Consider the following 60,948-nt stretch of genomic DNA (forward strand, 5'->3'; position numbering starts at 1 on the left):
ACCGCGGATACCAAGTTCTGCTAGGTCGCGGAGAATACCAAACCTCCAGGTGGTATCAAAGGAAACTAAATGAAATTCCCCAATTCCCGGGTATGTTGCCGTTATTTCCGTTCTTAGAATTCGTTGCAGACGTTTCTTTCATTTTGTTTGTCCTTATAACTTTCATGAAAGATAACGCTTCCTTCTCATTCTTTCCATTCTTCATACTTTGTAGTGCAATTATCACCGTGTATCTCCAGTTTCCTGTTCCACACATTACACTCGGCTTTAACGACTCCTCACGATATGGCTCCTTCTCTTGGGACATTAAGACAACCTTTTATTATGCTGGCGAGACAAGCATTCACATATTTTTCTATATTCCCCTACTCCAGCTATAGTCGGCATGGTTTGCACTATAATTAACTAAATAAATAAATATGCTGCCATGGGCGTCAGTCCAGGAATTTTCTGGACGCGGAGCTCGGCCATAGTTGCTCGGTCTGCGAGCGACAGCTTCGCTGGCTGACGACGAGATTTTGGCGAGATAATGCGTTTCGACGACATTTTGCCAGCGTTAACCTGATGCTCCGCCTCAGCAGGCAATGAGCTTGTTAAATCGTATTTCTTTTAATATTCTTCCCCTAACCTCCTAAGATTCGGCGCCCACTGGTGTGGACATTTGTTAAATTTCTTTTAAAAGCAAACTCCAACTCCAAGCGCCTTGAACGTTCGTCCACGGCTGTTTACCAGTCTGGACTACGACCTCCCTGAGTTTGGACCCAATCAGGAGTAAGTGAGCGGTCGGACGCCATTGCACAATGGTGGCTTGGGCCGTGAACACATTTTACGGGAAACAATGACGTGAGCATCTGAGTATCCCCAATAGATTCTTCGCCCGGGTCACAGGTAAACTAAAGACGTTGCAATTTGTTCTTCAAGAAACTGAGGCAACGTAAACAGTTCTTCCTTATCCCTGATAGCGCAAATGTGTCTCCTCTACAACTGAGTAAAGGTTCGTGTCCTCGATGGTGGACTTCGCGACTCGAGAACACTTCATCGGAACTTAATTTTGGCTATTATTCCTTGAATTAGCGTGACTGATTATGATTTGGACAGGCATTGCTCGCTGGCTGCTCACTTCGCCGGTAAAGGGGGACTGCAATGAAAATGATATTCCAGAGTTCCCCCTCGGAAAATAAAGCCACTCTCAAGTACAATAGCCTGAACGCCTAAAGCAGTACATTGCCTATTAACGCGATAGCGTTAAGGAGCTCGTGTCGCAGAAAAGCCGGTGTCGTCGGCGTCGGCGTCGGTGTCGGCGTCGGCGTCCGCGGCGTTGGCCGTGAGCGATAAATCCCGGCAGGCACTTCATAAATAAAAAGCAACTTCCAAGATGGGCTGGGTGGGAATCGAACCAGGGTCTCCGGAGTGTGAGACGGAGACGTTACCACTGAGCCACGAGTTCTATGCTTCAAAGCGGTACAAAAGCGCCTCTAGTGAACGCGGTGTTACCTTAGAAACGAGCTGTTTCTAAGGCTCAGGCGTGCGTCGCTTGCTGAGGCGCACATTTCGTTGTCGCGCCGAACGCTGCGTTGCTCGACGCTCACCGCGTCCGATGCGGGGCGCGTAGTCGCTGCGCCGTAGCCCAATACCCCTTGGCGGGTCGACGGGAACGCTATCGCGTTCCACTCTTGAAGGCGAAGCTTAAGCGTCCTCCAATTTTTAAGTTGACGTCAACAATGATCCGAAATGTCGTAACCCTGGCCACTCCGAATATACTCGACACCGTTGCATAGCACAATTGGTGTTGTCCATTTCAGCACTGAGGTTGATCGTAGTTGTTTGCTACAATTTCACTCGACGAGATGAGGAATGATGGTAATGATAAAGAAGTACGCCCCATCATTTTTCTCTTTGAAAGCTGTTTTGCCTAAAATAACAAAAGAGAAAACATTTGCATGCAACTGCGACAAGAAATGCAATTTGTAAGAAAATGATTTCTTTTGATTTTTTTTCATTCTACTACTTTATTGTTCCAGTGACCACGCATACTTAATTTATCTATAAATTAGAAACAAGTAAAAACATATTGCTTCATAAACTATCTACCGAAGCCTCTGCAATAAGTACTGCGGTTGGGTTTTTCTAGGATCGCACGAGCTTAATGTAGACCACGCATCATTCTGCAAGTAAGTCTGTATGTCTAAGTGTAAATGTTTCTTTGTCGCTTACACCCAAGCCTCATCCTTCTCTACAGAAAGTAGTTGCTTGCGTCCTTATGTGAGCGGGTTACTAATAGCATCTTGTGGCTGGGCTCGCACTGCTGGTGTTCAAGTTCATTATAGAGGCGGTGAATTCGAACCTACATATGAAAGACGTGGAATTGATATGTGTCTGATTCGTGCGGAAACTGAAATAAATACCGCCGTTATCTTCGCACCTGATCATCGGCACTGCGATCTCTGCCAGACAAGCTGATATGGGCACTGCAACCATACACAGCAAAATTACAGGGCTAGTGAAGGTGAAAAATGCCAACTTTGCCGAGAACTTTCGCATGCGCCACTGTTACGATGGTTGCAAGACACGCGAACTTGCTCCTCCATCTGGTGACAGTTGCGCAATGTGCCTCTTTTCTTGTGTCATGCCGACACTCCCAGCGGAATTTGCAACCCAATGCACCGATACTTTGAACCTTTGGACCCCCAAATGCCAGCGAAAACAAAATCATCGGCGTAATTTTTCAATCAAGCTTAACCTTTCCCGAACAAGTAAACTACCTCCGGAGAAAATGTAAAATTGTTTACTGCCGTTTACCAATTTTTTTTTCAATATACGTTGCTTTGCTAAGCACTAGCTGCGGGATCGAATTGCGGCCACGGCGGCCGCATTTCGATGGGGTCGAAATGCGTGAACACCTGTGTACTTAGGTTTAGGTTCACGTTAAAGCACCCTAGGAAGTCCGAATTTCCGGGGTGCCCCACTACGGCCTCCTTCATAACCAGATCGTGATTTTGGCAGGTAAAACCCCATATATATATATATATATATATATATATATATATATATATATATATATATATATATATATATATATATATATATATGTATGTTTCTCTGTATATATGTATATATATATGTTTCTCTGTTTCTCTGTATCGCATCTGCCTTTTATATCATGCGCATCAACGCTTTGGTGGGTAACATTTACGACTTCACATTTCGCTTAAAATATCTCCTCCGCACAACGCACGCTCCTACACACCATCGCAGGTGCGCAACTTGCGCGGAATGCACCTATAGTTGTGAATCGAGTCCAGTCACCTCAGTCGTCTCGTCTTGTCTTTGGGTTCCGTCTTTAGCTAACTAAGAAATAGCCCAGCAGCCCGTTTTACTATGGAATTAGATGTCCTCCGAAAACTAGGTGCCTTAGCAAAGTTAAATGGACACGTGATATATGGGCAGGGAACATTAGATTGTAAATTTATGTTGCACCGTATGGACAACGAGCGTGGGCAGCTTCTAGGGTCTAATGAATGAAGAAATTTGCGAAACGGAAATCGCGATAAACAACTGCGCAGGCGCACAGGGCGTCACAGAGCTGTCTGACTGCGAAAATTTTAGGCCGAACCATTCATACGGTGGTGGATTAGCCAGCGAAGCTGCCGATCGCAGACCGAGCACTACGGCCGAACTCCGCGTCCAGAAACATTATCTTGAATTCGGAATTCGTCGCAGTGAAACTCGACGGAGGTGGCAACTCGCGCTTCTGCCACTTGGACGCAGACTCTAACGACCTAGCTTGACGCTTACGAGCGGCCTCCAGTGCGCGATCTTCAGCGGTAGCTTGCGCTCGACGCCGACGATTAGACTCTCGCATCTGCTCCAGCTGAAATTCTTCGGATGCAAGACACTGGCGTATTCTCCGCTTTCGCACGAGTACGTTGTCTTTGATCGTAGTCGCGTCTCTGTTGTCGACGCCTCTCCTCGTACTCGGCTTGTTCTTCGGCCGTGCGCACATTGCGTGGTCTTCCCACTTTCGCCATTTTTGTTGGAGTTGAAACTGTTGGAATGGCCTACCTCTGCAATGCACAATCGGGTTCTTACACACCGCGGCGGCTCCCGCGGCGCACATCTCTGTGTTTCCTGCCACAACTACAGCGCCGTTGTATTGAGGGCAGACGACAGCAGACGCAGCTGGCAACAATGGCGGCCAGCGCGGGTGCACTCCTTTAGTGCGCAGGTGCGGGGCGTGGTGAAATAGCGTGTCCTTTTTTTTTCTTCTGCGCCGTACTATCGTTCGTTATATTTTTCGTTCACTTCACGAACGTTAGCTAGCCCAGATACCCTCCCTACGAGACCACGCATACGACTCTTTCATACAGGCCCGTCAGTAAACATCTTCGCTGTGAAATGTTCTCCGCGAGATACAATTGCGTATCGCGCGACATTTTTGTGACAACTTTTTCAAATTAAAGCCTCTGCAAAAGAAAACGGCCTTACACATAGTAGCCAAGAAGACTACGTTTCTTTAAAAGTATCGTGCGTTTTTGAACCGTTGGCACGCAAATATTATTTTTACAGCGAAACTACTTTCCCCATGATCGTGTTCATGTGTAGCCACAAAACTATCATCGTCAGGATTGGCTCCAGCGTCGTCATCGTCTTCCACAGCTGGCCGATGCACGGCGGAGGTGAAGTAGGCATAAGCACTCCCGATACGTGGGCCGATCCCCAATATTGTGCAATACCGGGCCGACCCGCGGTGGAGGTGCAGTTTGTCATTAAAGGGGCCACATACACACCTTCGCTGGTCATCGTTGTTCACTGAGTGGAAGGACACCGAGTTTTTTTTTTCTTTTTCGAACCAGTTTGTACACGAATGAACCGGTTCAGGACGCTCCGCGCCCGTTTAATATTTTTGCTCCGCAGCTCGTCCTGAAACGAACCAAAAAGTGTGAACCCCAACTCGAACACGAGCCAGACTCGAAAAATTTTGAATCGACACTCTGGCGAACGGACCGAGCAAGTACTACACTTATGGCAAGTGCCATTTAGCGATGTAAACAATAAATGTGACGTTGGTGCGAAACCTAAGAACGAACAGAATAACTCTGAACACAAACTATCTTTTTGATGCGTTTACATTAAGTTGAAAGTCTGCGGGTGTAGCTCTTCGCGTATGTTGACACGGCTTAACTTGCCATGGATTGCGCCTAGCGTCAGGGTCATCCAGGCCATGTTGGGAGCGAAGACGGCTCCCATGATTCCAGCCCACAGGAAGACGCTGCCAATCAGGCCCAGCTGGAAGATGGACAGGTACCGCTGAGCACACGAAACCAGAAGACCTGCATTGACTGAGAAGTATAGAACCAGGAGCGAGTGAGAGTGATCCCTCCAGAGGGTGCAGTTTAGTAGGGCTGTGATCTGGATGTCTTGGTGTACTAGCGCGAGGAAAACAAATCAGCACTTACGAAAAGCACGTGAACTGCGTGGGCACGTACTCTTAACGTGACGATCGTCATTTCGGCATTTCTTGTATCCACTAAAGAAGCGGTGCATTCACTAGATGATATCGCGAAAGCGTTGTCAGTACGCTTTTCTTCGCAGTGCCCTCGACCCGCTCGAGCGCCCAGCTGACAGACACGAGCGGCATCAATATAGGATGAACCAGAAAAAGCTCGACCAAGGCCCTTTGACATTGACACGAATGCTGGGTCCCTGGCCTTGCCCATCAAATTAGCGGAAATCTATAGATTCTTTGTTCTCATACATTGAGTCAGTGGGCTTGCGGACTAAACTATGACTCACGCACGTCGTTTCGTCAAGACTGTGATCTTATTTTATTTTTCATTTACTGTCTACATGCGTCGCATCAGGCACTTGTTCCACTACTGACAACATCGCATAACCTGCATTTTATTTTATTTTCCTTGTTCTTACGGCCACCTTCTTCTAGGGCCTTTCTTCTCGTTCGCAGCATTCATTCGCTGCAGAGTAGCATGTAGACGAAAATACGCTGGCTAAGCACTCTGCTTTTTCAATAAAGAGCATTATCTCTCTCCCAAATCTGGGAGGTTTGAAAGTTCGACATCAGAGTTTGTAGAAGCAACCATGACGGAATTATTCGATGCCATCTCAATTACACAACAATCTCCTCCTGGATCAGACCGTATCAAAAATGCTATGATTGAAGTATTGTTTAACTCTTTGCCTAATCAGCTTTTGAATGTATTTAACTTTTCACTACAACATTTCGCGATTGTTAACTCTTGGAAAATTGCAAAAATTGTGTTTTTACTTAAAAATCTAAATCTCGGATATGTCTTGAACAACATACGGTCAAATGCTCTTACATCGAATCAAATCAACATAATACTACATAATACAACAACATAATAGGAAATGTAATCTCTGTCGGGCTAAATGAATCTACTTATTTTTGGGGTATTCTGTGCTCGCGGCCGATATGATTTAGGCCCCAATGCTCAATGTGGTTATCATCATCATCAGCATCATCCTATCTTATGTCCACTGCAGGATGAAGGCCTCTCCCTGCGATCTATAATTACCCCTTTCCTGCGCCAACTGATTCCAACTAGCACCCACAAATTTCCTAATTTCGTCGCACCACCTAGTCTTCCGCCGTCCTCTACTGCGTTTCCCTTCTCTTGGTACCCATTCTGTCACCCTACTAGTCCAACCGTTATCTCATTTCCGCATTTCATGACCTGCCCAGTGCCATTTCTTTCTCTTAATGTCTATTAGACTATCCTCCATACCCGTTTGGTCTCTGATCCAAACCGCTCTCTTTCCGTCTCTTAAAGTAATGCCTACCATTCTTCGTTCCATCGCTCTTTGCGCGATCCTTAACTTGTTCTCAAGCTTCTTTGTCAGTCTCCAAGTCTCTGCGCCATCTGTCAGCACCAGTAAGGTGCACTGATTGTAAAGTTTCCTTTTAAATGAAAACGGTAAGGTTCCAGTCAGCAGTTCACGATGTCTGCCGTATGCGATCCAACCCATGTTTATTCTTCTGTGAATTTCCTTCTCATGGTCAGGGTTCCCTGTGATTAGTTGAGCTAGCTAAACGTATTCCATCACAGACTCTAGAGGCTGACTTGCGATCTTGAACTCGTGCTCACTTGCCCGGTTATTCATCATTATCTTTGTCTTCTGCATATTAATCTTCCACCGCACTCTTAGAATCTCCCTGTTAAGGTCCACAATCATTTGTGTTAACTCGTCCGCCATGTTGCTGAATCGGCACCGGCAAACCGACGCTTGCTGAGGTATTCGGCGTCAATCCTTACTCCTAAACCTTTCCAGTTCATTAGCTTGAATACTTCTTCCAAGCACGCAGTGAATAGCATTGGAGGGATTGTGTCTCCTTGTCGGACTCCTTTCTTTATAGGTATCTTCCTACTTTCCTTGTGTAGAATTAAGGTGGCTGTGGAATCTCTGTAGATATCTTCCAGGGAATTTACGTGAGTGGTCTGTACTCCTTCATTACGCAATGCCTCTATGACTGCTGGTATCTCTACTGAATCAAATGCTTTTTCGTAATCGATGAAAGCCATAGAGAGAAGCTTATTGTATTCTGCGGATTTCTCGATAGCCTCATTAATGACATGGATGTGATCCATTGTAGAGTATCCCTTCCTGAAGCCAGCCTGTTCACTTTGTTGACTAAGGTCCAGTGTTGCCCATATTCTATTGGCGATTATTTTGGTAAATATTTTATATAATACTGCGAGCAAGCTAATGGGCCTATAATTTCTCAGTTGATTAACGTCTCCCTTTTTGTGCATTAGTACAATGTTTGCATTCTTCCAGATTTCTGGGACCCTTGCAGTCGATAGACACTTCGTATAGAGAGCCGCGAATTTTCCTAGCATTATGTCTCCACCATCTTTGATTAAATCGACTGTTATTCCATCCTCTCCTGCCGCTTTTCTTGGTTCCCTGCCTTGCAAGGCCCTTCTGGCCTCATCTCTAGTTATGGGAGGAGTTTCTGTATACTGTTCATTATTGTTTCGAATAGAGTAATTCTGAGTCCACTGGGCACTTTACATGCCAGTATAGAATTCCTCCGCTCCTTTATTGTACCTTGGAGATTGGTAAGGGTAGTTAGAAAGCCGCATTCGACTCGAGGACTACCATGAGATCTGTCAGCATTGGTAATTTTAGATATTGCACAAACATAGACAGTTCCCAAGGTGTAATTTTAATTTCTATACTAGAAAACTTTGCTGCTCGTGAATATATAGCGGCCTGGGTACAAAAGTTTTTTTTTCTGGTAAACAATTCTTTTGTTCCAAGGACGGGGTGACATCGGGTACATTTACATAGACGAAAGGCGCAGCACAGGCATCACTTCTTTCTCCGCTTGTGTTATCTTCTCTCTCAGTTTATCGGGATGTGCAACTCTATATCTATGCGGATGACACTGAATTTTTCTACTCATCACGGTATATCAGTACGTCATACCAAATTTACAATCATACTTTTCTGAACTCGAGTCCTGACTGAGCGGACTGTCTTTTTCCCTTAAGAGGAAGCTTTAGCTCGGGGGCTTCTATCTAAATGCATGGGAAAGGAGAAGTCGTTTTTCGCGGCAACCACAGCACCAAATTTGATGAGTTTTTGTTGCACTTAAGAAAACGTTGAAGTCTAGTGGCTTCCACAAGCGAAATTTTGATTAAGGTCGTCGATGCCTTAATAAACATTCTTGAAAATTTCATATTTTCACAGAACAGTATTATCAAGTATACAACTTTGCAACTCAGCAATGAAAAGAGAAATAACCGTTCTGTTTCGTTTAATAGTGCATTGAAGGCGGACAAAATTTCTATATTTATACGTTTTATAGCAGGCAATAACCTGTCTACGTGTGCTTCTTTGCAACGATGAGCGCAGTGAAAAATAGTACAAGAGCACAAGCAGAGCCTGAGAAGCGAAGCATAAAAGAGGGCGAGCGCTGCACAGATGGAAAAAGACATAAGTGTGCGGCATGTACAGGCATGGCCAGCGAGGCGAGCTTGGGTAGAGTCGATAACAAGATTACAGAAGGCGCCCTCGCAGCAAATGCGGGCGGTCTTTCAATGTTGTGACCTACAAGTGTCCCTTTACAGAAGGGCCAGAAATTATCATTGGATGGCACGCATCGCAACGTGACGCAGATATCGCGTTACAATAGAAACCGTCTACCGACACGTGAGCTAAACGGTAGGCACGAGAAAAAGAATGAAGGCAACAAAAAGTATACAAACGCGCTACAGCTCGGCGCTCTGCCATTAACGGCCCGTCATAGCGCTCGCTCGCCCGGAAACGAAGTGGTGAGTGCAATGCCAGTCACGAGCCAAATTAAAGCTGGCGCTGCTTCAGGGCATTGAAATGAACGAGAACACGGGAAACGAGAGGCAATGTTTGGCAGCTGTTCTATTTTCCTGTAAGCAGTCGTTAACCGCCGCCACACCTGTCCGGAGCAATCATAGGATACGGAGTGAATCACATCGGCATTCGCGGTTGCGTGCGCTAGGCTCGGGCCTTCTCGCTCTTCGAAGCGGAAACCGGCATCCAGTTCCTCCGGGAAATGTGCAGTAGACCATGTCAGTAGGGTAGAGACTTAGGCGGGCTGGTGCAGCATAGTTAAGCACACAGAAAAGAGCAACGCGCGCACACACACACCACACACATTGCGTTCACTAAGCAACCGTACAAGTTTACTGTGTCTTGCGTTGAACATTATGCATCCGTCAAAGAAAAACAAAGGCAAGAAGAGGTTGGGAGTCGTGATGTATAGAATATCTCTTCTTTGTGCAGAAGCAGTGAAGTTTTTTCTTTCTCTCTCTCTCTCTCTCTCTCTGTGTGTGTGTTTGCGTGTGTGTGTGTGTGTGTGTGTGTGAGAGAGAGAGAGAGAGAGAGAGTGTGTGTGTGTGTGTCACTTGCCACAATGCAGGGCGAAATTACTGCTTAGCGAATCCTTCAGTGAATTGGTGTGCTCTCTCACTCACAGAGGTGACCCTCTGCTATGGCAGTCGACATACTTTATGGCATGTTGTTTTTCGTACGTATCGGTTACTCTCTTTTCGTGATTAACCTTTCTATAAAGATTCAGCATCTTATTAAGAGCGCTGAAGAGAAGCACGACTTCTGCCTTAGAAGCTTTCGAATATGTGAATCACTGTGTACGCACAGAATTAGTGCAACGCTTCTGTTGTCAATATCGCCAGGACCCTTCTGCTTCTATTCCCTTTCGGCGCCTTGGGTTCGTGCAACTGTCACCTCCACCACGCTCTACCTTGTGTTTTAGACAGCCGCCGACCTTATCCAAGCTCTGCTGCTGCCAAATTATATTGTTACGTGTAGCTGACGTACGAGTCTACAATATATTTACACGTAGACAAGCGGTGGCAATGATGGCGGCGCTATATCAAGCGGTGGCCACGTCGTCTTCCTTCTCCTCAGTGCAGCCACACTGTGGCGGCTGTTCTGTAGCATCACCCCCGGCAGTAGAAGCGCCGTCCCGGTGCTTAATCTACACATCCGCGGCGAAAGGTGTGTGATATGGCTTTAGTCTCGCCACGTGAACGATGTCACTTGCAGCCGACGATGACGCTGAGAGGCTGGCGGGGATGACTTCATACGTGACATCGGTCACTTGTCGCACCACACGGTATGGGCCAGTGTAGCGGGACAGCAGCTTTTCGGAAAGGCCCACACGTCGAATGGGGGACCAGAGAAGCACCAGCTAACCCGGAGTAAATTGTACGTCGCGATGGTGGCAATCATAGAGGCGTCTCTGATGCTCCTGCGAGGCCTCGAGACGGGTGCGGGCGAGCTGGCGCGCGTGGTCGGCGTGTGCGATCGCGTCGCGGGCGTATTCAGTGGTTGAACGTGTGGCCGAGGGCAACAATGTGTCCAAGGGCAACGCGGGTTCTCGGCCATATAGGAGATAGAATGGTGAATAGCCGGCGGTGTCGTGACGCGATGAATTATACGCGAACGTCACATATGGTAAGTGACGATCCCAGTCGTGGTGGTCGGTCGCGATGTACTTGGATAGCACGTCGGTGATGGTCCGGTTGAGGCGCTCCGTGAGGCCGTTGGTCTGTGGGTGGTAGGACGTGCTGAACTTGTGCTTAGTCGAGCAGGAGCGGAGGATGTCCTCGACGACTGCCGACAGAAAGCTGCGGCCACGGTCAGTGAGTAATTGGCGCGGGACACCGTGCACTAAAATGATGTCATAGAGCAGAAAGTCAGCAACGTCAGTAGCACAACTTGTCGGGAGGGCTCTGGTGATTGCGTACCGCGTAGCATAATCAGTAGCGACGGCGACCCATTTATTTCCGGAGCCCGAGAGAGGGAACGGTCCAAGAAGGTCTAGACCAACACGCAAGAAGGGTTCCGGTGGGATATCGATCGGCTGAAGACATCCAGCTGGAGGTGTGGAAGGCTTCTTCCGGCGCTGACAGGGCTCACAAGCGGCAACGTAGCGCCGCACGGAGCGAGCGAGACCCGGCCAAAAGAAGCGACGGCGTACACGGTCGTATGTGCGCGAGACGCACAAGTGTCCAGCCACGGGAGCGTCGTGAAGTTGTTGGAGGACAGTCGACCGCAAGTGGGATGGAATTGCGAGCAGAAGGTCACGGCCGTGTGGATCGAGATTGCGGCGGTATAGTGTCCCTTCCTTAAGGAGAAACATCCGGAGAGAGGCGTCGCCAGGCGTTGACTCCAGATGGTCGATGAGGGCTCGTAAGGAAGGATCGCGGCGTTGCTCATTGCCGATTTCGAGCAACTTGGACACAGAGAAAACGCAAGTGATGGTGTCTGCATCAGCCGGGTCGTCGACGGGGTAGCGGGACAAACAATCGGCATCCTGGTGCAAGCGTCCCGTCTTGTATACCACGGAGAAGGTATATTCTTGCAGGCGTAACGCCCAGCGAGCGAGTCGTCCCGTGGGGTCCTTGAGCGAGGATAGCCAGCAGAGCGCGTGGTGATCAGTGATGACACAGAAGGGGCGTCCGTACAAGTATGGGCGAAACTTGGCAACAGCCCACACAAGAGCGAGGCACTCGCGCTCTGTGATTGAATAATTGCGCTCGGCGGATGATAGAAGTCGGCTGGCATAGGCTATAACGCGATCATGTCCACGCTGGTGTTGTGCTAATACTGCTCCTATGCCGTGACCACTGGCATCAGTTCGAACTTCCGTTGAAGCAGACGGGTCAAAATGGGCCAGAATTGGAGGCGTGGTAAGGAGAGTAGTGAGCTGCGAAAAAGATGCGGCATGGTCAGGTCCCCAAGAAAATAGGGCGCCTTTCTTCAAGAGGTCGGTAAGGGGACGGGCGATGGTCGCAAAATCCTTCACAAAGCGTCGGAAATATGAGCACAGCCCTACGAAACTACGAACGTCCTTGGTAGACTTCGGAACAGGAAAGTTCGTAACGGCGCGAATCTTGTCCGGGTCAAGTCGCACGCCTCTGGCGTCCACGAGGTGTCCAAGGACGGTGATTTGGCGGCGAGCGAAGTGACATTTTGACGAGTTCAACTGGAGACCGGCGCGGCGGAACACGTCAAGAATCGCTGAAAGGCGGTCTAGATGCGTGTAAAATGTGGGTGAGTAAACGATGACGTCGTCCAGATAGCACAAACAGGTGGACCACTTGAACCCCTGAAGCAAAGAGTCCATCATTCGTTCGAAGGTGGCGGGCGCGTTACAGAGACCGAAAGGCATCACCTTGAACTGATAAAGGCCGTCAGGGGTAATAAATGCAGTCTGCTCTCGGTCCATGTCGTTGACGGATATCTGCCGGTAGCCGGACCGTAAGTCGATAGTAGAAAAATAGGTGGCACCGTACAAGCAGTCTAGAGCGTCATCAATACGTGGCAAAGGGTACACGTCCTTTTTTGTGAGTTTGTTCAGGTGGCGATAATCTACACAGAAACGCAACGTTCCATCCTTCTTTTTGACAACTACGACGGGAGAAGCCCAGGGACTACAGGAAGGCTAGATAATGTCCTTTGCAAGCATCTTTTTGACTTCCTGTTGGATCACAGCTCGTTCGGACGCAGAAACACAATATGGACGTCGGTGAATAGGGTTCGCATCGCCAGTGCTTATGCGATGGGTCATGACGGACGTTTGACCTAAGGGTCGATTGTCAAAGTCAAAAATGTCGCGATAGCCTTCAAGAACGCGGCAAAGGGCTGCAGCTTGAGCAGGTGTAAGGTCAGAGGAGACCATCTTCTTCATGTCGACGTCAGTACTGTGCGATGACGTCACGGTATGGGCTGAGCTGTAACGATCTTCCACTGTGAATGGCTCGACCTCATCATCCTGCAAAGCGCGAATTATAGCCAAGGAGATCCCCTGAGGCAGAACTTGCGCGGTTAGCGCGAAATTGACGAGAGGAAGGCAGGTGCGGTTACCAGTAATTTTCAGCACAGTGTGCGGCACGATAACACCATGTGTAAGCATAACGGCCGGAATTGGTGCGGCCACGTAAGTGCCGTCAGGTACAGCTGGTGAGGACAACAAGTCTACGTGTGTCATAGAGTGAGGTGGTAGGCGAATAAAATCGATGCAGCTCAGATGGCTGGGAGGCGGGTCCACAGGGTCGGCAAGAAGAGGCAAGTCAAGGCGAAGTGAGCCGGCCGAACAGTCAATGAGGGCAGAATGATGGGCAAGAAAATCCAGACCGAGAATGAGTTCGTGAGGGCAATGCTCGATGACGGTGAAGAGAACGACGGTGTGTCTCTCAGCAATGGTGAGTCGGGCAGAGCACATGCCAACAATAGCGACAGTCCCTCCGTCGGCAACTTGTGCAAATCGGTTCGGGGCAGGCGTCAGAACTTTCTTGAGCCGACGGCGAAGAGCAGCACTCATAATGGACACATGCGCCCCGGTGTCAATCAACGCGCACACAGGAACATTGTCGACGAGAACGTCCAAAAGATTCTTGTTCGTCGGTAAGGTGAAGCGAGGATTTTGAGCCAATGTCGTCTTTGCAGCTTCACCTCCAGAAGCTGCGCTGTCTAGTTTTCCGGTCGGGGGTGCGGCGAGTAGGTCGGAGAAGGAGCACGGCGAGACGGGGGCGAGCGAGATTGACGACGGGAGGGAGAAGGCGAGCGGGAGTAGCGGGGTCGTGTCAAAGGCGTCGCAGGGTCAGATGATGGGGTGGGCATAGAAGGGGCGAAGGAAAAGGACGCACTAGAGGGGCGAGGGTGGTAATTAGGAGAATAGCGTGTGGGGGAAGTCCAGCGGCTGCGGCAGTGGCGAGCGACATGTCCAATGCGTCGGCAGTTAAAACAGATCGGCTTGTCGTCCACGGTTCGCCATTCGGAGGGGTTGCGCTGTCCATAAGAGTAAGAAGGGCGCCGTGGGGCCGTGCGTGGAGAGAGAGGTTCCGAGCATGCGGAACGAATGGAGTGCAGGCCGACGTTGGATAACTCTTGACAGACGATGGCCTGGATCAAGGAGATGGTCACCGGAGAAAGATCAGGTGACGGAAATGAAGGGGCCGCCGGTTGTGCCGCTTCGACCTCACGACGAATAATGCGGGTCAAGTTGTCACATCGCGACGGCTGGTGGAAGAGGTCGTCACAGGATGACGTAGCAGCTGTGTTGGGAAGGCGCGTGATGTGCTGGGATAACCGGCGGCTTTTAGCATGCTCAAGACGGCGGCACTCCTTGAGGATCGTATCGATGCTGGAGACGTTGGTAAACACCAGTAAATTGAAGGCGTCGTCAGCAATCCCTTTGAGGACGTGATTTACCTTATCGTCCTCAGACATGGTCGGGTCAGCCTTGGCACAAAGGGCCAAGACGTCGAGAATGTAGCACACGTAGGACTCGGTCGACGTCTGTACACGTGTGGCGAGGGCTTTCTTGGCATTGACCTGACGACCGAAGGGATTGCCAAAAAGGTCGCGGAGCTTCTCTTTGAAGAGATCCCAGCTCGAGATCTCCTCTTCGTGAGTCTGTAACTATGCAAGTGGAGCTCCGTCGAGGTAGAAAACAACGTTCGCGAGCATAATAGTCGAATCCCACCTGTGACTGGTGCTGACACGTTCGTATAAGCGGAGCCAGTCGTCAACATCAGGACTGCCGACTCCGTTGAAAACACCAGGATACCGAGGTGGGGAAATGGCGACGTAGGTCGGGGCTGCAGGCGGAGACGGTTGCGTAGAGGAAGTGCCGCCAGCAGGAACCGAAGTTGCACTGTCGCCGTTGCGACCGCTGCGAAGCTCCATGACGGGTACGGGGAACGTCCACCTCCACCAAATTAATGTTACGTGTAGCTGACGTACGAGTCTACAATATATTTACACGTAGACAAGCGGTGGCAATGATGGCGACGCTATATCAAGCGGTGGCCACGTCGTCTTCCTTCTCCTCAGTGCAGCCACACTGTGGCGGCTGTTCCGTAGCAATATTCAACCCTGCGCGCACGTGATGCGTTCAGCGCTGCGCTTAGGCGTGATTTTGCTATGCCGCTATTGGCGAGTGTTAACTATACCGAATCGATTGAGAGCAACCCTTTCTCTCAGCGCAGTGCGTAGGCCCAACAAGCATGCGTGCAGCCCCCTATCAACTCTAGGTCTAGGAGCCTAATTCCGGTAGTTTTCCGCCTGTCTCATTGTTCGCGACGCCTCCACCGCCACTGTGGGGCTCCTAATCAAGCCAGCATCGCGGGGTTACCTGTACCTGTAAGGGTACCGGGTTCCTGCTACCCAGTTACCTTGCGTGCTGCATCGTGTCATGTCACGCCCGCATGCGATGTTACGCCGCTGCCTGAGGTGTTCATGGTCAAAGCTGAACCTTGTTGTCTCTGCCAATGCTTTGCCCTTCGGGCGAAGCTCGCATACACTTCGTAACGTCCTAGTGATGCTAAGCATTTCCATGCGAGATGAAACAACGACAATAGGCCTAAGGATTTGAAATAACCAAATCGTGTTCGTGTTGGAAGACTATGTTTCCAAATGTGCCGCTCTTAGCCGCAGTACGTTGTCAAATCGCTTTCAGTCTATCTGGTTATGCACTGTTGGCAGTGTGGCTGCCGGCCTGAATTTGAGACGTGGGAAGTAGTAGAAAGAAGTACGACGACCAATTCCGCCGAGCAATAATTAAAGGCCACAAAACCGCAAAATGCAAAGATTAATGTCGGTGTGACATCACTTTCGTCAAATAACAAGGGCATACCTGTCTGCAAAGAACCCATGACCAAGAAGACTAAAAAAAAAGATGTTTAGACCTTCTAGCCCTTAATTGAAGGTACACTGTAAACGGAAATCACTCCGAGGTGGGAGTATACTGCTTGTCCTCTAGCGACCCCGCGGTTCGGAGTTTATTATGCTCCGTATGATCGGAGTAGAATTTTTACTCCGTACGAGCGGAATTATTGCGTGGAATTATGGGAGCTTTTTTTCTGTCTTTTCTTTATTTTTTGCTTTGCAATTGACGGAGTTTTTTCGAGGTGCAACGGGAGTATAAAAAGAGGCATCGCGTGAGTTTGCGCGCACATGTTTACATGCAGAGGCTGCTGGTCAAATTTCGGATTATGCACACGAGACCGCGTCAAATTCGACGAAACAAATCAATGAAAGCACATATATCATGACATACATAAACATGCCAGAAACGCCCAATGCAGAAATTTGAAAGACATCAAACGTACACGCGATACTCAAGAAGCAACGGTGCCAGTATATATATATAGCCACGATACTGTGTGCCTCGAAACCGCCTAGGGAGCAGCTGTGCTGTTTTCAGAATTACGACTCACATGCTCGTTCATACGAGATCTGCCTCTCTGAAATTAACAGAATACCTTAATCAACACAAAACTGTTAATTCAAAATAGTGAGAGAAAAAAAGTTAATGGCGTAATTTTTCAAAATTATCATGCCATTCTGTGAGTGCTGAAGCGACTTCGCACACTGCCGGCGTTCGCGGCCAAAAAGTAGTGCGTTAGTTATACAGTAAGCAAGAAAAATGTAAGTGCATGTGCTGCATAGCAAAATTTTATTTTTGCGATATAGTGGTAGCGTAGGAAGATATTATTACGTGTGAGCATGACCCGCAGCAGCCGACGTAACACCGAAAAATGCGCAGTCATACATTTTATACACCGCACTACTTTCTCTGCGTCCAAGCAATCTGTCTCGATTGCGAAAAGGAGCTACATCGCTTATCTGTCGAGTGAATCCCCAAACTCGGAGCCAGCAGGCATGCGTCTAAGCCAGTGTCTCGGATAGAGCGTAATGTTAATGCAATATCGGAAGCATCGACGTGACCAAAACCTATATGCGCGAGAACAATTCGATTCACATCGCTCAATAAGAACCTTTATTTTCAGTACGCATACTTATGTCCTACCGTTTTTCTTCGGGCGAAGATATCCGTTCACAGATACAAAAGAACAGTTGCTTGCACTCTGGTCTTTCTCACTGGCAACACAGCACCGCAACGAACTTGGGTTACGCCATTCATGCGCGACTAGCACGGGTGTCGTCGCTCGAACAGTGGCTGCTGTTGCCATTGCTACGCGGTCCTTTCAAACACTACACTGGACGTTGTCAGTATGTAATCAAAAGGACATAGAAGTCGCATTTCACGTACTGAAGAACACAAGACAGGGTGACGCAGCACGAAAACACAGCCAGAACGTGAGCCGACATCACGAGCCAGTGAGCAGCTTCGAGGTATACCTAAGCCTTTTTCCGCACTTGAAAACGTGGCTCTTGCAATCATCGTTGTCAGCAAAGTGATCACAGCTAATGTACTTGAAGCTGAGATACATTCAGCTTCAGGCATGCCTATAACACTTTCCGGAAGGAAATACGGGAAACAAATTGACGAAACGCTGTCACGGAACGACACTTCACACACGTAAACAAACCGTCAGCCATGAGCACTGCCCACTGCGCCGAACGCGCCCGGTCGCTGGCGAGGCGCACAGCCTCATGGGAAGCGCCACGTGACCAACCTGTATCGGCGGAGGGGTATTTTTAAAACTCCCTGTCGGAGTTTCACGGGAGAACAAGATTTTTAAGCGGAGTAAAATCGCGTCATGTCGCCTTAATATTCCCGCAGCTAGCCAGCGGAGTGAAACGAGGGAATGGCGCTGTTTTGCTCCCGTACATCGGAGTAAATATTTGAGGAGGGGAGGTTTTAGGGCACATCACCTCTTAAAAACTCCCAGGTGGGTTTATTTTCGTTTACAGTGTACCAGTTCAGCTGATACCGAAACAGCGCTCTTGGAACGCAAGAAATGTAGCCGCTGTGCTACGTCAGACTGGAATTTCTTGTGACGAAACTTTTAAGAAAGGCATATTGCAGCAGAACATGGTCGGGAAGAACAGCAAGCCATTTCAAATACAGAAGGGGACCACGTATTTTTTGCGGGTGATGTTTCACGCCTATCAGTTGTTTCGTGCTGTACCAAAGAAAACACTATCAAAGGTCGCAGGTCCCAAGGATACAAGTGTACCATCGAGCACAAAGAAGATGTCCAGCGCGCCACAATTAATTAGTTTGTAAACAGAGTGCGCATCTAATTCCACGCGTCTCAAATTGACAAAAGCGCCCCAAAAGCGCACCTATGCGGCTGCATTGAATCGACCTTAATTAGAACTTGAAAGTAATCCGCCGGAAAACTGCCAGAATTTGATATGCGCTTTGTGAATACCATGCACAGACGCAATATATCTGAATACATAGAGAGTACAAAGCTTATTATATGTTTTAAAGAGAATGAGGTAGCCAACTAACAATTATTTCTATCCTATACCTAGACAATGAATATATGCTGTATGTTTAGCTCGCTTCAAATTCTCTTCCGTGCTTTTGTGATCCTGAAAAAAACCTGAACACTTCGGTGACCCTTCGACAGAATCTTTTATCAAAGGTGGGTGAAATGCACATGAATGATATGTGTCTCAGTATTGAATCTCCTTCCAGTAAGCATTGGGAATGACTCACACAAAAAAGAACTCTTCTAATAATGTACAACATTTATAAGAGATTGAAACATCGTCAATTACATGTAGAGGTCATATCTATATAATGATTCGCTCAGTAACCGAAACGAGGCCTCGCCGGATTCACTCGAAATCAGAATCAATAGCAGTCATGCGCAGTAGCACTTAGTAAGACTTCCAGTAAAAAAAAAAGAAAGAAAAAGAAAGGCTACAGTTTCGACGGAAAGGCGAAGCAGTATTAGTTATAATGAAGTATAAGAGAATTACACGAAGGAAGAATACACCACCAAGAAACGCCAGATTATTGGTGGCGCGAGAAGTCTCAGGTTGTGAAATTGAACTGTCTCCTACTGTGAGGTCTTGTAGATACTCATATAAGGCCGTAAGTTCAAGGGACAATTATTCAAATTAACAAAATTTATTCAAGTACAACTGTTATTAGAGGTTCGATATATATATATATATATATATATATATATATATATATATATATATATATATATATATATATATATATGCGGAGAGAGAGAGAGAAGGGGTTTGGAACGCCCCGGCCTCAGTCCCCCTCCTCCTCCCCCCCCCCCCGGAATAATGAAAACTTTCCCCCTTTGCAAATCAGGCACAATGCATCTCTGGAAACCGAGTGGGGCTTTATACGCCGGCTGGTACTAATATTACACTTAGCTGCCCCGAAAAAATGCGGTTGCGTATACTCTTGTACTAAAAACACGTACATATTTTTGTATTTGAAAGCATTCCCATTTTCGCTTTCAATAAATTCAAATGCACACGCATGTTTTGTCGGAGAAACTGTAGAAATAGCTTGATCGAGCCAGCCTGAATTCAACGTCGCCGTCGTTCATGCTCGAAGTTTTCACAAGAAATAATTGCATTAGAGGGCTATTTTACGGCTTTTCTAATTGTTGCAATTAACCAAACAGGATTAACGATGGCCTCCAAACCTCCAAACTGTTTCACGGGTATTGCATCTCCTTCACCGTATACCGCCGCTGGCCATTTTATTCTGTTTGTGTGACTAACAAATTCGCGCGAAATTCGCAAAGAAGGTGCTTTGTGTTAGCTCGAAACTTAAGCGCTCCTTTCCCATAAGGTTTTAATAACAAAATGAGACCACCGTGTAACTTACTTTTTTCAGCTGATGCCGATCGGAGAAGCATCGGACGCGGACTGCTGCTGCTTACTCGGTGCCACAACAATAAAAGAACGCGTCAAAAGCCAGGAACTAGAATTTTTATAGAGGAAAATAAACATTTCCTCATTTCACAAGGCGTCTTGAGTCTGTTTTATGATATTGCCGGTTGCACAGGGACAGCTTTAATGGAGGCTTGTAAACATCGCTCGCAATCGCACGCACTTATTGCACTAAATAAAGACAATACCACGCCAAGACTGCACGCGATGAGCAGTAGGCGCAGAAACAAATGTACCGCCCATCAAGACAGTCAGTGTAACATGTACTAGCTGGCGTTCAAACTGTGCGCGCCCAAAGCAGAAACCTTGAGTGAGGTCCAATTATTCACTACAGTAGCTTCACGCGCTGCATCAATTCGGCCGCTCGGCTCTATGGGAGTGTCCCGTCTTGTATCTCTTATATGTGCATCGTCATGGTTGAATTTCTAACTCAGGTTTCGCACTGCGCCTTTCTTCACTGTCACTGGAACGTGACAATATTTTTCAGTAAAGTGTGTGTTGACAGATCCTCAACGGAAGCAGTATGCCTTTGCCCAAAGCATGACCATGCTATAGGCAACGAAGCTTGGACATGTGAGTTATCCTCGCACACTGAAGGTAACGATAACGTTTTGAGGATTGGCTGAGTGCAACGTGGCACAGACTATTTAAGACATTTCAGAAGCACTTGGCGTGCGCACTTACCGGAGATATCCTTATATATTATCGCATAAACCTTGTTTGTTTCTTGTGTCTCAAAAGAGCTCACCGAAATGTCAACCAATGATTTGTTGCTTGATTAGTAATATAATGTACGCCATAAAATTCTTGAGTTTTAGTTGCCGGAACCACAATCAATGCATGAAGCACGCCGTAGTGGGAGACTCCCGAATATTCTTTAGTACCGTGCATTCTTTAACATGTACTTCAGTTCAACTACACAAGAGTTTTTGCATTTTGCCCTCATCGAAATGCGTGCACAACGACCTCGAGTTCTACAGCGCAATGCCATAGCCCCCAAAACTACAGCGGTGGGTCCGCTGTACTGAAGAGTAGGATGTACGCTTTGCAACAGCACTCATTAGTGTTCGTTAGTGGTGGTGGTAGTGGCGGTCTGTTCTAGCTGCAGGTGGGTTTAACCTTGTTATCTAGGCCGGGGATTGCTCCGCCTAAGCGTCCCTTTCATTTGTCACAGGGGTACTCTTCCTATGTGGAAAACTTCGATGTCTCTTAGAAACGTGAGAATAAGGCGTGAAGCTTTCTTGCGGGCTCTAGCACATCCTTCCGGAAAGACAAGGTGTTGTAGACACATATGTGGGAGACCTTTATTTTGTAAATTTCGAAGTAGCGCGTCCCTTTCACTGTAGTAGCTCGGGCACGACCGCAGAAAGTATTCGATGTCTCTTGCTTCATTGCCCGAAGTACACAGGGGAAAATCGGTACGTCCCGTCTTGAATAGCCGTGCAGGGATACATGCAGAACCTGTCTGTTTTCGATGCAGTAGCGAGCCTTCCTCTTGACGTAACCGCCTGGTTGCGCAGGGCGAATGTGACGGAATCCAGAGATATACAAAGTGAACACGGATGTCGTATTTCGTGATTTGATTGCTTCATGGTACATTGATGTTAGAGAATATGAAATGGCTACCTACGCAAGACTGTCAGCTTCGTCATTTTCAGCTATGTCAATCTGAGTCTGCATTCATTTTTTATTCAGGTCTTTCACGAATGACAGTGATTTTGGCAGGAGCTAGCTTAACGGTAAACAGCGACTGGGTTGTTGCAACGCCGCCGTCGAATCCATGAGGAGTACGACATCTTATGGAAGAAAGCTTTCGTAAGGCAGCAGCTATTACACCCCCCTAGACAACTCTTTACGAGAGCACAGGGTCCAGCCGGCTAGGCCATGTGATTTTAAAAGAGGCTATACCAAACGTAGCTGCGCAGTGGTCTGCGTCCGCTTTGACGAAGCCATCTGTGTACGCAAAGCGATGATTCTGGGAATTGATGGTCAAGTGCTCCAAGACGAGGAACTTTGCTTTTGCAGGTGAAACAGTGTTCTTCTAATGCAGTATCAGTACGCTTAAGCTGTATGTAATGGTTTCAAATGTCCAGGGCTGCTCTAAATTTTGCCTCTGTGTCGAGCAAAGCAATCCTAAGGCTCAAAGCGTTTTCAGCGCTGCATAAAAGTATGATTGTGTCCTGGCGCATAGACTTTCGAGAAGGGTTTCGCCGGGTGGAGACTCATCTACTCGTAGCAACTGAATAAAAAGAGCTTTAGGCGCCTTAATGTGGGCATGACTCGGCTTCCAACAACATTTTGTTTGAACTTGGCTGAGGAACTCCTAGACATAGTCGAAGGCCTTTCCTGTGTGTTGCTTTTAGGCGCTCGTACTGGCTGACGGATGGCAACATTAGAGGAAGTTGGTATAATATCCTACTCGTAACCAGCACTGAATGTAATAGTAGCCAGGGCGTTGGCCGCTTACCTCAGCGTATGCCGGCGACGAATTGAGGCGCATGGATCCTCTGTGTTGATGACGTCGCAAAGTTATCAACATTGCGAAGCCATTATAACCTGTGGCCAGTGTAATCCCGAGAAGTCCAACACTAGTGGCTCGCCGAAAAGTGCAGCCACCTAAGCTCTGCTTCAAACATGTAGCTTTAAGCTTCATCCCGGGAAATAAGACAAATGACGATTTTTCCGCTCATAACATCTGCATAAGGCTACCAGCACGATCGCCTAGCACGAATAGCCCAAGTAGCTGCAAGCACTATTCACGCGCACTTGTACACGCTACCTAGGCCTAGGGTCCGTTCCCGCGTTTCCGTTAGCAACCTTCAGGGGAGCCTCAAAAAAAAAAAAGAAGACTTTTGCAACAGAGAGAAACAGGGAAAACGAATTCCAGGTAAAGAACGAACCCTAAAACGACCATGGAGGTTTACAATTAAGAATGCGAAGAAAGAAATTACAAGGGAAAATCTGTGCGATAACACGGTGGACAGTACCTTGCTATCTGAGGCTCGAGCTGGTTGCCTGTGGACAGAAATATACCGAAGCAAGTACCGGAGGCTTGTGGATAAATTGAAGTGAATATTGGAGGTTTACGTGCCAAAAGCACTATTTGATTATGACGGACGCCGCAGTGGCAGAGTCCGGATTACTTTTTAGCATGAGGGAATGTTTAACGTGCCCCAATGCACGGGCCACGGTCGTTTTTGCATTTCACTCACATCTAAATGCGGCCGCCGCGTCAGGGATTTGATCCCACGACCTCGTAGTTAGCAGCTCGACAGCATAGACGCTAAGCCGCCGTAGCCTGTGAGGCATGTGCATGCGGCAGCAAAAATCCTGAGACCATTAAGCACACCCCAGTAGAATGCGGAGGGATTATCCCAGTGAGACCCGGAGGTAACGCACACGCTCTAGAAGCGCGTGGATTAAATTGGACGGAAGCATCCACCGATCAGCAGTCGAGATGAGCAACCGACTTTGGAGTATTGTTAGAAAAACGACCCGAAAAAATTGATACGACCTGATCCGTTACAGGCATAGGTGGCGACACAGGGTAGGTAGAGTGGCTTTGAAGAAAAAGAAAAAAAAATATTGCGGAGATGTATAGCAATATACTAGAATAACAAACTACTGCGATGTACCTGAATAAATGAAGCAGGCTAGGTGACTATTTGTTACCCCCCCCCCCCTCGTTTCAAGGCGGATGCCAATAAATCAGGAGCAGCAGCCCTCCTCCCCCCTCCCCAACCTAGGCGCACTTCCCTTCGAAAGATCGGTGATCCTACTTAAAAAGATATCCGCATTGGCTCAAACGCCTATTGACTGACTATACGCCAGCAACTTGACAGAAAACTGAACACGTCACGCCTAATTACATAACATAATACTTTGTCTCGCGCTTTTCAGAGGCTCGTTACAAACGAACATTGGCAGCAGTCATATCAGGATCACCATTGAGCGCTACGACTGTCAACTTGCGGAGGCTCTCTGGCGACCCTGGAGGAAAACGCGATCAAGATTAGGAATTGAAACAGGCAAGAAATAGCCTGCCTGCAGAAAAAAAAGTGATCGCTCTGTTTATCGTTGGCCCTCGCCGCGGCTCCGAACACGGTCGTACAAGTCCAAAAATGGGCCATGGGCAGGAGACGATAGTGCACGCAAGGGTATACAGCTCGCACTTTGGGTGGGTGCCGGGGAGGGGGGGGGGGTATATATTTTATATATCTGTATATATATATATAATATTGTCCCGTTTAATTAATAGACTGCTTCTAAAAGAGGCCCTTAAAGTACGAGTCGTCGAAGAGGCAGCGCAGCACCGACCAAAGACCATGGCGCGCGCTCGTGAGCCAGCCCGTCTCCGTCTTCTTCTGGGAGCAAGTGGCCCAAGTGCGTGGCGCAAGTGCGTGCCCATATAGCCTGCGCATTGTACTGTTTCCATATACCGGTGTGGCAGGAAATAAACGAAGAAGTCAGACATAACGACACGTTGGTATACGGCAGCGCGACCGACGAAACGTGGAGAAAAGAAAACCACAGGACGAGCGCAGACTTCCAGATGAAACTTTAATGCCAGACCCAGACCCATGCAGGGAACATACATCTCAGAGCGGGCGCAGGAAGGACCGCTATGAAAAAGATAAGCAAATCAACGCCTTTGGAGTACTCAAGGTTTCTAGAACGCAAGCAAATCGAAGGCTGGGCGGCGCAAGCTTCCCACAGTTTGCGCATCCGAGCTGCTTCAACAATTTCCCGTTGTGTCAGCTGCCCCCTACGACTAGTGGCGGGGTTGGCATACATGGGGACACATCCACTATCACGACAGTAGTGTGACAAGTGCGAGCTTGCTTTGCCTTCCATGGAATTGTAGTCCATCTGTATAGGCACACTAATGCAGCGACCAGTCTGCCTGACATATATAACTTGTCGGAGCACTGTAGTGATTGTGGATGTGTCCCCATGTTTGCCAGCACCACCATATCGCATAGTCACAGGGGGCTGACGTAGCGGGAAGATTTTTAGCACTTACGATGGGTAAACAGTAAGACGCATGCATCGCGAAGCCTTCGATTCCCTTGCATTCTAAAGAACATGAGTAATTAAAAACGCGCTGACGTGCTTATCTTTTTTCCTACCGGTCCTTCCTGCACGCTCGAGATATATGTATATTGCACGAGTTTGGCATTGAAGTTTGAATAGGAAGTGGGCGGTCGCCTTGCGGTTTTCTCAGTGTTTCAGCTGTCACGCTGTCATAAACCAATGGAGCCAGAAGGCATAGACCTGGGGCCGTATTCTGTAGCGGTTCGTTTTGGAACCGGTTCCTTTTGGCTGTTGCGTCAGGATTACGTCACCCGGAGAAAGAGTGGAACGGGGCGGCGTGAGGGGAACCAATCAACGAGCGGCGGTCTGCCGGAAGATCACGTCATCATTTTTGTTTGTACTTGGGGGGACGGTATAGCAATTGAAGGATGTTGCTGGTTTGATAAAAAAACATTGGTTTGTATAGAACACTTGCAAATATATTTTCAGTACTAAATGTGAGCTTGCGGCGCAGACGGATACTGGGAGTTGTAATTTTATTTGTGTTGTTATATTATTTAGTCGCTAGGTGGTGTGCCATACGTTATGCAAACAACTTGCCTCGCTTTGTTTATGTTTTGGACTTGTTCGCGCACCGAAACCGAAACGATGTCGTCGCACAAGGACAGGCGGCTGGGTCCTCATGTTTCAGCGAGGCAGCGCGAAATACTCGTTTCATTTGTCGAGGAGCACCCCTACCTAGCAAAGGCGTCGTGTGTGTTGGGCCAGCACAGCTGACGGCGGCTTTCTGTTGCGCCGTGGATGGCAATCTAACCCATCCTTTTTTTTTGCCCACAACCGTAATGGCCTTGGCGACGGCTGTAATGACCCGGTTGACCGAAGGCTGCGACAGTGCAATCGCTTCTTCATTCCCGACGCACTGTTGAAAGCTCCCGGTGGCAAAAAAACGTAGCGCGCACAGCACTTTCATCGTAGTGTCGACACCACGAAATCTTTGAGGTTCGAGATGTTCTTCCTGCTCATCGCAAAGACGTCGCACTATGTCTTTGGAGAGCCTAAAATGCCTTCGAAACTCTTCTTCGGCCATGCCGAACGCGTCGCGTCGTTGCCTCTCGTCGCGTCGTTGTCTTTCGGCGTTCGCCAGCAGCACAACCTAGCACAACCAAAGGAGCCGCCATTGCCGTCTCTGTCTCGTCTCGTCTAGGTGCCGGCTCGTCAGCTGGCGCGAGACTAGCCGGCAGCCACGGTTGCCCTAGCAACCCTCGACATCATGCGCGCCACCGCGCGCGACCCTCGAGCGAACCACTTCTCCGCGGTTCCTCTCGTAGCACGGAACCGGTTCCTTTCCAGATGATTGGCAACCTGTGTGACGTCATCAAAATTTGTCGTCCCGCCCACCAGGGATGACGAAAACGAAGCGCCGACCAATGGCAACAGCCAAAAGGAACCGGTTCCAAAACGAACTGCTACAGAATACGGCCCCTGGCTGATCATAACTATGTACCGAAAGGCAACGTGCAATGACACGCCATTACTGGGCACGTGCAAGGTTGTCGACACTCTGTAGCGTGAACGGAACTGAAATCGCACCATCAAACTCAGTTAATTTTTTAGCAAGCCTCACACCACTGATAATGCTCGCCGCAGTTGCTAAAGCAGCGGAGCCTTCGTTGCGATAGAGGCGGAATGAGAAAATGTGCACATAGTTAAGATGAGGCTGTGGAACTTATGGAGTCTCAGTGGTTTATACGCGAGCCTACGAAATCTATGGTTACGCATGCTCGCACGCTGTATGCCACAGAGATCGGCACGCCTGTGACCGTGGCCGCGCGAATGGCTTCACCGGACAACAGGACTGCGCATGTGAGTCGCGAGCTCTCACGCGAAGCGTCCATTGCATGCGCTCAACTACGACGATAGCAGTGATAAGCATCAAGTGACCGTGTGCCGTGTAGAGACCAGCCTGTTTCAGCTTGGGCGTCGTCACGATCGTTATACGGCTCTGTTCTTGGACATCGTGCAACTTGTTATCCTCAGGAATAACCTGTGGACGTGTTCGCAGGAGACACCCCACTCCGGTACTGCAGCGAGGATTCCGTGGCCAGGCAACGAGGGCAGACGCCGCCGCCAAGTGAAGCTGTGAGTGGCATCTGTCCCCACGGCGGCATGAGGTTAGCTAGACTTTACTTATATTGTTGTAGCACAAGCTCAACAATGACAACAGAGAGCTAGGCGATAGGTAGAACTCAGAGTGGTGTATTAGGCGCCAAGTAGAGCACAATGGGGAGAGCAACGACAACGGCGCTACTGGCAACGACGGGGATAAACAGCAACCCTTATCCAACCAACTAGCTTAAATTTCAGCTCTTGTTTAACTATAGGACCCGACATGAGCGGTTTTACCATAGATTCGCGCCGCGTAACCGGATGTTGTGTTGCGGAGAGTGTTTTCCAGTGAGTACTTTGCCGTTTATTTTACAGCGAAGCTGTTTAGGTCTAGGGTTCCGTGTATTTATTCTCTGCGTCCACAGAAATGTGGGCCGATCCTGGTGATGTGCGGAAAGGGTCCAAGCGGAATGACACATACCCCGGTGGACTCTGGGTAGTGGGCTCCGGGATTTGTAGCGCGCGCTTTAACTAGCCTTGTCACACCTCGGACCCAAAGAGGTCCCTGACACAAGGGTAAGAAAATAGGTTTTGAATCGAATGTTTAAAAAGAATTCTAAGGGTAAGAAGACACACACAAATGAAGCGTAAAAGCAAACATAAAATGACACAAGTGTCAGCTCATAGTGTGGGTGTGAGAGAGAGAGAGAGAGACTCTTTATTAGAAAAACAGAATTTTGCCGGTGCGTATACAACCGCTGGCATGCTACTCTGTATAGAGATGGGGAATGGGTTTAAAAGATTGCAGAGGAGAGTGGAAGAAAAATAAAATAAAAATAAATATGAAATCCGCAAGTGGACCTGACACTAATATATACAGGTGACATGGCGGGTAAATTTAGGCTTTACTGTATAATATGTTCAATCTTTAAAGCTTTCTTATTAGACCAATTTCTGGCAGGTATTTGAGCAATAAATCCAAAACCCGCCGATGTAATGAAGGACCGGGCATTGGACCTAAGATGCTGGGTAATGTTAATGGATCGTGGCAAATCATGTCCATTTGTTGCTCAAAAGATTGTCTCTCGTCGTGATACGCGCGGCATTTTGTAATACATGCTCCATTGTCTCTAAGTTGCCACAGTTATCACAGTAGGTTTTAGTGCTAAGCCCTATGCGTTACAGCTAAGTGTTCATGTATGCCACGTTCAGTCGAAGACGATGGTTGAATGTCTCTAATTGTAGAGGAAGTGGTCGTGGAATTTTCGGTCTCATTTCTGGGTCAATGTAACGCAGGAAGTTATCTTGGTTAAGCGGCAAATTCCAGATGCGGTCTTTTCCTTAATAGGCATGTTTTTTGCCATGTTTGAAGCGTCGGCTTTTGTAAAAAATGTTCTTTTGAAATTGCGGTATTGGAGTCCATTTCTGGAAGCTTCATCCGCTTTTCATTTCCCGAAATACCAGCATGGTCAGGTATCCACTGCAACTTGATGCAATGTCCAGCAATCTAAGCCTTGTGGTGAAAATAAGCAATGTCAAATGCTGCAGGTTGATTATTACAACGCTTGTGTCTGTTCCACATGCTTTGTAGGGCTGCTTTCGAATCCATGAAAATCACCCATGTCTTTGGCGGCTGCCGTCGAAGTACATATACAAGGGCCTCATTAATGCCGTATAGCTCTGCTGAAGTATATGATGTAGCTCGCTCAAGACGAAACGAGAATCGTTGCCCTCTAAAGGGAACAAGAAGCCCGCACGATGAGCGATGTGGAGTTGTAGAGCCATCTGTTAAAATGTGCGTTGCGGCTGCGTATTCTTTGTGCATATATTCCAAAGCTATCTGATAAGTGGCTGCTTGAGGCATTTTCTTGTTCGCACTGATTCCAGGGATATAAGGCACGATTTCCAGTGGGGATAGTGCCTATGGTGGAAGGTTTCGTGGCACAATTTGTGATACCTGAGCAGGAATCGAAATAGATATGCTTACGACGGCCTGTCCAAAGCTAGATGCAGCACGGCGTTCTAGAAATATCCTTTTAAAAGTTGGTCTTCGTATGAATGACTGTCGGTGGTGAATTCGAAGTGCCTCCTGAGAAGATAGCGCTTCAAGAGGCAGGCATCCAGCTTTTCCTACAGTTCCTGAGCGGGACGACCCCTTCGGAAGACCAAGAAATATCCGAAGGCAGTTGTTCCGTGCTGCCTCAAGCTTTCTCTTGCTTGTGGGAGACATATTGTGCAAGCTCATAGCTCAAGGTATGGTGTCCATAGGGCTAATGATATGCCACGTGCTGGTTGTGTATCTCACGGAACGCGGAGATAACTTCGCTCAGGAATAGCTTTTTGAAGAGCTGAGAGCAAAATTCGCGAAATGATTGCGTCAATTTTCGGGTCCCATGAGCCCACGCCATCAACGATGATGGCGCCGTACAGGCTCGTACTTCAATATCTTGGCGTCGTGGGCTTCGGAGAACCCGTCTGGCCGGTTTTCAAATAGGCACCAAACGTCAACCACGACCGCCTTCTCACCGCAGGCTACGACGAGGTCTGGGCGCAGCGTGGTGTTGGCGACGTTCCCGTTCTCGTATGCGATGGTGATGCGATTCCGGCACGCGGTGCGCAGCCGAGCCCCGATCTTGTGGCGAGCGGTATGCATGGCACTCTTCGACAGGCAGGGAACTTGGGGCAGTGTCTCCTTGATGTGCCCACAGACCCTGCATCGCTGGTCGCAACCAGACACCCACATGGCTCCGTTGATCTCTTCTTAGCCCAAAAGGCCGGCCCGCATCGGCCATGTCTACGTTCGGACCGCGATCTCTTTGTGAACGTTCCAAGCGCTTGCGTATCCAGTTTCCTTCCGTTCGCGCTCTCGTGGTGGTGGTGCCGTTGAAACGTGACGCCCGTCTACTTTCCTACGGCTCCTCGGGGCGGTGGTCCCGTCATCCACGCGAATGTATATAAGAAAATGACCAACCCTTCCCATACCGGAAAATGGGGGTAAGCGAAGCGTGTCCTGCGTGCACCTGACCTTCGTCACGGTTAAGTAACCCACAGATAACTGCGCCGGATTGCTTCGGCCTCCCGCTCCCTCAGGTCGGGACCTTCTCGTTGCTGTCGGATTGCCTGGACTCGGGGGTCTTTAATCGCTAGATTGGCGCGCCGCCAGCGAGCCCTTTCACGGGCGAGTTCTCACCGCCGCTTGTCGATGGCTGCCAGTTCCTCACGGCAACACACAGCGCGTGGCCGGCGCAGCGCGCGCGAGAGCCTTTTCTGCCCTTTTTTCACTGGCGGAAGCGAAACGGCTCTGATTAATTTCGCGCGTTGGGTGAGCGCGTGCCTATGCAGCTGGAAACCTTGCTAATGACTGCCAACTCATCAAACCGCCTTTTCCCGTACCTGCTCTGCTCTGGGAGGAACTGGGTTTTCGCGTGACTACATCGTCACCAAAATTTGTGAGCCAATACAAGCTTCGCTTGAAAACCAGAAAGACAAGTTGCCATTCTCCATCTTGAATTTCACTTCTGTCATTGTAATGGGGAGGCCGCGTATAGACCGGACTCCCGAGGAGCAATGCGCCTACGAGGAGCGTTGTCGCACCATATTCATTTGCGCGGTCTTCATCTGTGGTGTTTGGTGCACGCCGGCTACGATTGCATTCTCGTCTCTGTTCCTGCCTTCACTCTTCGTAAGCGCGTTGCTCCTCGGGAGCCCGGAGTATCCGCGAATATGACGGAATTCATATAATAATAACAGAGGTGATACGAGCGTATGCGTGCGTACCTATCGTCACGATGGCCACCGACAAAGACGATAAATGTGTTCGTACCATTGTTCAAAATTCTGTGTCACCTATGTGTCGTGTGCTAAACAGCTTGGCTGGTCATCCACCTTCATAGAGTGGCATTTCTCATAAATTTTTCTATTTAATCTAGGTGTTTCTAGAGTGTTTTCCATAACTAGTGTTTGCTCGCGCCATCCAGAGTGTCTTAACGGCTGTGATACCATAGAGCCTAGTTACGCAGGCGCCACAATATTGAAGTGCGCCATTTGCGCATTTTGTGTGCCTGAAATAAATATACGCATTGTGTGTTGCCACTCGGTGCGTTTCACCTCGGGTAATTCACGTCCCCTGAATTCTCTCACCCCCGCCCCCTGAAACCCTGGCGCTCCTCTAAGGTGAAGGCTTGATTCATTTTTAAAATTATTCTAAAGGCCTCGACCACAACGTATGTCACAACTGCAGTGCTGCTTTTGGGTCAGACCAAGGCTCTTTTCACAGGCGCTACCGTGAAAACCCGTAACAGGATAGCGAAGAATGCTGCGTCAGCTATGCTAGTTCACTTCAATTCAAACATAACTTCACTGCTTGAGTATTCACAGCGACCACTGAAGTTTGCAGCGATTAACACGAAACCTCTTATTAAACTTTAACATAGTACTATGTTGGACTCTTTACGCCTCCACTTGCTTCTTTCATTGACGTTAACCTTGCGCCACTTATCTTTCCTGAACCATTAATAGACTTTAGAGAAGGCCACTTCTTTTATTTGCTGCGACCTCCTCCCGCCTATACCAATACTCGATGCAGATTTTGTTAATCAACCTGGTAATTGATTACGAAAATTTAGCAACCAGCACTCGTCCTTGTATTCTCTCGTCCGTCTGTTTATCAAACTGTTTCACCATGAAACTATCGTAGCACCTAACTCGCGCCCAGAATGGGGTTATAACGCGTGCTCTTTATCTGCCACCGGTATAACATAAAGTGTAGTAGGTGCAAAAGATGTTTCGCGTGAATTTTATCTTGTCTGGCTGTGGCACTCGTAAATAAAGTTACTCGTAAGCTTCTCATTTACGAGCGACGCCGTAACAACTAGCGATGTCAATGCACACGTGCGGACATGACGTGTCTACACTGAAAGTGACTTTAACCACCTACGCTCTGAAATGCTCCTCGTACTCTGCGAAGCTTGACTTCGAGAGCGCAGCATGGTGCAAGCATTTACGTAGATGAAACTGAACAAACAGTCAAATGCTGAACAAAATGAAAAAATGACTGCAGAATTCAACACTGTGCGCTGAATCCTTGATGTGATTGTGGCCAGTGTAAGTGACTGGCGCTCATACGGTCGATGAGTTTCCGTGCCTCAGAGCTACATGCGTACTATAAGTGTTCGAAACAGAGATAAGGTGCCTCATAAAGGCTGGTGAACGTTTCGATAGGAGGACCTATCTTCGTTAAAGGCGACCTGATCATCCTTGGCTTGTTAGCTTTAAATGGTTAGTGCAGTTACATAACGTTAGGTTGTTGTCGGTGGCAGCTGGTTGTAAAGGGAGAGACTTCAAGTAGAATGAGCGCTGTTGCCTGATGTCTGTGAGCGTGGTTCCCAAGACGAAGGGACAAGAAGGGGATAGTGGGAAGGCGAGGAGAAAAGAAAAGAAAGAAAGGGAAAGAAAAAAGGGGGGGACACCAAGAGAGAAAAATGAAAGCACAAGAAAAAAAAAGAGGGGCATGGGAGGGTATTGGGGATGCGAGAGGTTAGGGAGAATTTAGGGGTGTTGTTGACGGCATGTTTTTGGCTTTGGAGGAGCCGGTTTGGCGGTCAGTGCGCGAGTAACAAAAAAGACCCAAAAAGACATAAGTTGGATGAGTGACTTTAGCAGCGTAGCAGCAATGCGTCGAATAATCTTGAAGAAGTTAACATGGCGACAAGGAATCTAGGGGTGCATTGCATTGTGTAGCTGGAAGACTGCGGCATGGTATTTCAAGGGACGTTAGCCCCAGTAGCTCAACGTAGGTGTTGTTACGGCGGCACACAGAAATGGCCATACCTTGTGTGGCTGAGGCGCCGAAAGAGGTATACTGATGTCTGGGACATTGGAATGTGTTGTTGATGGTTTCAAAAAATCTATAATACAAAAACAATACAAATAATACAAATGCATGCAATGGCAAATGGAAATTAATACCCCTAAAACAAAAGTCGGGACATTCACCACAAAATCTGACCCCGAACCCTGCCATTACACTCTAAACAGCATAACAGTAGAATCGGTACCTGTCGTAAAATATTTAGGTATCCATTTAGCATCCGGCCTTTCATGGAACATTCACATAGATACGGTTATTACCAAGGCTTCTAAAACACTCGGATTTCTCAGACGCAATCTGCGTTTAGCTAATGCAGACACTACGAGTTTAGCATACACCACATTGGTGCGCTCGCAGTTGCATTACGCCTCCTTTATTTGGAACCCGTACCAAACATACTTAATAACAAACTTGGAGTCTCTCCAAAATAAAGCCGCTCGATTCATATCTAAGAACTACTCCAGTGCGGCAAGTGTGACTGAAGAAACGAAAGCTCTCAAGTTACCTCTTCTTGAAAGACGTAGAACGCTTTCCATTCTGTCCTTTTTCCACAATTTATATCACAGCCACTCTTCCTTTGCTATGTCCCATCTCACGCCAGCGCATCGCATATTTCCACGCATTGACCACCAACTCCAACTCGAACCCATCTTTGCTAGCACTAATCTCTTCTTTCATTCGCCTCTCGTCCTAGCCATCCCTCAATGGAATCTGCTTCCTGGTACCACTGCATCTGTCATTGATTACGAAGCGTTTGTAACCAGCCTGGAACGTCACCTTGAGATGTAACCTTCGTCCTTCCCCTCTCCCCATTTTATAATCAATTAAAATTAAATTATTGGGTTTTACGTGCCAAAACCACTTTATGATTTTGAGGCACGCTGTATTGAAGGACTCCGGAAATTTCGAACACCTGGGGTTCTTTAACGTACACCTAAATCTAAGTACACGGGTGTTTTCGCATTTCGCCTCCATGCGGCCGTCCTGGCCGGGATTCGATCCCGCCACCTCGTGCTCAGCAACCCAACACCATAACCACTGAGCAACCATGGACATTTTATACATGTGTGTATATATAACGCTACTCTCTGTAACAATTGAATGTTTGTTGATGATTGTTGCTATGTGCCTATATTTTAAGTTCCTTTAATTTTCAACATGCCGTTGATGGTCAACGACTTCTGTACATATCGTAGTGCTGCGTTGCTTTGTACTTACTGTTGCCCCCCCCCCATGTAATGCCTGCCCGGGCCTTTAGTGTATTTGAATTAAAAATGTGGAAGGGGGAACCGAAATCGGGAAAACAAATAGGAGGGAGACGTGCACAGAAGGCGGCGGGGACAAGCGTACTTGGGCAAAGGGGGTCGTACCAGTTTATATAAACATAAAGAAACATGAAAGGGTATATTCAATTGAGTAGTAGGCAGGAAAAAATTTTCCAAATGGAGAAATAAGTGAGGTTAAGGAAATTAACGTCAGCTGATGCCATAATGTGTTTTGTGCCTTGGTTGATCTCATGAGAATTTCAGATTTAAGCTACAGCTTTTACAGATTCTAAGTTGCCACGTGCCAAATTAATTCCCGTCGGGTGTAGGCAATTAAACTTGTGTAAGAGGTATTATCCTGTATATTTCCTTTCACGAGGTGAACGGAAATTTCTTTGTAGTATGTAGAGTCTTGCTTTGTCGAATATATGATCATGTTCATTAAAGTGGCTGGCTACTGCTTTAGATAAATTATGTTTTGTATCTGCGCGGTGACCGTTGAATCGTGTATGAATTTGTTGTCCAGTCTCACCTATGTGATGTTTGCAACAAAAGGCACATTCTAGACAGTAGATTGCGTTGCTTGATGTGCAGGTGAAAACCGAAGTTACCTTGTGTGAGTAATTCGAGGCTGCACTTCTTACTATAGCAGTAGATTGAATAAGTTCGCATGTAGACCACCTGGGGCGGCCACAGGGACCGGTTCCCAACTTCATCTTTGTCATTAGTTTGGCGTGCACAAGAATATCTTTAAAATTAGTGTTGCGTCTGTAGACTACTCTGGGCGGGTCGGGAAAAATCTTAAGTTTCTGGTTGCTGGTGAGAATTGGGTAGTATTTACTGAGGATGTTGTTCACTTTTGGGAGTGAGTTTGAGAATTTAGTAGTAAGAAGAGGCGTTGTTGTTCTTGTGAACCTCGGACGGGGCTTGAGTACCTCGGCTCGATCAAATTTGGTTGCAGCGGTGTGGGCTTTTTGAAGGTCACTGTTTGGGTGGTTCCTGTCTGATAGGGTTTCCTTAAGGTGATCGAGTATATAGATGTAGTCTTGGTTTTCAACGCAAATGCGACGCAGTCGTGTGGCTTGGCCTTTAAAGATGCCTTGTTTGCATTTTTGGAATGGTGGCTCGTATATTCTAGGTACTGTTCATTCTTTATTTATTCAGTGAGTACCCCGCTTTGCCAGTAAGGCGTTACAGCAGGGGGGGTTACAGACTTAAATAGAACACTTCTTCATCTATACAGCACACTTGCGTCTCTTGCAGCCGGTTCCAATCTCTGATGGTCATCACAAAGAAGGAATTGTAATACATAGTTGTTCTTGCACGGTACTCTTTCACTTTGTGTCGGTGATCATTTCTACTGGATATGTAATTGGGTTGATACAAGTAGTTATTATAAGCAATTCCAGTGTTACCATGAAAAATACGAAAGAAAAACTTCAACCGCAGTTTTTTTCTGCGTAAAGAAAGCGATTCCCAACCCAATTCCGTTTTCATAGCGGTACAGCTATCTGTCCGCTTGTACCGCCCTAAAACAAACCGCGCAGCTCTATTCTGAATTTTTTTTCAAGTTTATCTATAGACCTGGCCTGCATCGGGTCCCATACAGGGCATGCGTACTCTAAAATTGGCCTAATACAGGTGAGGTAGGCTGTGTTCTTTAAATTCTGGGGTGCCCATCTTAGGTTCCGTTGGATAAAGTTAAGAGCCCTTGCTGCTTTACCAACAACATAATCAATATTGCGATAAAACAACACCAAGATATTTGCATGTCGGTTCAGTAGCAATGACATACATATTCAGGCTGTAAGATGTCTCAATTGGTTTCTCTTTTTTTGGAAACACGCATGTGCACACACTTTTTCGGGTTCAACGACATTTGCCACTTCTGGCACCACCTTGTAGTACGATCCAAATCGTCCTGCAAAGAAACGCCGTCACTTGCGTCCCTAATCTGCCGATATAAAACACAATCGTCAGCAAATAAACGCATGCGCGATGAAATACCCGCAGAAATATCATTAACAAAAATGAGGAATAAGAGCGGTCCAAGGACGGAGCCTTGTGGCACGCCTGACGTTACACCAACATAGGATGAACACCTCCCATTTAAAAGCACGCATTGACGCCTGTCGAACAAGTAATTGGTTATCCAAGTTAGTACATTCTGGTCAAAATTTAGAATCTGCAGTTTGACGAGGAGAAGGGAGTGCGACACGGTGTCGAAGGCCTTTCGAAAATCTAAAAAGACACAATCTGTTTGCCCACCCTCGTCAACGTTGGAAGCCAACTCATGAAAGAACTCTGTATGTTGCGTGGTACAAGAAAATCCTTTGCGAAAACCGTGCTGCTCATTTATCAGAACATTATTATCTGTAAGATGGGTCAATATGTGCTTAAATAGGATATGTTCAAAGAGTTTACATGATATCGATGTTAATGAAATGGGCCGGTAATTTGTTACACCCTTTTTTGAGCCACCCTTATGAACCGGAACAACATGGGAAATTTTCCAATCATCGGGTAAAGTGCCTGTTGAAAGGGACTTAGTGTAAATTATGTAAAGGTACAGCGAAATGGGCGCAGCACATCGCTTCAGTACACGAGGAGAGATACCATCAGGACCAACTGCTTTGGATTAGTCTTGGCTTTCAAGAAGAGAACGGATACCACGAACACTCAGTTCCACCGGCGGCATCAGTGGAAACGTGCTTGGGTGCCGTTGGGAAGGAGCGTCATGCTTAGGCAAAAACACGGATTGGAAATACGTATTTAAACATGTGGCTTTAGCTTCCTCATCGACTATAACCGTATCATTAAAATTCAGTTCGCTGACTCCAACATTATCAGATCCGCACTCCTTGATATAATGCCAGAACGACTTGGGATTAGTTTTCATTTTATTATTGAGCCCTTCAAAATATCTCACTTTTCCTTTTTCGACACTTGCTTTATATTGCTCCGTTAATGCTTGCAATTCTTTCGCGTGCTCACTGCTTCCAGTTTTCTTTAATTTACGGAAAACTCGTCGCCTTCTCCTGATTTCTCTCAAAATACCTGACGTCATCCATGGCTTCTTGCATTTATTAATCTTGCCTGCTTGCATCGCAGGTATATGCTTATCCACAAGGGCTAACACCTTATCCCTAAACTTAAGCCATAAATCGTTTACACCATCGGTTTCAGCAAGGCACTCAAACACGGGCGCATAATCTTCTAGTTTTTGAGCTATGCTTGAGTAGTCACCCTTGCTGAATAGAAAAACATTTCTAGTTGCACAACTTAAGGTTCTTCTGCTCTCTTTTTTAATGTCTGCAACAACGGCCATGTGGTCACTGATACCTGGAATAACACTGACATTATTCACCAAACTGGGGTTATTCGAGAACACGAGGTCTAGAACGTTACTATTTCGAGTTGGGCAAGTAACAAATCGAATAAGACCAAAATTGTCAATAATATTTTTCATTTCTATGTTTACACGGCACCCAGTACTGCTTACACATATTCCATCACGCCATTCTAAGTCTGGGAGGTTAAAATCACCAGCAAGAATGAATGGTCTGCTTGAAACTTCCGAGATAATTTCATTCAGCGATTGAAGTGTATTGTAATCAGAGTTCGGTGGTCAGTAAAATGCACCTACGGCAAACGAAGAATTATCATCTAGGGTTACTGTGCACCAAACAGATTCGACATCACACGGGATGTCTAAGGCGGCAGATTTCAGGGAACTTCGCACAAGTAAAAATACACCGCCCCCATGGCTCGACCTATCTCTACGATACGCGACAAATTCGCTGGGAAAGACTTCGCTATCGCCGATATCACGGTTCAGCCATGATTCCGTGCCAATAACTAAGTCAGCTCTCACCGTCTCAATTAGTCCTGCCAATTCTTCCGCCTTATTCATTACACTTCTACAGTTTATTAAAACGGCGACCAGGTTGTGCCGTGTTATTTTTTTTTTCAGGCAAGCATCATTTCTTTCTTTTTAGTGGGGCAACTACCTTCTTTTCGTCATCCCATACGTAAGTTTTTTCACCAAGAGTAAGCCTATCAAAATTCAGTTTAACTTTTGTTTTCTCGCTTTTGTGCGCCTTACCGTATTCCCATAATCGCTTCCGTACTTCCCGAGTAGCCGGCGCATAATCCTGATCAACTCTGATCTCTGACCCCTTAAATTTTCTTGCATTGGACAAAATTTCTTGTTTTTCTTTATACGAAGAGAGGTTTGCAATAATCGGCCTCTTTTTTTGTTCTCGGTATACACCAATCCGATGTGCTCTTTGTAGTGATGTAACTTCAATTCCCAGCTTATCGCCAACAATGTTTTTAATCAACTCCTCTGATTGGTCCCACGTTTCCGCCCTGTTGTCATCCACTCCGTAAAACAAAAGGTTTTGTCTCCGACCTCTGCTCTCTAGGTCGATATTCTTAACCTGCAAATCCCTGAATACTTTCTGAAGAGTCTCAAGTTCATCCTTATGTTCTGAAACTGCTCTACCAAGGTCCTGAACTTGTTCCTTAGTTGCTTCAAGGCTGTCTTTTATGTCCGCTATCATTCCTTCATGTACGGCGATCCTGGATTCAATAGTATCTAGCTTATTCAAGATTGCAGTCTGCCCTTTTTGCAGGCTTTGCAATATTTCCATTTCGACAGGACCCGGATTAAGTTCGATATCGCCGGAAAGCAACAAAAGCAGGAACACGTACAAAAATCTGTTCAAAAATAGAAAAGACCTACTTCGAGGCGCACGCGCTCGTTTACGACAACAAGCATCAGCAAATACCAAAGTGGGAGGAGCCGGCAACGCACACAATAGTCGTTTTACACGAATAGGGTAATGCAAACCAACCTGCGTGAATAACAGGGGAATCAGCTGCATGTCAGCCAGCGTGCCGGCTCCAAATCCCACGAGGCAGAAGCGTCGCTCATCTATATAGTGTCCACTCTGGTCACGTGGGCGTCGATTTCCAGCGGCGATTGGTCGAGGGAAATCGCTCGAATTCCACCACGCGCCGAGCGCTGCACTGAAGATAATGGGCCTTGAATTGTCGATGTGGCTTAACAAGTCATGGGATGTGATACCCGCCGAAGATGAAGGTACCGCTGAAGTTCGGTTTTGGCCATGACGAAATTCTGTGCTGCCGACAAGCGCACCTAGCCAGAAGGTGATTCCAAAACTTGCGAGAACCTGCGTGAATAACAGGGGAATCAGCTGCATGTCAGCCAGCGTGCCGGCCAAGTCAAGGTGAAAATAACGCAGATAACATCTGTATTATTTTCACCTTGACTTGGTCAGTGACCGCAATTTCTTCATCGTCATGTTACCTGACCATACGAACTTTCGTCGAACGCTTGACTACATGTAGGTACTGTGGTTTGTCGAAAGGTTTCCTATACAGCGTTGTCTTTAGCGCCCCATTGTCAATGTATTTTGTGGTGTCCAGAAGCTTTATGCGCTCAGTTGAACATTCTGATGTGAATTTTATTATTGGATGAAAGTAGTTTAGAAATACTACATATTTATCTAGACTTTCTTGACCGTGTCCCCGTATTAAAATATGTCGTCTATGTATCGTAGGTATGTGTGGGGCTTGTCATTGCAGCGCGATAGGAAATCTACTTCTAGAATCCCCTTAAATATGTTCGCATAGGTTGTTGCGAAAGGCGTACCCATGCTTGTACCGCATATCTGTAGGTAGTAACTACCCTCAATTTCGAAGTGCTTATGTGTTCGAACTAATTGAAGGAGAGACAAGTAGACTTCATTATAATGTTGGCCGTTGTGTTGAGACAGCGTTTGTTTTATCGAAGATAAACCATCGGGGATTGGAATGCTGGTGTACAGGGCCGTGACGTCTAGCGCTGCGAGAACTATGTTGTGGGGTAGTGTGCCTTTAGTATTAATGTCCTCCATAATTCTCAGCAGATGGCGCGTATCTTGTGCAAATGACGGAAGTGCTTTTGGCAAGTCCCCATGGAAGTGGTTAAGGAATGTGGAGATGCTCACTGTCGGGGTGTTGTTGTTTGATACTATCGGGCGACCTAGGATAATACCGGTGTATAGTTCAGTGGATGGAATTTTATGAATTTTTGGAAGGAGGTAGAAGCACCCGGCAGCTTTGTTGCTTGGTTTCAGAAATTTGTATTCTAACGGTGTTATCAGTTCGTCAGCCAAAATTGTTTTGAGCCTGTTGGTAATTGTCACTGTGTAGGATAATGTCGGATCGCTTTCTAGATTACGGTTCTGGGTTCTAGCTTCTAGCTGGGTTGTTTAGTTGTCTGTAAGCCTCGTGCTTGCATTTTTCTACTGGCCGAGTAAGTATACTTCTACCCTTATCTGCTTCCTTAATAACGATGTCATTCTGGCAACTTAGATTTGAAATGATACGACTCTCTGACGCAGTTAGGTTTCTAGGTCGCTTAGATGTCTTGGATTCGCGTATAATTTCTTTAGTGACAGTTTTAAAGTACATGTCAAGTTCTGTGGCTTGTTCTGGTTCAGGAGTCCAAGTGGATCGGGCTCTAAGTGGTGTCGTCCCGGCGTCTCATGTGTTGTCTGCGAAAAAATGTCTGATACGCATTCGTTGGGAAAATTCTGGGAGGCCCTTGTGAAGCTCGAATTGACTTATTCTGTTCGTGGGACAAAACTTTATGCCCTTGCTGAGCACGGCTATTTCTTTTTACTTAATGTTTTTGAAATGTCTCCACATTGGACAGACTTAATTTTGTGGAAGTTTCCGTCACGTCTGGTGTTTGAAGACTCGAGGTCCCTCTTGTTGGCGTGAGGTGGCTGTTTGACTGGAAGGTTGTTTTTTTATTAAAGTTTGCTTATTTCCTTTGTTTTTGAACCAATTTTCTAGACTGTTTTTCGTCGTAATACTCTAAATTTTTCTTCTCATCCAGTGTCAGAGCTGTGTTCAGAAGTCTGTGGCTAAAACTATCGATTTGTTCTTCGCAGTGTTCCTTGAGGATATTCAAAAGTGAAAGAGAGGCATTGTGCAATGTTGTTGGCCAGTTTGCACAATGGTGTTGTGGGAGTGTTCCTAGAGTTGGTACAGCCTTCAGTATTAGACCTTTGGGGATTATATTTTTCTGTGTGCAGATTGTGTAGGTTTTCTGATGGGAGATGTAGCTCGCATATTTTTTGGTAAGTTTTCTAGCCTGTAGGAATTTGATGTTTCGTGGCAGAGAAGAGTTATTGATTTGCGATGGCTGTCATTTATTTGTCTTTTTGAGGGTATATTTGCGTGGGTTGTGTTTCTGTTAGGCAGGTTTATTACCGCATGCCTGGCTTAATCCGAGCTTGGTTTCTGTTTGACTTTGTGCGTGTTCAGGCCGGCGTGTGGGCGTCGGTGTGAATACTTCGAAAGTGGATATTCTGTTGTCTGTTACAGTTGTGACTGTTTGCAGTGTGGTTTATGTCGTCTTTGGAGTAGTGTGTGTCTTGTGGCTCGTTTCGCATTCCGCTGTCTGTGTTCCCATTGTTCTTGAGGTGACTGTTGCACTTGTGCAGTGGCTTGTTTCACATATCGCTGTCTGTGCTCCGAGTGCTCTTGAGGTGACTGTCGCAGTTGTGCTGTTCGGGGTGGCATGGTCGGCAGAGTAGGTGGGGGTAGTGTTTGAGGTGGATTTAAAGAGTGTTTTTCTGTACTTGTCCTTAACAATTCACATCAAATTTACTGCCATAAAAGTACAAAATTGACCTCCTGAATACCATTACGGGCTCTAGTCCCATGTTAAGCAGCACGCGCGACCGCTCAAGAACATTCCTGCCATCACGCATCTTCCCTTACGGCACAGAACTTGTTATCCTTCAACAAAAGAAGAAAGTATATCAACAGCATGAAGTATAGCTACGGCGAGCAGACGGGTCGTTGCTTCTGGCAGCGAGCAGCGCTAGAAATTCACACGTTCATTGGCGAGCTGTGTATCTCTCATTGAAAATTTCAAGGCAAATTCTTCAATACTCGCATTTTCTTCATACAATCTCAAAACGCGCTTGCTTACGTAAGCGCTCACTTCACGGGTCTGAGGGGGCGATACTGCAAGAACACTCATGCTCAAAGCGAAGCTACAGCGCAGGAGAAAATATTACAGCTGGTACTATTGCACTTGCCAGGGAGACAGAAAAGTGAACATATGAACAAATGCACTTACACTGCGTTCTTTTTTGTTCACCGCAGGTGCAGGCGTCGGAATAGTCTGCGTGACTCTCACCATAGTAGTCATGATGCACTTCGACAAATATCGCGGTGTAGCCAGTGGCCTGAAGTTCACCGGGTACACTCTGGCTTCGCTGTTGTTTCCCACAATACTCACATCGCTGAAGGATGCCTACGGGTTCAGAGGATCTATGCACGTGTACGCTGCGATCGCCATGAACGTGACAGCTCTGACGCTGCTCTTGAAAGAGCCTCCGTGGGAAATAAATGCTCGGAACCGTAAGACCGAAACATCTAAGGAAGAAAGCGGGAGCATTTCCTCGATTGCTGCGGCCCCTCTGGATAGCGCGGCTTCGAATCCTTCGGCATTTCGAGAAGGCGCTGGAAGCAATGGTGCTGGATTTGCAGAATCTATAAACACAGTAAGCTCTCTCGCACAAAATGGTGTTGGTGCGGTAGACTCTATTCACAACCGGGTAGCTAATTCAGAAGTACCAGTGATGCATGCGTGCAACAGTAGCAATGAGCCACCACCAGAGAATTCAAATAACGTAAACCTTTTTAAAACCTGGCTTCAAAGTTTTAAGTTTCTGAGAAAGCAAGAAAGCACCAACCAGACGGCTGGCGTGGAGAATGGAAGCAATGGAAAGCGAATAGCAACGATTGTGAGTTAAAATAAAGCATCAAATATAACAAACCAGTGCACTTCGCAGAAGTCTGAGCGCGCTTGTTTCTTATTTGGAGAAGTCGGCAACCAGTTATCTAAGCCTAGGTTTTACGCTTGCGTGTTGGCAGTCGTGGTGATGGACTACACGATGGCCGTCTTTCCAGCGACCATAGTAGACTACGCGCTTGACAACGGGTCGTCCCGGAGCCACGCTAACATTTCGGTGACCTACTGCTCACCAGCCGAGCTGTTTGGTCGTATTGTGCTTCCGCTAATCGGTGACTGCAGGTTCGTGAGCAGGACAACATTGGTATCAGCGAGCTTCTTCCTGCTCGCCGCTGCTATGCTGTCTCCACCCGCGACTCCTTCGTTTCTGGCTTATATTCTCGTGTGCGCGTGCGCGACAATGTTCACGGCTTGCTTGCTCGCCCTGAAGCCCGTGGTGGTTGCCGATTACTTCGGCATCGAGAGCGTCGCCACCAGCTGGGGTTTCGCTGGAGTGATGATGTTGCCTCTGCTCCTGTGCAGTCCGTATATTATCGGTGAGTTTCCCGTGTTCCACTTTTTAAGTTTGCCGCCTTGCTGAAGAAGTAGCGCAGAATGAACTATAATCATGCATTGGGTGCACGTTAACGAACTGCAGGCGGTCAAAATTATTCCGAAGTCCCCAACTGCGGCTTGCCTCATAACCATATCGTGGTTCTCGCACGTAAAACAACAAAATTTAAATAACTTTAACGAACTATACTCTTGGTTGATGTTGTGAGCAGGATATATAAATGAACCAAATTTATCTTCTAATGTGTCCGACTCATGGGACCGTGATGAATGCTGATAGTAAAACAAGGTCGCCAACGAAATACTCTAGGAACTTAATAAATAATGATGGGCTAGTTGGTGAGCCATAATATCGATCGAACAGTGCACTTGAAATAGATACGTTCCCGCACACACGAAAAAAGACATGTGAAACGCGTCCATATTGAGACGTGAAAAAGCAGTAGTGGCAGTTCAGCCCCTATGTATGTCCTTTCACAGGCGTGCGTGAACGTGTCTTTTTGAAATGCACGACTTCATTAACGCCATGACCGTCCAATATTTGCACATTTGTTTTTGTGTTTCATCTCTCGCTCTCCAGCCTGTCTGTTTCTTTATTTATACGACTGGCTACTGCGAATGATTTTGGATAATCGTTCGAAAAACACTCACTGAATAAATTAATGAGCATGCAAATTAAGAACAATGGGACAGCGTTCTTGCACTCTGAAATATTTTGCAGCGCTAGCTTCAAATTAACATTTCGGACAAATGCCTTCTAAAGTTTCAAGCACACTCTAGAAGAATAATAGCTTCCGTGCACATTAGGAAAAATGTTTTATTTTTTAGCTTTACCACGAGCAATAAGTGTTTCATTTCTCATCTTTTCATTGAAAGCCTCGTCTTCTCTATGTATCACTGTGTATTGAGTTGTTTTGAGAGAAAATGTAAAATGTATGTGCATATTGTTACGGTGGAAAAATAGAACGATGTCGTCGACGGCGAAGACGAATAAGTTGCAACAGCCTCTCGAGATTCTCGGCTGCTGTTCTATACACCTCGTAAATACGCCGTGTAAACAGTTTTGTACCTGTGACATTTTGGTGGAGGTGCCGGGTACGCGTCTTCGCCACGGAGCTCCGCAGCGGACGTCTCACCCAGCCTGCAACCATGCCTCCAGTGGAAGGCACCGCATCTGCAGCAGCAGTGCGAACTGCACATACCCAGCACGTTGCTCTACGTCAGCCGCAAGACCCCGGTAAGTTCATCGGCCTCGGTGGTGTTGACGTAGAAGAATGGTTGAAGATGTATGAGCGCGTCAGCAAGGTGAGCAGGTGGGATCCGACCATAATGTTGGCCAGTGTCGTGTTCTACCTCGACGGAACACCGCGAACGTTGTTTTACACACACGAGGAAGAGCTAACCAGCTGCGACTTGTTCAAAGAGAAGCTGTCCGACGTTTTTGGTAATCCGACCGGTCGACAACTAGCTGCCAAGCAACAACTCGCCACGCGTAGCCAAACTGCTACCGAGTCGTATGTCTCCTACATTCAGGACGTCCTAGCCCTCTGTCATAAGATCGACGCGTCCATGCCTGAGGCGGAGAAGGTAGGACACATTATCAAAGGCATTGCCGACGGCGCATTCAACCTTCTGGTCCTCAGAAACTTATCGACAGTCGACGCCATCATGAAGGAACTCCGCCGTTTCGAGCAGGCGAATAGTCGCCGTATATACAATTATTTTAGACGGCTTCCAAATACTGCAGTTACCTCTTCCTGGACCGACCCCACCGACCAATCTAGCTCGCCACCACCAAGCGAAAACTTGACGCGAATAGTACGCTGCGAACTCGAAGCAGCGTTTCTTGCCTCTCCTAAACAGACGTCTTGGAACAACACTGCTGAGACGATATCGCTGACTGACTCCATGGTTCGCCAGGAAATTGCCAATATGGGTCTTCCCAGCGCCTGCTCCTTGAGTCGCCCTGACACCCGCCCTGCTCCTGTGGCTCGGTCTATCGTAGTCCACCTCACATTGTCCGTTATCCCTACACTACGAGAAATCCCTCGGACTGGCCTATACCTGACGACAGGCCGATCTGTTTCTGTTGCGGCATAATGAATGAATGAATGATGTTTTTATTTCTTTTCACATTGAAAAAGAGGAGACAGGACTAAAAGCTGGGGTACAGCTTGACGAGGGTCCCGCCCCCTTATACGTTTGACAGCAGAGCACTGAAGAAACATCACAAAAGATGCAACACTTGCAACAAAGTAATATTGGAAACAAATGCACTTTTAACAAAAGAAAAAAACCTAGTATGAAGTTACACAAAATACATACATACTCATATACACATACAATTTCGCATTTATGCATATATACACACGTTCAGATACATACTATATGCACAAGCAATGCACACAGACCTATATACACATGTGAACAGGTGTGCTAACATGCACTCATGACTGTAATGTGTGAATAAAATCTGACATTCTAGTCTATTTGGCATAACTGACAAAATAGTCTTATTTCTTTATTGGAGTTGCATAAAGGATCAAAGTCTTCTTGTGCGAGTTGATTAAGTAGAATGGGTACAGTAAGTGTTAGTGATTGTTTATCGTAATTGGTCCGAGGTGTGCGTACGTGCCATTTCTCTTTATGCCTAGTATCACGGGTGCTACGGTTAGCTTTTAAATCAGCCATGGTAAACACAATAGAGTTATTAGACTTCAAGTATGACCTGTAGATTAATATTAAACGATAATTGTATAAAGAGAATACAGGCAAGATTTCAAACTTTGAGAACATATTTGCCGTAGAAAATAAACGAGGGACATTGGCAATGTATCGCACAGCTCTTTTCTGGAGCAAATGCAATTTCGTAAGGTTTACCTTGCTAGTAGTGCCCCAAACGAGGTTATAATATTGCATAACTGACAATACTAAAGTATTATAAAGTAAAATTTTAATTTTAACGGGAAGAAAGGATTTCAATCGACCTATTATGCCTACAACAGAAGATAGCTTTTTACTTACATTTTCCACGTGATCATTCCAACTTAAGTCTTTAGCGAATGTTACGCCTAAGACAGAGTCCTTGTTAACAATTTCCAATTGATCCGTACCTATTTTCATGTTTATTGTGCTTCGCAACTTTTTGCCTCTTTGCATATAGACAACAACTTTTGTCTTGCTGGCATTTATTCGCAAACAGTTTCCATCGGCCCAATATTTAAATTGTCTTAACGCTGTCGTCCCCTGAAGCTGTAGTTCAGTTTCTGACGTAGCAGTGATAAACATTGCTGTATCATCAGCATAAGAAATAAATTTTGCCCGTTTTGAACTTTGTAGCATATCGTTTACAAACATTATGAACAGGAGTGGTCCAAGGATGCTTCCCTGAGGCACTCCAGCTCTTACAGCCTGAAGACTGGACTTTTCCCTTTCCAACTCTACATATTGTACTCGATGCGATAAATAAGATTCAAAGAGCTCCAAAGCGATACCACGGATACCATAAGCTAGCAGCTTAGAAAGTAAGATTTTATGATTTACAAGATCGAATGCTTTGGAAAAATCTATATATATTCCCATAAGTAATATTTTATTGTTGAACGCTTGTAGAATGATTTCTTTATGAATTAAAAGAGCGGTTTCGGTGAAGCGACGCTTCCTAAAGCCATGTTGGAAATTGCCTAAGAAATTATTTTTGTCAAGATATGATGATATTTTAGCGTGAATAATTTTTTCAATGCCTTTCGAGAATACTGGTAGGATCGAAATTGGACGATAATTGCCTAGCAAATTTTTGTCGCCTTTTTTAAACACAGGTTGCACTCGAGCAATTTGCATGTCTTTCGGAAATTGGCCAGACGATAGAATCAAGTTGTAAATGTGAGTAAGAACAGGACAAATGATGTCAAGGACATGCTTTATAGGTCCAATTTGAATACCATCTGTGTCCTGCGATTTACTATTTTTAACAGAGCTTATAAAAGAAAAAACCTCAGCACAATTCGTAGGAGGGAAGAAAAATGATTTTGCACTCATGTTTTTAATGGGCAGGGAATCATAATGACTACACTGTAAATCACTGCAGGGGTTAACTTGCTGGATAAAGAAATCGTTAAACGCATCTGCTAGTGCTGCGCCAGATAGCTGTTTCCCTTGATGTATAAAGTTATCGGGTAAAATGTGAGGTTTACCAGGGCCTAGCAAAAAGATTAAATTTCTCCATGTCACATCGGATCGCGTAGGCGCCGGTTTTGAAAATAAGTTCTGTAGATATAAGTTTTTAGCTGTTCTCAGTTTACTTGTAAGTTTATTTCGGTAAGACCTATATTCTTCCAAACTGGCTGGATGTTTATGTTTAACAAAATGGGCATACAGCGCATTATTATGCTTAATCATGTTTAATAATTCATAAGTAACCCAAGGTTTACGAGCTTTCGAAGCTTTTTCTAACTTTTTTAGTGGAAAATTTTCATGGTATATTTTTTAAAATGTAATGATGAAAGCGGAATATGCACTTTCACTATTGCTTGAATTTAAAACGTTGTCCCACTGCTAGGTATTAATGGAGCTGCGGAAATCGTGCTTGCGCTCCCCACGGCGCTGTGATGGGTCATGTTTCCCATCACTGCCTGAGCCGTTGGCCGTCTCCCCCTCAAAACACTTTCCGGAATTCAAGTTCGCCCCAAAGCTCCTTACCGCGTCGCTTCTACGACGCTTCCAACGCCACTACCTCGACTCGCCGCTATGCTCGTCGCCGTCGCTTCAACGTCGCCAGCCACGCGCACCCCAGCTTCACCGCTCACCGTCGCCGACCTACCCAAGACCGTGCCAGCAGGAAAACTAGGCAATGCGGCACCTCGAGGTGGTGCTGCAATGTCGGATTCGCCGCAAAACCCTCCTTTGACACTGTTTACAAGACGTAACCTTCTTGACGTCCAAGTTGATGGCACACCCTTTACAGCCCTCATAGATATCGGAGTACACATATCGATTATGACCAGCCGCCTACGCCGCCATTTAAAGAAAGTTGTTACGCCGGCCGTTACTCGGTTCGTACGAATCGCCGACGTGAGCACGGTGACCGTGGTCGGAATGCGTACTGCACGTGTGAGCATTTCCGGCCGCCATACTTTCGTCCTTTTCATCGTGCTTGACCAATGCCCCCATGACATCATCCTAGGCCTAGACATCCTCTCCGCCCATTCAGCGCTCATCGATTGTTCCTCAAGTACTGTGCGTCTTGACCTGCCTCTACTGGACGTTCCTCCAACACCACAGGAAATTCGCCTAGGACCGAATGATTTTGTTCACCTTCCACCACAGTCTTGACATACATCGAAATGTCGCCTTCTACGCCACTTCCCGATGGTGATTACGTCTCCGCTCCCATAACTGCCATCGTTCTCACCCACAGCGTTACTGTTCCGCATACAATACTGAGGATCAAAGACAATCGCAGGTACCTCCCTGTGGTGAATTTCGGGCTCGCTATGCAAATACTGCCTAAAGATATCACCCTGGCTACAATCACTGCTTTAGAAGTTAGTTGCATTGAGACTTGTACCGTCGAAGCTTCCTGTGAGCCTTTACTGTCTGCCAAATGTACTGACAACGACATTAGGAAAATGATCGCCCCGAATCTCACTCCTGTGGAGACTGAACAGCTGTGCAGTATTGCTGTCTTACAAGAATATATTCGACCTGAAAAACCGACCCTTAGGCCAGACGTGACTTGTCAAACATCGTACACATACAGGCGATAATCCACCCATCCAGCAGAGACCCTACCGAGTTTCAGCTTCGGAGCGTCACGTCATCAAAACGGAAGTAGACAAGATGCTAGCGAAAGACATCATTGAGCCATCGTCAAGTGCCTGGGCATCCCCTGTCGTGCTGGCCAAAAAGAAGGGCGACTCATGGAGATTCTGAGTTGATTACCGCCACCTCAACCGCATCACGAAGAAAGGCATCTACCCAATACGTCGTATCGATGACGCCCTCGATTGCCTATACGGGGCACAGTATTTTTCGCCCATCGACCTAAGGTACGGATACTGGCAAATTGCTGTCGATGATCTAGATCGTGAAAAGGCCGCCCCTATAACGCCTGATGGTCTTTACCAAATCAAATTACGCCTTTTGGTCTATGAAACGCTCCGGCTACCTTTGAGCGTATGAAGGGCTCAGTACTCCAAGGATTCAAGTGGTCGACTTGCCTCTGCTACCTAGGTGATGTTATTGCATTCTCGCCCTCATTCAGCACACACATTGAGCGCCTTTCAGCTGTACTTGCCGTCTTTCGCAAGGCCGGTCTACAGCTCAACTCCAAGAAATGTAACTTCGGCCATCGTGAGATTACTGTTCTTGGACATATCAATGCGACTGGCATCTGACCAGACTCAGAAAAAATTCGTGCCGTGAAAGAGTTCCTTGTTCTACGGTCCGCAAATGTCCTGAGTTTCGTGGGCCTTTGCTCTTACTTCCGCCGTTTTGTTAACAATTTTGCCACCATCGCACACCCTCTCACAGATCTCCTGAAGAAAAGTGCCGCCTCGTTTTCATGGGGATCCTCTCAGGCCACCGCCTTTTCTCACCTTACCACCAGCATACCCGCGACGACATCGCCCACGCTGACCATGCGCGTCAGCTTGCCCGTACTTGTCTCTTGGCATCGCAGGATTCTCAACGGCGCGCTTAAAGTCGTCGCCATCGTGACACATATTTTTCACCATGCTCTCTCGTGCTACTTTTGTCCACTTGCCGCCGTGTGGGGCTCTCCGAGAAACTCCTTCCGTGCTACAATGGCCCTTACCGTGTTTTACGTCAAGTCACCAATGTCACTTACGAGATAGTCCCCGAGACATCCATCATGCCACCCGGTTCCACATCACCTGGCGTCGTACACATCTCTCGGCTTAAGCCGTACTGTGCCCTTACCGACGGCCCCGTCTGAAACACCGGGACGGTGCTTTTTCTACCGGGGGTCGTGTTACGGTGGGAAAAGAGAACAAGGTCGTCGACGGCGAAGACGATGAAATGGCAACAGCCTCTCGAGATTCTCGGCTGCTGTTTTATACACCTTGGAAATACGCCGTGTAAATAGTTTTATACCTGTGGCAATATCAACAACTCCCCCCCCACTCAAATTTATAAAGCTCCGCGAGCAAATCCAGTATTACTCAATCAATACATAAGATGCATAAAAAGATAGCAGAAGTGGTTACGCAGGACGGGATAAGAAGTTAGAGGTTAGTGATGAAAAATTTGTTGCAAAGAATAAGGTAACGGTCATGTGCATTTGAGTGGAAGGAGGAACGTAGTGGGGCCCCAAGAGGCTACGTTGGAGACAGAATTGATGTGTTCAGCTTAAGTAAGAAATGGGCCCTGTCTCTATATACACAAGCTGGTTGCCAGTCTGTTCAAAAATGTCTCGAATGATAACAATAAAATTAAGTGCCGTACAAATTGGAAATGCGTACTAAACCTTGCTGTCAAGTTGGGATCGAAGATCACCGGTAGCACATATGACTGGTAATATCAATGAATGATTAAGTGATTAAATGTATCCCGCAAAACGATTAAACTTCATCGATGTCCACCTTTCGTTTAATAGACTTAGTTGATTAGACCTGTTCGATTATTTATTATCGATAGTTTGACAGGAGCGGCGCGAACGTTATGAAATCGTACTGGCATGGCAGCGCACGAGCAGTGACTGTTCGACTGTGGTAGAGCAACTGCCGACTGCTTTTCAGAGCGCCGAGTGATGCCGAGCTGAGCGCTTCCTCTCTCCTCCTCCACCGCACACGGCACCACGCCATGCGAAGCCGGAGGCTTCAAATGCCCTCGCAATTCAACGCATACCATAGTTGATGGTCGTGTCACTGCCACTTCACTAATTGACGTGACACAGCATGCGCGCTGGTTTGGAACATGTACTTGGCATAGCGATGGAGCTCCATGTCAATTCCAGCAAATCTACAGCGTCCGAGCATATATATATTCTCGCATGGCGGTCCTTTGGCCATACATAGACTGTGACAGCTTTATCCAAACAACCCAGACAACTGATATTCGTTCCCTCTCCCGAAAACAGCATGTGGGTTAAAATCATAAACCTGTAATTTTCATTTCCCGTGTACATATTGCAATTTCTTGCACATTTCAGCTGGGCTTCACATTTACTTTTGCCATGTTTCTTATTTCTTGTTTCGCTGCACTGCACAGGGATTCACCAGTGTCATGTGTGTCATTTAATTCAGCACTGTCATGTTATAAGAAATATTCTTTACCTTTTGAAAAGTCACTAGTGCCAACTATACTTATTCTTTAACAAGTTAAACAATACCTTTTGTGAAACGTTTATACACATGTGTTTAATTTGGTTACACGTCTCAAATATTGAAACAGAGTCGTACAAAAGTAGACAATTGTTTTTCAACTGTTTAAAACGTGCCCGCAAAAAATTTGATTAATCAATTAATCGATGAAAAACCCTGCATCGAAAGCGATTAGTTGATGAAAGGTTAAAATGATGAATGATTAATCGTTAATCGAATACAAAAATTCATTGACCATCCCTAGTAGCACAGTTAAAGAAAAGCAACTTCAGAAATACTTCTCATCTTATTTTTTGTCTCTATAGGTTACTTTCGAGACAGAGGAGGAAGCTACGATGGACTTTACCAGCTTCAAGCTGGAATCCACTGCTTTGTCGGCGGCCTGTTCGGACTTCTCGCTGTCTTAGACAGAAGAAGGCAGAACGAGTAGACGAGGAACCTGATAAATTAGGCTGCTCGCTTTAATCTGCTTTTTTCAAGCTCATGTTTCTACCTTACACTGTTTATGCCTTGCATTATGAGAAGACGTTAAACTGTAGCGGTTTTCGTGATCGTTGTATCCTTACGAAAACACCGGAGGCTTGCGCAGAAACGGTTGCTGTAATACGGTAACTGTAAAAGCGGTAACATTCATCCGGAAAAGCACCAAGGCAACATATATTCTACAGAATTAACAGGAAAACACCCAGATAGGCGTTTAGTCGTCGCTCTATAGTCCAATATAGTCCTCAAATATAGTCCTCCCTTTGACTATATTTACTCCCATTCAATGACCGTAAAATATATGTCCCATTTAGGTGGCCGCTTTTTCGGTAAAGAACAATAGCACTTTAATGGCAACTTTAACCTTGGTACTAGGCTCGAACACACACAAGACACAAGGAAGTAGACGGAACAGAGCGCCTCTTTCCCGTCTCCTTCCTTCTGTTTTGTGTGTGTTCGCGCCTAGTACCCAAGATGAATTGTGACCAACTCGCCCAACAAGACGTACTTTTAGGCAACTTTAAAAGTGCTTGATGCACTTTGTGAGCCTTGTAACTCAGCGTTGCCGATCTGTAACGAGGCTCTTGTGAACATGTTAGCCAAATAAAATTCCGCTGTGGATTTTTGACAATTTTTTTACACTAGATTGTAAAGTCTAGTGTCAAAAACAGTGAAAAACCTCCTGATCTTCTTCGCAGTATTGTCAGCCGCTAAGCGGCCAACCAAACTGCAGTGGCGCATTTACTGATCACAGGAACACTCTCAGTAACAACACTATCACCAATTCTGAGTCAAAGAAATTAAAAGATGTATCTGCGGTCTGAAAAGGACCAAAAGAGCATTTCATTGCGCTCCAGTCTTCACACGACATTTCCGTGTAACTGCGTCTGCTGCGCTCGGCCTGAGAGATCGCGCCGGAGAGTGCTGCGAGTGTAGATATCGCGGCCGCGATTGTGTGCCGCTATGAGGCCTCTGGCCACGACCAAATGTATGCTCTGATTTGTCTCAGCTGCAGGGTTGCGGTAACGTGAGGCAGCTTGAGCGCCCATCTGCGTCGAGAGAGCTACGCGCACACCTGAACCTGAAGTAGCGTCATGAACAAATAAGCAAGCGAAAATTTCAAAATTATGCTCGGGGACTTGGCCCCTCTGTCATCCGCGATGTGCAGCTTCCAACGCGCTACTGGAGACCAGAAGGAGATGAAAGCAGCGCATTGATGACATAATAACCTCTGACAACACTTTTATTAGAAAGAATTTAATTTTTATTTCGGAAATTCTTAAGGCGGACGCACGTGCTTTCATAGTCAGGCCATTGTACGATCAATTAGAAATGAGTTTCAGCGTCTCTTTACTATACCACGCGCCGGGAGTCTCTGCGGGGCTGAATAAGAGTTTTATTGCTTCCATTCCGAGCATTTGTGTTGAAGTTGAGGCGCTTTTAGATATTTCTTTGAGTGTTTATTTGTCGAGCCAGGAAAGGGGCTCTTATATTTTACGCACTTCGGAGCATTTTTACAGGACTTAACAGGAGTATCGTAATACTTCTCGTAGGATGTTTATCGATATCATTTTCGGAGTTTAATACTGGAACTAAGGGCATCTTGGTTTACATCTCCAAGTCGTTCTTGAGGAAGTAGACGGTAGAAGGTATAACATGCAAAATACCCCCCTTTGCCTTACCCCCAAAGATCGTGCTGCGATGCGGTCATCCCCATCTCAATTCTCGAAATATAGCCTCGCGAGAATGCAATAGATAGCTTGTGCCTGCGAGGCCATCAAGCACCTTTGACAGAAGTTGCGGCTTGCTGAAAGAAAAAAAAAAGGGCGACAAGCATGCACTGACTGAAAAGTATTTTTCCTATACGCACCAGCTGTAAGAAATAAAATAAAATCTTGAGGTTCACTTCCTGACAAAAAGCATTTTCCCCATGAGTGCAACCCTTATGAAGAATCCAAGGCTGGATATAAACACCCGCTCCCCGTGCATTGTGGGCACGTTAATGATCACCTGGTGGTCTAAGTTAATCCGGAGTCTTTCTTAATCAAGTTGTGGTTCTTTTTGCACGTAAAATACCAGAATTTTATTCTTTCAAGGATTACGCACTTCCGCAAGAAGCCGACTATCGTCTGCTTGCTCTTCGCCGCGGCCGCCGTTGTAGGAATTAAGGTGGCCACCCTGCTTATTGGGGTCGTAGCCCTCGGGTCTCTAATTTTGACTAGCTTTCAGCACTCAACTATATAGCCTCGAACCGCACAAAACTTAAGGTCAGGCCACACGCACATAGCGTTCGCTCACTCCTGGCCGCTCCTGGCCAGATGTCCTGGCAGATTTTCCTCGAATTGAGCTTTTGACAGCGCTTCAAAATCTCCAAGTTGAATGCCGCTAGTATCCGTTCGTGAAGCTGGTGCAGGACAAAGGCGGTCCCCACCACGTGGCACGACCTGGCTGCAGCATATGTGCGCGAGCGCGTGCTCAAGCTCTTTCGTGCATAAAGCAAGCGCTGCTCACACGCACTACAGTTACGTGTAGCTGGGGTCTGCTACGTGGCGTGGATACCGCGGTCTGCGCTGGGTGTCTCGACGAGTCCGCTCACTGAGGGCACTGCCAGTTAGCTGAGGACTGCGGTTGTCCTCAGCGAGCTGAGGACAACCGCGTTTGGCACTTTGTAGGTGCAAAAAAGCTTAAATATTGGCGCCTAGAGAGAGAGAGGAAGAAAAAATTACCGACGATTACGTTACTTCCTAATGCGAAATTTGAGCGCAGCAAATAAGCCGTTTCACCTTTTCGATAGATTGAGGCAAAGAAATCGAGCAACACATGTATGCGCTATCACAGAATTTTTTTTTTATTTTTCACACGTATTCCTTAAACAAAGACTCCACTAGGTAAGCTTCTGCTTCGGCGGCACGCACCTCTGGATTCTGACGGCGACGGCGCTGGGCCTCTGCTCTGGCAGCTCGTTTAGCAGCAGCAGCAGCAGCAGCAGACGGAGGACTTCCATAAACTATATTGGCCAAAGTTTTAAGAACTCCGGGCGGGCCCTCTGGTTCGGGGCTACCGTTGGCTTTCCCGAAAATATGATGGCCCTGTCCGCTAGCCGGTTCTCGCAGTCAGCAACAAATTTGAGCAGTGTGGCCTCCCATTGCGCCATGTTTCCGTTAGTGTCTACGTGAACAAACAAAATCGAATTTCAACTGTGCACCACAGTGACATTAAGTAGTCGGAGCGTTATGAGCCCATACCACTCCACCGTAGCCCTCGTAGTGCAAGACATTGAAGAAGGAGCGGGAGCATAGCGAAGGAGATAATAGGCAATCTTTGATTGCCAATAACTCCCCTTCTGCTGAACGCATTGGAGTATTTCTTCCGGTCACGTATTTCTGAAATAACCTATTTTAACTTAAAATCCCTTTATTTTGCTTCAATAAAAAGTGGTACAGGAGCCCATTCAAAAAGCGCAGAAGCCCAACTAGGGCACAGGTTTGAACGAGTACACCCGCGACTGCTTGGTCTGTATGCGCATGTCTGCGCGTTTGTGACTCCTCCCCTTCAGACTGGCTCGCAATGTCGCAACCAGCGCGGGGTGAGCTTTACCGACATGTACAGAGGGCCGGCCTTAAGAGGAAGCTTTAGCTCGGGCCCAACTCCGACGCGGCCTATTCAAATACATGTAAAACGCAAAAACGTTTTTATGAGATAACCCCTGGACCGATTTTGATGAAATTTGTCGCATTTGAAAGAGAAAGTTAAATTCTAGTGACTGTTGGAAGCGGAATTTCGATTTAGGGCTTGAATTTTCTTAAAACGATTTTCAAATATTTGACCGTTAGAAAAAAATATAATCACGAAGTTTACAAATTCATAGCTTTGCATCAAGAACTGATATCGCGGTTCTGTAAACGACATTCATTAGATAATTCAAAGCGGACAAATTCAATATGTCATTTTACATCTTACGTGAATTTGTTACGTTGGTTACAACGGTTTTGCAAAAGTTGTATTTCCCTATGATTAAATTTTTTTATATTCATGTGTAACATACCAATTTTGTCCGCTTTAGATGTACTATTAGATGCAATTCACAGAATTGTATTATCACTTTTAGTGGTTAAGTTACAGAGTTGTAAACTTGATAGTTTCGTTTTTTGAAAATTTTCGATTTTTGCAAATTTTTAATAAAAAATTGACAATCTAACTCAAAAATTCGAAACCAACAGTCACTAGATTTTAAGTGTGTCTTTTAAATGCAACAAACCTCGTCAAATTTGGTGCAGTGGTTGCCGAGAAAAACGAATTCTGCTTTTACATGTATTTAGATAGGACCACTCGAGCTAAAGCTTCCTCTTAAGCAAAGCGAGAGTCTGTTGCTTCCCACTCCGGCGTGAGATTGTTCTTGGGAAGCTATGACAGGCGCCCTTGGCAGACCACCTTCAGCCCACGCTTTGAGCGTTCCTTGATGCTCTTCGTCGAGCAGATTGTCCATCTGCGCTCCTAACAGAGTGATTAAGGAAAAGTTTAGATATTATCACGGTAGCGATTATATTTACACTCAAGGCGAATTTCCACCGATGTTATGCAGTACCGTATGCAGTCCCGGATGTCCCGTATGCAGTCCAAATACGATAACATCGCCGCCACGCTCCGTACGCTCAATGTGTGAGTGATCGCTTGCGAGGGTGAGCCCAAGATGGTGGCATGATGCCGTAATGTCTTCTCGCGTTCGCAAGAGAGGAAGGCAGGGGTGCGCGATGCCTTCTCACGCGCGCAAGGACGGTTGGGATAGGGGGTCAGGTTAGCGCGCATGTCCCCTTTTATTCCCGCTGCGGCTGCTGAGCGCGGCCACGCGCTTCTAATTTTAGACGGACCCTGCGATGGATTCAAAGGCTAGCGGTCTCGAGATAGCTCATGGCGTTTTGTGCGCTGTTCGTCCTCGCCTATTTCGCGTTTAAACGAGAGGCTGCACGACGGGGAATTCACTCGGCGTTGCTGCCGCTCTTCGTCGCGCCAGAGTTCTGACACTGAGTGTCCGCGGTCATCGAGTGAGATGTGTTCATATGTGCCTGTGCACGCGTGACATCGGGCTTGGTAATTTAGTCAGTAAGCGAGCGTTTACAGCAGCTTATGCAGCTAATAAAACTATTAACCTTGGTTCGTATAGCTGTCAAATAATTTTCTATCGCAATCAATGCTTCTCTTTGCGGGCGAAAATGGTACTTTTTCGTTACGTCGCCTTGTCTCTCTCTCCCTGCGCGCCTCTCCGCTCCAGTCAGGCTTCAGAGCGCTGGGCCAACGCTAACTCCAGGGTCCCGTGTGCTCGTTGCAACAGTAACATCACGGGACGATGCCGCAGTGTAAACCGTGGTGCTCAATCGAAACAAGGCCGATCAGTGGTATTTTGCCACGGACTGAAAACTGAAATAATTTGTGAAATTCCAGCGAATCACACAAACGTGGTAAATAATTTGATCAAATGTTTGCACCCCACTTTCAACCCTGGTATCCCTTTTGCTCATGACTACATTCGTGAAACTTCCAAAAGTGGATCACCTAAATGTAACGCTGTGCTGTATAATAGTGGGCGAGTTGTATTCTGCATGGCCTAAAACAAATACTGAACTGAAAAAAAGTGGTTTCGAACTAAAACTTAGAAAAGGCCCTTGGATGACACACTATTGAAATCAAAACTTACTAACAATCAAGATTTGCCTATAAAGCGGCCGCAAGCGCACCATAATATCAACTTTGAAACTTGCTTACTCATCATACCCTTGTGCATTTCAGCGCGTTTCGCCGCAATACTAATGTTATACGATGTGTAGTACATCTAGCCGCCATTTCATGGCACATATGCATTACGGGAAAGCCCGCCTGGAAGTTTCCAGAAGCGTAAGAACATTATTTATTACAAACGACAACAAAACACTAGAGACTTGAGTAATATGGAATTAACTTGTGTGAGGCTGTGCACAGAAGCAAGAACTCGGTACTTGATCATCGCTACCCTATTAAGTCGAATATCGTTCAACCAAAGACTTTAAATTGTGCTCACCACAAGGAATTAATTAAGCATGAAAAAATTGGAGGCAATAATACGTACGTGTCCTGAATATCATAGTCAAAAGCAGCCTCTGTAGACGAAATACGTTATCCTCCATGATCTTCAGTTGCCTGTTTTTTTTTCTAGGTTATGTCCGCCTCACATTTGACCTTCCATCGTGTCTTCCATGCCGAGGTCAAGTGAAATTGCATTTAAATTACACATCAGTGCCACGTGACTCTTCCTTACAAAGCACACCCCATTGCAGTCAGTATCTATGTATAATGTTTTCAGTCGTGAAGCAGCAGCATATTTTATGAGCTTCTGGGCAAAAAAGCTTAACTTTTCTTTTGAATCAGGCTGCATGCTGAACAAACTATAATGCACCTGCACAGACCAGACTGGTAAACTAGCAGTCGCGACAGTTTAAACATAACGTAGCAGAGCTGCATGACCTTCAAATTGTGTGCACGCAACAATAATTAAAGCCGAGGAGCCATGCATTTTGATTATAGCATGGTGGTCAGAAACATGGCAATTGGAAGGCAAATATATATTACATTCAAGTAAATGTCTATTGTGATATTTGTAGGGTACATAATACGTTCAAATTCATTGAACACGCATTCATGAACTTGCCATAAGCGCACGGGTTGCTAGTTGACTGTCTTATTGCATATCAAGAGTGGCCTAACAGCGGATGTAAATCTTGGACTAGATCAAAAGTTTCCACAAACGGATTTGTCTGGTCAAACAAGGCATGTATCGGGGTGGAGCTGCTTCGTCGCCTTGTAAAATGCGGGCTTCCAGCCTGAGCCCACCACTAATAATCACGCATGTCTATATTTTGCTCTGTACATCTGCCTTGTTCAGGCTATTTCTGCTCACAAGAGCTGCATTTTCTATGAAAAAAATGAATGAGTTCTAGGGCTTTGTGAGCGGCTTTGCCTACAAGTACAAAAGATTGTGTTCAATGAGAGACACCTTTGCCGCATTTCTTGGCTACTCAATGTAGAAGGACCAAAAATGATGAAAACATTCTAGCTGTACCAACAAGTCGGTATGAAACAGGAAAAAAAAGCTCCCTGTAAATCTTGACCTCACACGAATCTTGGGGTCACCAGGGCTTCTTCCTAATGTAAAGGAAATGAGAAAATATTTAATACGGAATACATAAATTGAGCGCTCTGTTCATGATGTGAAAATATCACCCCTTTGATTATTCATATTCAGCAGGAACTGAGTCACGGACACAAAGTTGGGGCACATAGGAAAAGGATGCGTTGTGCTGACTGACAACTGATTTATTTTTCCTATGGACGAACATTCAAGTACGCCGGAACGTTTCGTGAGAGCCATAAAAAACACTCAGGAGGCTGTCAAAGCATAGTGCACGTGCGCGAGAAATGCGCTTGGTCATGGGCAAGAAGGTCTAAATTTTTTTTATCTCCTTGGTCATTGGTTGTTTGCAGACAGGCATGCGCTTGTCATTTGACTAAAGTGATGTCACACCAACATTTCTCTTTATATATTGTGGTTTGTGGCTTTTAACTATTGCTCGGTACAATTGGCCATCGTATTTTTTTCTACCTCTTCAAACGTGTCAAATTCAGTCCGGCAGCCACACTGCCTACTATGTCTAACCAGATGGACTGAAAGTGATTTAACAACATACTGGGGTTGAGAGCCGCGGTTTTCGAAACATAATCTTGCAATACCAACAAGACTTGACGATTTCAAATCCTTAGGCCTGTTGTCGTTGTTTCATCTCGCATGAAAATGCTCAGCATCATTGGGACTTTACGAAATGTGTGCTAGCTTCGCCCGAAAGGCAAAGCATTGACAGAGATAGCAAGGTTTATCTTTGACAATGAACCCCTGAAGCGGTGGTCTAACCACGCACGCCGGCGTGACATGGCGCGATGCAGCACGCAAGGTAACTGGGTAGCAGGAACCCGGTACTCTGACCGGTACCGGTAACCTCGCGACGCTGGCTTGATTAGGAGCCCCACAGTGGCGGTGGAGGCGTCGCGAACAATGAGACAGGCGTAAAACATTTGGCCTTAGGCTCTTAGACCAAGAGTTGATAGTGGGCAGCACGCATGCTTGTTGTGCCTACGCACTGCGCTCACGGAAAGGGTTGCTCTCGTTCGATTCGGTACAGTCAACAATAGCAAATAGGGGCATAGCGAAATCACGCCTAATTGCAGCGCTGAACGCATCACGTGTGAGCA

The 60,948-nt window shown here is 46.6% G+C and overlaps 1 protein-coding gene across 1 annotated transcript; it reads left to right on the plus strand.

The window, feature by feature from the left end:
- Positions 1 to 42,689: 42,689 nt before the first annotated feature.
- LOC142574759 (uncharacterized) lies at positions 42,690 to 52,598 on the plus strand. Its single transcript, XM_075683777.1, has 4 exons — positions 42,690 to 42,903; positions 43,420 to 43,790; positions 45,009 to 45,086; positions 52,497 to 52,598. The coding sequence occupies exons 1-4, from the start codon at positions 42,690 to 42,692 to the stop codon at positions 52,596 to 52,598; spliced, it is 765 nt and encodes a 254-aa protein (XP_075539892.1).
- The last annotated feature ends 8,350 nt before the right edge of the window (positions 52,599 to 60,948 follow it).

This window comes from Dermacentor variabilis, chromosome 3 (genome assembly GCF_050947875.1).
Source record: "Dermacentor variabilis isolate Ectoservices chromosome 3, ASM5094787v1, whole genome shotgun sequence".
Lineage (NCBI taxonomy): Eukaryota > Metazoa > Arthropoda > Arachnida > Ixodida > Ixodidae > Dermacentor > Dermacentor variabilis.

What these genes read in the sequence shown, in the direction of transcription:
- LOC142574759 (XM_075683777.1), top strand. Translation starts at nt 42,690, where the DNA reads ATGATGCACTTCGACAAATATCGCGGTGTAGCCAGTGGCCTGAAGTTC. An exon ending in CCAGCTGGGGTTTCGCTGGA is followed by an intron (nt 43,791 to 45,008) that starts GTGATGATGTTG and finishes CCATGCCTCCAG; the next exon opens with TGGAAGGCACCGCATCTGCA. An exon ending in ACGTCAGCCGCAAGACCCCG is followed by an intron (nt 45,087 to 52,496) that starts GTAAGTTCATCG and finishes TTGTCTCTATAG; the next exon opens with GTTACTTTCGAGACAGAGGA.